Source organism: Petaurus breviceps, unplaced genomic scaffold (assembly GCF_028583685.1).
Source record: "Petaurus breviceps papuanus isolate PSGF00001 unplaced genomic scaffold, PetGlider_PUasm1.0 77, whole genome shotgun sequence".
Classification (NCBI taxonomy): domain Eukaryota; kingdom Metazoa; phylum Chordata; class Mammalia; order Diprotodontia; family Petauridae; genus Petaurus; species Petaurus breviceps.
The window spans coordinates 17,241,276-17,313,364 of record NW_027186492.1 but is presented as its reverse complement, the minus strand read 5'-3'; the positions used below and the strand labels follow the sequence as shown (position 1 = coordinate 17,313,364).

At 35.6% G+C, this 72,089-nt stretch overlaps 2 pseudogenes; one reads left to right on the top strand and one right to left on the bottom strand.

Moving 5' to 3' along the window:
- Positions 1-29,891: 29,891 nt before the first annotated feature.
- Positions 29,892-33,228, bottom strand: LOC138175274 (vacuolar protein sorting-associated protein 29 pseudogene; annotated as a pseudogene).
- A 9,963-nt stretch (positions 33,229-43,191) lies between these two features.
- LOC138175345 (small ribosomal subunit protein eS6-like) lies at positions 43,192-43,974 on the top strand (annotated as a pseudogene).
- Positions 43,975-72,089: the final 28,115 nt, after the last annotated feature.

Below are 72,089 nucleotides of genomic sequence, written 5' to 3'. Positions count from 1 at the left end.
ATGATTTTCTAAGTTTATTGGTCTGCCTATTCTTCTGTTCTCTACCAGCTGATGGGAATACAGACAGAGATGGGGTATAAGACAATCATTGTTCTCTGGGACATCAATTTCAAAAGGTTATGAAGATATCTCCCTCCAAATTCCTGATTTCATACAATGGGTCTTTCTTTCATCAGTTGATAGATCTAAGCACTGACTATGTTTATTTTTAGCCTGTACATTTTGGTTGGATAATGGATTCCTTTATAACCTTGATATATAAGGGAACAGGACAGACACATATCACGCAAAGCATAGTATAAAGAGCTCTGGATTCAGAACAGAAAGAGATGTAAATTCAAATTCTAACACTAATACTATGACTATTACTATGAACAATGTCACCTTGGACAAGGCATATCATTGCTGTAAGGGCTAGATTAAAGCAATCAATCAAACTATGAACAAATATTTATTGTGTCTACCATGTGTCTCAGACCTCGCTAATCCTAGATACATAAAGACAAAAAGTCAAACAGTTCCTGGACTCAAGGAGCTTATATTACAATGGAGGACATCCTCTCTAAAATCTCAACCTAGAATCCAGAGGCCTTGCAGTCTAAAAAATCATACATACAGGCTTTTTTCATATAGTGATTAGTTACGTAGTCAGACCCAATGAACATAGATACTTGAAAATATAGTGCAGAGACAGTATTGCATAGTGTACATAAACTTGGTTTCAAAGTCAGAAAGACCTGAGTTGTCTCTATCATGCATAAGTTGTGAGACTCTGGAAAAGTCATTTAATCTCTCAGTGCTCCAAGCAGCTCACTGAAAATAGAAGTTGCAGAGCAGATGCCAATTTGCACTGGTAGAAGGACTTTCCCCATAAGGAGTGCCTCGAAATTATATGTGTGACTAAAAGAAAAATCATAAAAATATGACTTAAAACAAGATTCTAATCTGTTTTCTTTTATTTGTTTGCTTTATACCAAGGATTCTATACTCCTTGGGAACAATTTTTTTTTTATTTCTAAATACCATGGACCAAATGGACAGAGTAAGGAATGACTGAGACTGCTAAATTTACAAACAAACCTGTTCATAGATATATGTGTGTGTACATATACACACATATATAGATCGCATACACGTACACAAAATATGCACATATGTGTATACATACATAATACATGTACACATATAATACACACGCATATAGATTCTTTAAAAACTTTTAAAGTTTAAAAGACCTTTAAAAACTTAAGCCAAAATAAAACAAAACAAAACAACCAACCAAAAACTAAAAAACAAAGTTATCATTAGCTTGATAGTTGTGCTGATAATTTGGATACTGACAAACATCATGAATGAATTGACAATGAAAATATATATGAACAGTTTGTTCTATAAAATCATGTGTGTGTCCATATATATATATATATACACACACATATATGCCTATATAATATGTGTATGTATGTATATATGTGGCCTCTATAGAAATATATATATATATGCAAGTATATCTAATTTAAGCTCTGGTTCCCTCAGTTTCCTCAACTGCAAAATAAAAATATAATAGTAAATAAAATAAAAATAATAATAGTACCTACCTTATAGCATTGTTGTGAGGATCAAATGAGGTATTTGTAAAGTGCTTATCACAATGCTTAGAATATAGTAGGCACTATATAAATGCTTCCTCTCCCCTTCTTCTCAGACTTCCCTCCTCTCAAAACTGATACAAAGCAGACTTACATGTAGCTGCTTCTTGGTCTGTAGGAAATTTCAAAGATAGTGCTAAAATTCTCTGGAGAGTATCTATATCATCCATTTTAATAAATACTGATCAATTGCTTTGGCTCAAAGATATCCCCTAGACACAATAAAGAACAATGGTTGTTAGAATACAATTTGATTTTTTAAAACAATTCATTTTGAATGATTGTGATTTAGTTGTATTTCTGAGCACTGTATGCACTGTTTTATCCCTCTTCAAACCAATTGTTACCCATGGCATCAGAATAAGCCCTGAGAATTTGTTTATCTATCTCTGGAACATCAATTCCTGTTCTATCCTAATACTTCCATATAGTTCACTTTTAGCACAATACTCTCCCTTCATTATTTCTCTCATGCACTGAAGCAAGAAACCCCAGAAGTCATGATTGAAAAAATGCACCCAAACTTTAGGATAACAAAATAAAAAGATATACCAATAGCCCACTTGCATTAAATGAGGCTGCATTGTGTGTGTGTGTGTGTGTGTTTGTAAAATGAAGAGATGGGGAGGTAGAGAAAATGAGAATATGGAAAGCCCACCTTGGACCAGAATCTCTGGACTTTCACTATGCAAATCCCTAAAAGGATCATACAAATCTCATTTGTATGAAACCCCAAACTCCTGTCCCACAAAGACACATAAGGGATCAGTCAAAGGAGGAGTGAGAGAAGGCATAGCAGCCATGCTGGCATTCAATGAATGTACTAACTGCTTTTTTTTTTTTTACCATGTTCTTCAGTGTGTTACCTTTATCATGCTGAGACCTGCATAAAAATGAAATGTCATACTTCACTACCCTTCTAGCCAGTGGTACAGTTTATTTTCTTGTCTCCTGATAGAGTTCACAAATTTAATAACTGCTTTTTATCCCAGTCTCTATATTCGCTTTCAGCTTGCCATTCGGTATTCTTTCTCTGCTGCCTTGCAGGAAATGCCTCATTTTAGATTTTCTATAGAGGCCATAATAGAGAAGAAAAGGAAAAGAGAAGAGGATATTATCTATCATTTAGAAATGGACAAGGGGGCAATCAGACCATTTTAATGGATTCAGAAGGGGGAAAAAAGTGCCTGCTATTATGGCATATACCATCTTCTCTTAGGTGAGACAGCCTGGCTCTGAATAAATTGAGTGGTTTATGCTGAAAAGTTTATTATGATTCTTCTTATCAGGGCTTCAGTTTTGGTAGGAAAAAATATAATTTATCTTTAATCAAAAAATAATAGGGTTATTTTCAGGGAAGTGCTGATAACACAAGAATGATTTTTCAACTGATTAAAAAATACAGTGATGAATTTGAGTGTTTCTGCTTTGATGCATGTGGCTATAATTAATAATGACTTTGCAGGTCTCCACATGATCTCTAAATGACAATGACAATACCATTAATGGGATGCATCATTCTAGAGCGTTTTGGAACTTGTTAATAATGGAGTGAGGTTAGTCAGCATCTTAAAGAAATATGATACACTAGAAGAAACCAAAAATATTTAATTTGCATTTCCATTAAAGATTGAATAGGCACCACAATCTAGTCTCTAAAATTACCTTTATGTATGCCAGCATATGCTAATAGTAAATAGCAAAGGTAAGCTTGGAACCAGACTTCTTTATTCCTGCCCCATACTCTAAACTTTTCAAGTCTTTGATTTAGCCACACAGTGCATGAGAAGGAATCATTGTTAATCTCAGAGAAAATGGTCTCTAACATCAAATTATTTAAATGCTAATTGCAATGCATTGCCAGCAAATAATCAGACAGAACTTTTAACAAGAAGATGTTTTATCCTCTTTTGAAATACCAAGTGGCTCTGGATATCTCTATGTTTCTTCCTGCATCCTAAGTAAGTAAACATCCAAGTGTCATGGGGTAGTTGAGAAGACCACAAGATTGACTATTGCTAGAATTAATTTTGCTCTGCTTCATATTATTATAGTGAGCCATTCAAATACAGGAACACAACTTAATGTCATCTGAGATACTCATAACAATTCCAAGGTTGGATACATTTAGTGTGACCTTGTGTTCTTATTACAGTCTTCAAATTTTCATCAGAGCACATTTTATGCCTTTTATGTTCTCTTGTGGTACTAATGACACTGACAGGAAATTGTATATTGACTCCACATTAACCCATTCTTCCAGTGAACATTTTGAAAGAGAGTTGATGAAAAGAGTTTTATTTAGAGTAGAACAGAGGGAATGGAAGGCCAGGTTCAATTCTAATTTCACAAAGGATCTGTTGAGTAATTGAGGCCAAATGTATAACCTCTCTATATTAGTCTCACTGTCTATAAAATTATTTTATTGTCTGGGGATGCTTCTTAAGTCCAGAGCAGGGTCCCTCAGAGAACCTACTTGGTATTATTTGGGTATACACACATCTACTAAAACTCATCTCACAGGACTCCAATGATGTTTGCCTTTAATAGTCAGAGGACACAGTTCAAAACAAAAGTATTTAGTAAAATAAGGTAGTTTAAAAAGTAGCAATAAAACATTTTCCCCATAAACTTTGGAAAGAATATCTCAATGGATTCAGACTTAGAAATAAATACTCTAAATACTCTAGCAAAAATTTTTATACATAGGAAACCTGTGGCAAGACTTGCATATAGGGAATATATGTGGCCAAAACATAAGCAGAGAGTAGCACATATGTCAAAAAGATATATCTATATATCACCGGGCCACATACATGGAGTGTTCACTTAAACCTCTAATTCTGATATCTCCTAGTGATGTCATTGACCTTCCTTTTCCTTTATTCTTCCTTCATTTGTTTCTTGTTAAGAAGCTACTGGACTTGATGTCACTCAGCTGGTACCAACTAGATAATGCTCTATTGGACATAAGTGCTGCTAGACATTGCTAGTTACAACTCCACTGGGCATGTGGTTGTGCAGTGAATTTCTGCTTCCAGTGTCTGGCTGGCTATATCATCCTCACAAAAAAGAGTGAGTTCTGCAATACTCTTTCAGTTCAAAAGCCAGAGGGTTTTTTTTAGTGGCTCTTTTTGAAAAGCAGCTGCCCTGAGCAAAAGTACCAGCAACAGCCATAGAATAAAAGGAAAAAAAAATTTTCTTTTGTTCTTTTACTTTTCCTATTCACCTAAGAGAATGACCAATGTTTTTCACCTTAAGAATATTAGATGAAATCTCCCTAGGAGGGATAGCCAAGGAGGATATTTTCAACTTTAGACATGAAGTTCTTTACAAAAGAGAACAGATGGACCCAGCAATAGCACCTCTAGGGCTTTATCCCAAAGAGATCATAAAAGTGGGAAAATGATCTATATGTACAAAAATATTTGTAACAGCTCTTTTTGTGTGGCCAAGAACTGGAAATTTAGGGGATTCCATCAACTGGGAAATGGCTGAACGATTTGTGATATATGAATGCAATGGAATACTATTGTGCTGTAAGAAATGATGAGCGGAGGCGGCTAGGTGGCGCAGTGAGTAAAGTGCCGGCCCTGGAGTCAAGAGGACCCAAGTTCAGTTCCAGCCTCAGACACTTAGCACCCACACACACAAAATAGCCATGTAACCTTGGGCAAATTGCTTAACCCCAATTGCCCTCCAAAAGGCCAAAAAAGAAAAGAAAAAAGAAATGATGAGCAGACTTCAGAAAATCCTTGAAAGACTTATATCAACTGATATTGAGTGAAATGAGAAGAACCAGGAGAATATTGTACACAGTAACAGCCACATTGTGTGATGACTTTGATAGACTTAGCTCTTCTCAGCAACACAAGGACCTAAAACAACTCCAAAAGACTCATGACAGAAAATGCCATCCACATCCAGAGAAAGAAATAGAGCATCTGAATGAAGATAAAAACATAAATTTTTTTCTCTTTTTTGTTTTGTTGTTTCTTTGTCATGGTTTCTCTCATTAATTCTAGTTCTTCTATACAACATGACTAATGTGAATATATGTATATAAGAATGTATATGTAGAGCCTATATCAGATTGCATAACATCTTAGGGAGGGGTGGGAGGCAGAGAAAATTTTACACTTATGGAAGTGAATGTTGAAAAATAAATCAATTTATTTCTGAGAGAGAGAGACACAGAGAGAGAGAGAGACAGAGAGAGAGAGACAGAGAGAGAGACAGAGAGAGAGAGAGAGAGAGAGAGAGAGAGAGACAGAGACAGAGACAGAGACAGAGACAGAGACAGAGAGAAACAGAAAATATTGAGCCAAGATAGTGGAATAGGAGGAGGTAGTCCAGTCCAGTTTCCTTCCCCCACTCCCAACTACTGCAAGAACAGTCTAAGAACATCAAACTGAAGAGTGACTGGAAAGTTGAGGGAAAAAGTAAAGTGGGTCATATTTCCATCCCAAAATGACAAATTTGGCCTACAAGCTAGTAACCAAGGCAGCAACTGTGGAACTGTGGGATAGGTTGTGATCATGTCCTCAAAGCCCAGAATTCTACAATAGACTAGTAGTACAGAGATGTACATATAAGATCCCAAACTCAATCCTTGGCACAAGCTAGCAGCACAGGTTCTCCCATAGGGGCCAGGTCAGCAATGTGGATTCAGAGCTGATCACCAACAAACAATAACAAAAAGGAAAATGATGCCAGAGATGACCAAATAACCCACAAGAGGAGAGTAACTCCAAAATACATAAAAACAAAACTTCAAAGAAAAAATAGCTGGCCCCCAAAATCATTTAGAATTCTCAAAATAAATGATATTAGTTTCAAAATGGATATTATAAATGAAATGAAAGTGTTTAAGGTAAAATTGGAAAAGAAATCAAAGATATGGAGGAGAGACTTGGAAAGAGAATTAGTAGCTTAGGATGTCCTTAATTTCATTCTTGTTTATCTTTTAGTAAAATTTGTCTAATTCTGAAAGGAGTACATTAAAATACTTGAGTATTATAATTTTACTATCCAATTATCTGTCCAATTAAACTAAATTTTCAAGTATTTAGGTGTTATATTATTAGGTGCATGTATATTAAGTATTGATATTGATTCATTGTCTATGACGCATTTCCCTTTTTTATTTTATCTTTTTCTTGTATCCTTATCTGAAACCATGATAGTTACCTACACCTTTTTTTAGTTTTGCTGGAGTGTAATAGATTTTGCTCAATACCCTCATTTAATTTTTTTTCCATTTTGGGTGAGAGTTTATTCTATTTACATTCATAATTACAATGTTATTTTCCCCCCTCAACCCTACCTCATATACTTTTCCTCTCTTTGCCCTTATATTCCTTCTTTCAATTAAGAAAATGATACACAAGGAGATTGATGTACATTTCTTACCTTTAAGGTAAACAGCCTGTTTCCTCTTTTTTGATTTATTTTCTCTTCTCCTAAGTCCCATTCCAGGCTTTACTTTCTTCCTTTTAACCCTCCCTTCATCTTTCTTCCTGTAATGGAAATGCAGATTTAAAGATCTTCCCTGCCCCTAGGCTAACGTGCACCTGGAGCCTGGGGTGGGAGGCTTGTTTTTCAGTAGATACTTCTTGATTGGCCAGTGGGTCAATAAGGTTGTTACATTCTCTGAGCCAGGAGAAGGCTATATAAGCCCTGATGTGTAGCTTTGTTTTGGGACTCACTTTGAGAAGTATTCTGTGATTTGATCTGAATTCTGGGAAGCCGTTGTTGAGAGTCCCCCGGCTTTGAAAAACCCAGAATGTGGAAACCCAGATGTTGACTGGGTATGGATGTAATGGTTGGACAGTTTGGAAATCTGTCTACTTGATGTTTCTGTCTTGATAATTATGCCTGTATACTTTGAGGTTCAGGGTGCTGACCTTTTCTCCTGAACAAGGTAAACGATATATGTCTGACTGATTAAAGTAAGCTTGTTAACCCATTTTGAGTTGCTTTCCTTTAACAAAGCAGATCCAAGAACCTGTGGTAGCTGCAAACCCTGAGGACGCTTGGGGTGCTTGCTGCTACACTTCCTCTGGCATTTGAGCCTGGTTTGCTTGTCACTATTCCTTTATCTATCCTAGCTTCTGCCTTACACCCCTCCCTTGTCTCTCTTTGCTCTTATTTCTCTTGGGTTTAATGCATTTCTATACTGACATTTTTATGTGTGTTTAGGGATGGCGAAATGAGGAAGGGAAAGTGTTCTACATTCCTTTGTATGTAAACAAATTTTATAGGAATCTTATTCTCCTTACAACTTCCTCCATGATTATGTAGTCTATGTAATATATGCTTCTATTACTTAATAGTGATTTTCCTCCCATTCTTCCTTCTTTCTTCTCCACTGTAGTACTCCCCCCAATTTTTTACTTTTCCTAAGATAAAAACAGAATAAAAATACCCACAGACCCTCTGTCATTTTAGTATTTCTTTATGACTCTTAAAATATTAGGGATCCAAAAAGACATTTGTTTCATAGCCTCCTATTAACAGAAAAACAATTCATCCCCACAGATTACCTTTCAATTAAACAAATATTTTTGCCTTTCTATATTTTTCTTGGCATCTGCATTTCTAGTCTGTAATGCCCTTTCAGTTCTTGCCTTTTCATCAGAAATACTTGAAAATCTTCCATTCTTTTAAAAGCTCATTTTTGTAGGATTATATTTAAAATCATCAATTAGGTTATCCTTAGTTATAAACATTTCATCCCTTGCTTTTCAGAATATAATATTAAAAGGTTCCTTCTTCTTCAGAGTGGCTGTTGCTAAGACTTGCATAATCCTTATTTTTGTTCCTTCATATGTAAACTCATTTTTGGCTGTTCTGGGTATTTTTTTTCTTTGACCTGTATTTTGCTTTTTGTTCTATATTTTGGCTATGGGGTTCCTGGAGGTTTTCATTTTGGGATGTGTTTATGGAGGCAACCAGTATTAGTTTTTGTTTTTGTTTTCTATTTTCCCTTTCTTCTAGGTCTAAGAATTCTTCGGAGTTTTTCATTTATTATTTGTAGCTATACTGTATAGACTTTTTCTGATGTTATTTTCCATATAGTCCTATAATTCTTAGATTGTTTTTTCCCTGACCTATTTTCCCAGGTTATTTGTTTTTTACATTGTATTTCTTAGATTTTTTTTCTTTTTTCTTTTGATTTTTGTTTTCATATTTTTATTGGGGGGGTGAGTCATTATTTTTTTTTCTAACCCATCTTAATTTTCAGGTAATTTAGATCCTAAATGAGATTTTCCACCATGACTTCTAATTCAATTGTTTAAGAAAGACACCAGCTGGGTTCTAGGGTTATTTGATTGAGGCAGAGAATAGTTGGTTCAAGCTGTACCAATCCAGGACACTCCCAAAAGTCAATCTCCTGCTAGCAGGGTCTAGGGCAAGGTCAGACATGAAAGGGGTTGTGTAGCTAAGCTCAGGTACAAAATATTGGAAACATCCTGAAAGTTCTATTGACCCACTGTGCTCTACTTTCTTTGTTATGCCCCTGAAGCTATTTGGGTTTGTTTATCTAAAGATTTCCTGCAAAATTTAAAAATTTCTGGATTCTGCATAACAGTCTAATAGTAATTCTTCCTATCAATTTGTAGGGTGGTGCATTTTTAAATCCACATGGAAAGTTTTCGGGGGATCTGAGATTCACTGAGTCCTAGCATGCTGCTGTCTCCATCAAGATAACATTCTGATGGGTTATTTCACAATTTTCATGTTTATTTATTACTTCGATGAAGTTTTTATTTAACCCTCCTCATTTACAAATTTATCAGCCCCCAATTATGTTGATATATTTTATTATTTTCCTATACTAATGGTTAATTTATTGGATTATATTCTATTTAAAAGATACACTTAGGGGTGGCTAGGTGGTTCAGTGAAAAGAGCACTGACCCTGGAGTCAGGAGGACCTGAGTTCAAATTCGACCTCAGACATAACACAAAACTAGCCATGTGACCTTGGGCAAGTTATTTAACCCCAATTGCCCTCTAAAAAAAAGCAAAAATAATAAAAGATACACTGTATTTTTTATGTTCTCATTTATTAAAATTTCTGTATACCATAACAGATACTCCTTGTTTGTTAAGGCACTATTGATGCTATAGCACATAAATTAGTTAAGATTCTCATTCAGGAAGCTTTTTATATATCATATTTCTATTTTAACACTTTATTGCTATTTTCATTTTATTAACTTTTTCTCTTATATTTGTAGAGCTCTGATAGAACACTAAGATCCACTACAATTATATTTTTGCTGTCAATATGTTTAAAAATTAATTCAGCTTTTTTCTTTAAGATCTTAGATATTTTATCAATTGGTACAGATACTTCATAATAGTATTATTTCATTATCTTTGTGGTTTTTAAATATAGTTTCCTTGTTTACTTATTATATAAATTTTTTATTGCTTCTTTATGTGAAACTCTCTTCAAAATACTTATTTTTAATCACTTCATGCATGTGAATTTTGTTCCAATCATTCAATTTTATACTATATGTATCTTTTTAAAAATAATTTTCTTGGGGGATAGAGCAAAGATGGCAGAGTAAAAGCAGGAAGTTGCTTATACTCTCTCCCAAAGTCCTGCAAAATTCTGTAAGAAATGGCTCTAAACAAATACTAGAGCTGTAGAACCCACAAAATGATAGAATGAAACCCATTTCCAGCCCAAGACTGCCTAGAAAGACAACAGGAAGGGTCTATCACACCAGGCTGGGAGTGGAGCAAAGTCCCATGTGGCACAGACCTGGCCAGAGCAGGTCTCAGGGGACTTGATTACTGGCATCTGCAACAGTTTCCAGACTTGTCAACCCACAAACTCCAAAGATAAAGTAGAACCCAAATGTCAAAAGAGGTTCAAAAAGTCAATGAGGAGAAAATTGACTTAAAAAACAGAATTGATCACATGGAAAAGGAGGTACAAAAGCTCACTGAAGAAAATAATTCCTTCAAAATTAGAATGGAGCAAATGGAAGCTAATGACTTTTTGAGAAATCAAGAAATTATAAAATATAATCAAAGGAATAAAAATATAGGAGATAATGTGAAATATCTCATTGGAAAAAACACTGACCTAGAAAATGAATCCAGAAGAGATAATTCAAAAATTATCAAGCTACCTGAAAGCCATGATAAAAAAAAGAGTCTAGATATCATCTTTCAAAGAATTATTAAGGGAACCTGCCCTGGTATTCTAGAATCAGAGGGTAAAAAAAAGAAATAGAAAGAATCTACTGATTATCTCTTGAAAAAGATCCCCAAAAGAAAATTCCTAGTGATATTGTAGCCAAATTCCAGAGTTCCCAGGTCCAAAAGAAAATATTCCAAGCAATGAGAAAGAAACAATTTGGATGGGGTCAAAGTAGAGAATAGAACAAGTGGGAGGTGGGATAGGAGGGAGGGAAATATAGTCAGTCTTTTACAATATATCTACTATGTTATTGTTTTGTATTACCCACACATGTACAACCTATAGTGAACTGCTTATCTTCCCAGTGAGGGTGAGTGACAAGGAAGGAAGGGAATGAATCTGGAATTTAAAGTTTTAAAATCAAATTTTCAAATATATATGTGTGTGTATGTATGTATGTATATATATATATATGTATATATATATATATATATATACTCTTATTAATACTATTTTACATGTAAGTGGGAAATAAGATATACAGGCACTGAGGCATAGAGATCCACTGGAAAAGTTGAAAGGGGTATGGGAGAAAATATGGGAGAGAACAGATTGGAGGAGGGGATATCCTGTGGGAATGCCATTTTGGGTGGGTGTGTAGGGGAAAAACAGGGAGAAAATTTGTGACTCAAAATCTGGCAGAAATGAATGATGTAAATCAGAAGTTAATAAAGTATTTAAAGTTAAAAAAAAGAAAGAAACAATTCAAGTATTGTGGAAACACAATCAGGATAACACATGATCTAGCAGCCTCTACATTAACAGGTCAAAGGGTTTGAAATATGATATTGCTAAGGTCAATGGAGCTAGGATTAAAATTAAGAATAGCTTACCCAGCAAAACTGAGTGTAATACTTTAGGGGAAAATATTGACATTCAATGAAATGCAGGACTTTCAAGTATTCTTAATTGATAGATAAGAACTAAACAGAAAATTTGACTTTCAATTACAAGAATCAAGAGAAGCATGAGAAGGCAAACAGGAAAGAGAAATCATAATGGACTTATTTAAATTGAACTGTTTATATTACTCCATGGAAAGATGATATTTATGACTCATGAGGCTTTTCTCAGTATTAAGGTAGTTGAAGGTAATATATATGTATATAAAGACAGAGGGCACGGGATGAGTTGTACATGAAGGGATGATATCTAAAAAAAAAAATTAAGGGATCAGAGAAGAATATATTGGAAGAAGGAGAAAGGAAGAGATAGAATAGGGTAAATTATCTCACATAAAAGAGGCAAGAAAAAACTGTTACAATGAAGAAGGGGGGAGGTGAAAGGAATGAGTCAACCTTACTCTCATTGGATTTGACTTTAGAAGGGAATAACATAAATGCTCAATTGGGTATCTTACCCTACAGGAAAGTAGGGGGAAGCAAATAAGAGGTGAGGGATAATAGAAGGGAGTGCAGATTAGGGGAGGGGGTAGTCAGAAGCAAACAATTTTTTGAAAAGGGGCAGGTTCAAAGGAGAAAAGAGAATAAGGGGGGGTAGGATAGGATGGAGGGAAATATAGTTATTCTTTCACAATGTGACTACTATGGAAATATTTTGCATAACTACACATGAATATCCTATATTGAATTGCTTGTCTTCTCAATGGGGATCGGTGGGGAGGGATGAAGGGAGAGAATATGGAACTCAAAGTTTTAAAAACAAATGTCAAAAAAAATTACTTTTTACATGCAACTGGGTAATAAGACATACAGGCAATGGAATATAGAAATCTATCTTGCCCTACAAGAAAGTAAGGGGGAAATGGATAAGAGTGAGCAGGGTGATAGAAGAGAGGGTAGATCATAGGAAGGGGTAAACAGAATACATGTCATCTTGTGGTAGTAGGTAGGGGAGAGATGGCGAGAAAATTTGGAATTCAAAATCTAGTGAAAATGAATGTTTAAAACTAAAACTAAATTAATTAATTTTGATTAGAAATGGAAAAAAATTATTTTTCTTCTTTGGAAGGAATTATCAATTTTTTCTTCCTCATCATTTCTACTGTATCTTTTGATTTATAGAGCAGTTTAGTATGTTAACTTAAAAATAAGCTGTACTATTTTTGTTTTTACATTAAAAGAATTTCTAGAAATTCTATAGTTCATCCCACCTCTTCCCACCCCCAGAACTGACTCCTTCTTGCAACAAAAAGAAATAGAATTAAACAAAAATAATGGATATAGCAATTATTCTTGAAAATCTTTACATTCTCTCCTTGTAGTCTCCTGTCTCATAATAGAGAAGAATGAGACACGTTTTATTTTTTTGTTGTTGTTGTTCTCAGAAACCATTACTGGTTTTTGCCATTGTTCAGATTTTCAACACTTTTATTAATCTTTTCATTGTACATTTCTGTCTTCTCATAGTCCCTCTGAAACTGATTATTCTTATTTTTTTGTGATTTTGGAGGGATCCTTACTACCATTAATTGAGATAAGTATAATTCCCAGTTTATTCTGGGATGAAATTCCCTAAACCCTGGTGCTGAAAACTAATACTCAAAATGTGGTCTGATCAGGATGAGTAGAAAGTCTTTTATTCTCTTGTTGCTGAAAGATCTCTTTAAAATTTTTACGTATTTTGTTTTAATGTCACTTATATTTCCAAATATATTCTTTCCCATCCACACCCAAAGTCATTCTTTAGAAAAGAATAAAAACAAGGGGAGGGAAAACAGTTCAGTAGAACTAACAAACATATCACAAAACTCTGGCATTATATTTAATGTTCCACAGTCACAGTCCCCCATCTCTCCAAAGAAGAGAGTAGGTGCCTTTTTATATCACTCTGACAGCTTGGAGGTACAATGGATAGATAGTGACTGTGTCTGTAGTCAAGAAGACCTGAGTTCAAATTTGATCTCATACACTTACTTACTTGTGAGATCCTGGGCAAGTCATGTAACTTCTTTCTGTCTTAGTTTCCTCAATTGTAAAATGGAGATAATAGTACCCACTCCCTAAGACTATTGTGAAGGTCAAATGATATAATATTTGTAAAGTATTTAGCATAGTTTATGGTACATAGTAAGGGCTTAAAATGCATGTTTCCTTCAGTCTTCAGAGACAAGTTTGTCACAATTTCACAGCATTCAATTTTAATTATTTTGTTGGTAGTGATATGCCCATTTGTATTATTTTAGACATTGTATCAATCATTTTCCTGGTTATTCTCTTTGCACTATGTTTCTCTATATTAATCATATTTAACATTTTGTTCAGTGTAATAAGCATTCCATTCTATTCATAGAGTACCAAGTTGCCACATATACCATTCCCCCCAAACAGACCTAGATATCTCTCAATACAGCCCACAAGGACAATTTTGGCTACTGTATCAAACAAGAGATTCATCTCATATTGAACTTGTAGTCCATTAAATCACCTAGATTTTTTCCCAAATCAACTGCTATCTAATCATACCTTTGTCATCTCATACTTGTAAAGGTGACTCTTTGAAAGCAACTATTTACATTTATTCCTATTAAAATTCATCTTTTTAGATTTCACCCAGTCTTCTAGACTGTCAAAGACTTTTAAAAATATTGATTTTGTCATGCAAATCATTAGGTCTCCCTTCCATCTTTAAGTAATTTCTGAAATTGATAAGCAGTCTCTAAATAAAACTATTCAGTTTGTAATGCTTTTCACTGATAACTTCACCCAAATCACTGAAAAATAAAAAAAAAAACTGCAACAGCAGGAGGTTGTGTGTATCCCTGGGATCTTCCTTGGACACCTCCTGCCAAGTTCATGTTTAAAAAAAAATCTACTATTCTAAGTCTAGTCATTAAACCAGTTTGAAATCCATTCAAATGTATTATTGTATTATCTGTATTGGTCCATCTTTTCCATAAGAACAGCATGATATACTTTATCAAATCCTTTGCTAGAAATTTCTCTTTTTTCTTTCTCAATCTCTTTGTCTATATCTCTGAGTCTATCTCTTTCCCTTTCTTATTGTATTTGTCATTGTCTGTGCCTTTTTTTTCCCTCTCCATTTCTGGTTCTTTGTCCCTGTCTCTCATTTTTTGGATGGCTCTTCTTCTGAGAAACTTTACTTCCTGGGTAAGATTAGTTCTTGAAAAAGGCAACAAAGAATAGCAGGGAAATTTTTTATGCTCGAATCCATAAGCCCCCATAAAACTTTTTGCCCATTCTCTAATTATATTTTTTTTCTTTACTATTTCTTTGGACCCCTGTTGGCCCATTGAACTCTCTAGTGGGAGATAATAACAAAAAGTAAAATTCTGGGTCAAAGAAGCTACTATACTGAACCCGCCAACTTCCCAGTCTTTTCTCTCCCTCCCCGCCAAAGATTACATTTTTAAACTCTTATCTCATTGGTGATTAGAATGCACCACGGCCTATAGCTACAGAATAGTGCTAGGTCGAACAGAGGTATGATAATGGCGAGTCTTTGCTCATGGGAGAAGATGGCATATGTATTTGACTAGACTGACCCAAAGAAAGGAATTTTTCCTGCCCTCGTTTTCTACTGTTCTTTGGCCGGGACTAAAATATAAAGTCCCTACAAGTGACTTTTAGTCTTTTATGTTTAAGGATTCAGAAAGGCACTTCTGAGGGCAGTTATTTGGATCTTCCAAGTATTTTATTTCTACATGAGCTTCCTGAATTTGCCTCTGGCCCAGATGTTTGCATTTTCTATTTCTCAAAATGTCACTCTGCAATGTTGTTTTTGCACTATAGATATTATAATAAATGGCATGAAAAAGTAACCATGACTGACCAAATTTCAATAGGACTTCCAAACTTGTGACAACAGCATCCTATATACTCTGTTTATTATTCTGCATTTTAAAAAAAGTTAGAATATGATTCTCCTGGCATTTCCACTGGTAGTACACATGCTATTGTTTTCCATATTAATTACTTCAGGTAATACATTGTTGACATTTACTTCAGTTTACAAAACAATAAAGAGGCAAATAACATTAAAATGGTACTGAGGTAACCAATATAAAATAATGAGAATGTCTGGTATCACAATATTTACAAAGAAGTTATTCATTTATTGTAACGCTTGCCTTCGTGAGGCAAGGGCACTGCTTCCCCATTAAATTTGGAATCTCAAATTCTTGTTAATAAAACAAAGTTGTTGAGAAAAAAGACTTCTATGAAATTAAGTGTTGAATTGATTGCCTCCTACAGCTCATAAATATTACAATTTAATCTGTTCCTTAGTAGCAAAGGCAGCAAATTTTTTAAGGGTAATAAATACCCTGAAAAAGGGTGGAAGGGGAATGAAAAAAAAAGGAAGTGAATTTTCAGATGGAGAAATATGAATCCTTTTTTAATTCTTTATACCTGGAATGGAATATAAACAGTATTTTTGCTTTCAGGCAAAAATCCAAAAGGGATTAGGGGTGATCCAGTGTAGGCATTAGTGCTGCATAATTAAGATGTGTCTGAAGTTTCAGGACACAGCTTAAACAAAAGGGCTATTCTCTCTCAAGTCCTGATAGATTACTAAATCCCTTTGAAACTTTCAGTTTTGCAGTTTGGGCATTCAAAGTTTTAGTTATTCATTATTTAAGTTTTGTTAGGATGAATAACATTACAAATATATCAGATTCATCTGTACATATGTTTGTGGTTGATGACTCATATTTTCATAATAACTCTTTTCTAGTTGGACATTTTCTTCTAATGCTGGTAGACTTTTAGCTCAACAGGACAGATAAACATAAATTCATTCTAAATCACTATGCGTTTACTGCAGACATTCTTAGGAGGTCTTCCTATTCAGTTAAAAGTGTCTCTAGTGAAGAGTAAACAAACGGGCTAAGACACCACTAGGAAATAATTCTAAATTGAATTTTTAGTTATTCAGCTGTTGCACCCAGGGATTTTGATGATTTCAGTTGGAACGACTGTTTTTATGATGCATGTATTTTTGGCTAAAGAAAGAAAAGTAGAAAAATATTCAGACTCTGCTCTGGCTTTGAAAGAATACAAATTAATCTGAATTATTGAACTCTTACTAGGTGCAGGACATTATTCTAGCACCCTAGTGCCTAATACTTCTTTAATTTACTCAATGAAGAGTTATCAATTGCCTACTGGGTGCAGAGTATTGTACTACTGCTAAGGGAGATGAAATTAGATAATATAGCATCCCTGCTTTCATGGAGTTTATAATCTCATAGAAGGTAGAAGACACAAATACAGATAACCATAATACTGAAGAGTAATGTAATAAGTCTGTTAGAGTGGTGAAAATTTTAATTAAACACAATACACATGTATTAAGAACCTTATCTGTTCCCCACATTTTGCCAAGTGTTAGAGATACAATCACAAAACCAAAATGATCCCTATCATTGAGGTGCTTTAATTATATAGGAGAGAAACAACATATATACAAATAAGTCAAGTCAAGTGAGCAGGCATTTATAAATCATATACTAGATGCAAGGAACTCTGCTAAGTGATAGGGAGACAATAAAAGGCAAAGGGAGATCATATTCTTGAAGAGGGAAGAATATATAAATAACTAGAAGCATACAAAATATTTACGAAGTAGATGGAAGGTAATTTCATTCCTTCCAGAGGCAAAGGCACAAACGTATGGAGAGAACAGAAAGGTATCTTACACAATGTGAAATTTGAGCTGAGTCTGGAAGAAGTCAGGGAAACCAGGAGGCAAAAGTAGAAAGGAAGAGTATTCCAAGCATGGGGAAGAGCCAGTGGAAGGGCATGAGAGGGCAGATTAAGTGTGGAATGCAAGGAATAACAAGTAGGCCAGTGTTGCTGAGATCATGGATCATAAAAAGAGAAGTAAAATTTAAATATAAAATTTTTTGTTGTTGTTGTTGCTGTTACACTGTGCCACTTAACTGCTCTAAGAAATACACACACACACACACACACACACACACACACACACATATATATATATATATATATATATATATATATATAATAAATACAAAAACATTTCAAGTGGACTAGGAGAGAAAAATATCTGGCGTAATTAGAAAAGTTTTTGTGTAGGAGATTAAACTTTAGCTAAGGCTTGAAGGGAACTTTGGATTCCAAAAGGCAGAAGTAAGATGGCAAAGGTGCAGAAGTTGGAAATTAAATGTCATTATGGGGATTATCAAATAAATCAGTTTGACTGAAATATGGAATGTGTCAGGGAGAGTAACGTGAACAAATCCAGAAAGATGGCTTAGGGCCACTGTGAGGAGGTTGTGGGAGAGAAAAATAGTGAGAACACATGCTCCTAGGATCACAAGGCAGGGACATTAGGTGCCTAAGGGCCTTCAGTTCTAAATGAATAAGCACAGGTAAGTAACAAGGCATAAGACGTTCTGTGTTCCCTTGTAGAGAGCTATAGAGAGCTCTGGGCCTCTGACCTTATATCTGATTATTGTTGCAAGGCAGATTCATAGGAACTTTGTAAGAAGGGGATTTTAGAGAGAGTAAATCACCAAATGACCCAGATCGTTACCAGCCATCCCACCTTGTCCATTATAAGAGCACTGTGACTAGGAAAGTTTCTTAGCTTTGTATACATTGATTAGAGGGAGTTTACTGAAGGGATTTGATCATGAGAGTCTTGCATTCATCACCTAAATGAAGCTGATTAAACCAGTATTGGGTATATAGGAACTTCCCAAGACATAGCTGGGTCAGCCAATGATCAAATACTGAGTCACTTCTGTTAACTAGATCCTAGCAACAGGCCAATATTCACAGCCATATTGTGCTGAGTTTTAAATGTGAAATAAGAGTTTGTTCTTTTATTTAGAGACAATAGGAAGCCAGTGAAGTTCCTAGATCAGGAGAGTAGCATTGTTATATCTATGCTTTAGAAGTAGTGATTTGCCAGTTGTCCAATAAAATACAAGAAATGTTTATTAAGCATCTACTATGTATCAGACATTCTACTAACCTGTGGATATATGAATAAGTAGAAATAAAGACAGTCCCTTCCTTCAAGGAGGTTGCAATCTAAATGGGGAAAGAACACACAAAGGATGTTTAAAAGTGGTGGAAGGAAGATTTCCAACTGGAGGGGACATGACAATTTTGGAGTCAAATTCAAGTTGTGCAGCTATCAAGAAATACTTGAGACAGACAAGAGGGTATTTAGCCTGAATTATAGTGATGACCACTGTATGAGTGGAGAGAAGGGGGTAGATACGGTACATTTGGAAGAGATAAAATTCACAAGGCGTGGTGTTCTAGGAAAGGCCTGACTCAAGTTAGTCTCCTAGTAGATTATGTCCCAAATTAGTATGAAATGAGAAACTTGTAGATCATTCAATAGTTAACAAAAGGAATTTTATTTAGCAATAGCATAAAAAGGATATTCAACAAGGATATAGCACTTAGTTTTGACATCCCCCATTATATCAACACAGAACTGCATCTGGTCATCAGGTCAGAAAACAGTATCTTGCCTGGACTTGTGATATCTGCCAAATCTGAAGTCCCCCAGCTCTCCATGGGCAGGTCTTTTAATGTCCTTAGATGACCAGGAAGCCACAACACTTCAGTGGTTCCCTAGTACCTCCAGGATCAAATATATACATCTCTGACATTTTAATCTTTCAAACTTTATTATTGATTTGCCAGATTACTCTCCTCTATGCACTCTAAAATACAACTTCAATGGACTATATGCAGTTCCTTGAACATGGTGCTTCATCATCAAAAATGTGTTTTTGCATTGTTGGTGTGCAATGTCTAGAATGGCTCCTTATTTGAGACTCTCACTTTTACTGGATTCTATCAAGACTCAGCTCAAATCCCACCTTCTGCAGGAGACCTTTCCCAGTTCTCCAAGTGACTAGTATCTTCCCCTCACAGATTGCCTTCCTTTTATACTGTGCATTTCTTATATAGTGCTAGTTTTTTTTTTACATGAAGTCCCCTTCATTGAGATGCAGATTGCTTGAGAAAAGGGACTGTTTTTTGGTTTTTTGTTGGTTTTTAGCTTTCTTTGTTTTCTCAGAGTTTAGTAGAGATCATAACAAATGGTAAATGTTCAATGGATATTTCTTTTCTCCCTGATTCCTCCTGAAAGAAATCCCTGGGGGCGGAGTCAAGATGGCAGAGTAGAAACAGGACTTCTGCACAGCTCTGGCTTCCACCTCCTCCATTTCATGCAAAAGGTGACTCTGAACAAATTTTGGAGCTACAGAACCCACAAAATGACACAGAGAAGCTAACCTCCTGCTGAGGAAAGCCCAGAAGGCTGGCAAGAAGCGGCCAATGCAGCACTCTGGGAGCCAACCCCAGCCCCACATGAGCTGGAAGTCTTAGCCTCAGGGCAGTCACAGCCAGCCACCAGCCAGAGAGACTTCAGATCACCAGCAGCTGTGAGAGTTTCCAGAATTATCAAAACATAGATGCTAAGGACAAAGTGAGAAGTCAGTGCAGTTTGGATTTTGGGAACCGGTAGTTTGGGAGTGCGGTCTGGCCTTCATCCCCTAGAGGGAGAAGCTGCTAAGGTGCCACACCACCATGGTGGCTTTCTGGCCTGCAGATTGTAGGGGGACCAAACAATCAATCTGAGGGATAATCACTCTTCCTTTAACCTGATTGGATCTGGATCACTGTCTGGGGTGGATGTTCTGGGGTGTGAGACAAGCTTGCCAGATCATGTGGAGGCTTCAGAGAGGGCACCCAACTAATACCTTCAGCAGCTGAGAAAGTCCCAGCAATTGGGATGAAGCTCCATTGTCTGGTAGCAGAGTCCTACTGTGGCAAAAAGCCCAAAAGTCAAGTAATTGAGTGGCAAACATGAGCAAAGAAGGGAAGCAAAGCAAGCAGAGCAACCCAACTTTACACTCTTATTTTGGGGACATAAAGGATCAAAGAATGGAACAGGAGGAAGACAGCAAAGTCAGAACTCCTGTACCAAAAGCTTCCAAGAAAAATATGAGTTGGTTACAGGCCACAGAGGACCTTAAGAAGGATTTTGAAAACCAAATGAGAGAAGTGGAGAAAAATTGGGAAGAAAAATGAGAACAATGTAAGAAAATTATGAAATGAGAGTAAACAACCTGACTGAAGAAAATAACACATTAAAAAATAGACTAACTCAAATGGCAAAAGAGGCTCAAAAAAGGCACTGAGGAGAAAAATGCCTAAAAAAGTCAAATTTGCCAGATAGAAAAAGAATCTCAAAAACTCACTGAAGAGAATTGTTCCTTCAGAATTAGATTGGAGCAAATGGAAGCTAGTGACTTTGTGAGAAATCAAGATACTATTAAACAGATCTGAAAAAAATAGAAGGCAATGTGAAATATCTCATTGTGAAAACCACTGACCTAGAAAATAGATGCAGGAGAGATAATTTAAAAAGTATTGGACTACCTGAAAACCATGATAAAAAAAACAAACCTAGAAATCATCCTTCAAGAAATTCTCAAGGAAAATTGCCCTGATGTTGCAGAACCGAGGGCAAAATAGAGGTTGAAAAAATCCACCAATCACCTCCTGAAAAAGATCCCAAAAAGAAAACTCCTAGGAATATTATAGCCAGGTTCAGAAATTCCCAGATCAAGGAAAAAAAATATTACAAGCAGCCAGGAAGAAAAAACTTGAATATTGTGGAAACACAATCAGGATAATACAGGATCTGTCAGCTTCTACACTGAGGGATCAAAGGGCTTGGAATATGATATTCCAGAGGATAAAGGAGCTGGGATTAAAACCAAGTATCTCCTACCCAGCAAAACTGAGTATCATGTTTCAGGGGAAAATATGGTCATTCAGTGGAATATAGAACTTTCAAGCATCCTTGATGAAAAAAGGAGAGTTGAATAGAAAATCTGACATTCAGATACAATAAGCAAGAGAAGCATGAGAAGGTAAACATCAAAAAGAAATCATAAGGAACTTGTCAAAGTTGAACTTTTTACATTCCTACATGGAAAAACAATAATTGTAACTTATGAAATTTTTCTCAGTATGAGAATAGTTGAAGGGAATAGAAATGTGCATATACATACATACATACATATACACACATATGTGTCTATATAGGAGGGTATATGGGCATATGAATACATATGCGAATGTCTGTATATATGTGTACAGGTATACATAGATAGAGGGCACAGGACCAATTTAATAGGAAGGGATGATACTTAAAAGGTGAAATTAAGAGGTGAGAGAGGAATATAATCAGAGGAGACAGGGAAAAACAGAATGGGGCAAACTATCTCATATAGAAGAGGCAAGGGAATATGGTTACAATGGAGAGGAAGAATAGGAAGACAAAAGGGAAAGGGTCAACCTTATTCTCATTGAATTTGGCTTAGGGATGGAATGAAATACACACTAAATATGGTATCTCACCCTACAGGAGAGTAGGGGGGAAGGAGATAAGGGGGGGATGATGGAAGGGAGGGCAGGCTGGGTTGGGGGTAGGGAAGTTGGAAGTAGGGAATAGAACAAGTGGGAGATGGGATAGTAGGGAGGGAAATAAAGTTAGTCTTTTACAATATATCCACTATGGAAATGTTTTGTGTAGTTGCATGTGTACAACCTATATTGAATTGCTTATCTTCCCAATAAGAATGGGTGACAAGGGAGGAAGGGAATGAATCTCTTATTCAAAGTATTAAAATTAAATGTTTAAAAAAGAAAAAAAATTCCCAAAGTTCCCCTTCTCCATAGGAATGCACACTGGTACTTCCCACAATCCCCATCATTTCTACTTCTAGATTAAGGTGAAATCTCCCTCTCTAAAACCCCTATTGCCTCCTTCCCACTACTCAGTAATGGCAAGCAAAGAATTACTTAGCCCCTTGTTTCAGCTACTTAACTATTTAGTACCTTGTTTAAGTTCAAGTGTCTTTGAGCCTTGCCCTGATTATGTCAAGTCTTTGTTAAGAAACAGAACTTGTGAACCTCACAGTGGGAGGAACTTGCTATTGCAACAGGAAGAAGTGGAACAGAGAGTAGCTAATGACCATATGTAAGGAGAGGCCCAAGCTAGGAAAGAGCCGAATTGAGAAGGGGAACTTTATGGTGGCCAGGCACTCTGTTTGTTTGTTTTGTTTGTGTCAATTTTTGTTTGTGATTCTTTGTACAGAAGCCCTGGGATGTTACTGGAAGCCTGGAAAGAGGATTTTCTTGTTTTCTGGTTACAGAAGTCCTGGAGAAGGGTATCAGAGGCCCTGGGACTATACTGACAATTTGTGTTGAGTTCTCAGACTTTCTTTGTGGGTCTGTGTTGATTTAACAGGGAAAAAGTCAATTGATGATGGTGACACCAATGTGTATGAATGTTGTTTTGGCCCTGTTAAGTTTTGTCTTCCCCAAAACAGAAACTGTGAAGGACTTGAAGTGGACTGGACACTGTGAGCTTCAATATGGAATGGGAACTGGACAAGGAACTGGACTAGGAGCTGGATGAGGAGCTGAGAGCTGCCTAACTTTGAATCCAGGAGACAGTTGGGTAGACTCAGGCAGGAGCTGGGATCATGGAAGAGGAACTATGGAATCTGACAGCCAGTCTCCAGTCAAGATGAAAAGATCTCTCCTTGGGTACTTAGTACTGATTGAGAAGATCATGATTTACTATGGCCCAGGGGTGGGACAACTTTGTACTCTATACTTTTTAGCTCTTAAGGATGATTGAAAACTAGTTCCAACGAAGAAGAAAGAAGACTTTTTGACTGAGAGATTAAGACAATGTGACCTAGGGGTGGAGAACTTTGACCTTTTTACTTTGTGTCCCTTAAGGAGGCTTGCTCCTTAAGGATGATTGAGTTAAGCACTTACTGAATGATATCTTTTGTTTAAAACTATGTGACCATTTTGGTGAAAACTATATGGCCACTTTAGTGAAAATTTGTTATGTTATAACATTGTGAATGCTGTACTTTGGTTTCTGTGAATGTTTTGCTTTAATATACTGCTGAATAAATAGATTGTTCACTATACTCTGTGATCAGAATCTTAAAGCTGTTCACAGCAGCAGTCCTCTGGAAAGCTGCTCATGTTTGGCTTTACATACTTTTAGTCTATTCCTTCTTTTGAAGGATAAGGAGTCAGGCATTCTATTACTCATAGGCATGCAAGTTGGGTATGTAGCCCAATTGAGAGCCCAGATATTTTGAGTCTCTGTCCTTATATCTCTTTGTCACTGTGGAAACTCACCAGGACTAAATGGGAGGGGGATATTAGAACCGTCATTCAGAGGGTTTTATGAACTGTGATCCCTCCCAATCACTCCTCAATCCCAACAGCACTGTGATTAAGAAAATTTTCTAACATTACATTCCTAGCTAAATGTAGCTGACCAAACCAGTTGTTGAATGTTTAGGAGCTTTCTGGTATATAGGCTGGTCAATCAGTGGTCAACATGGAGTCAGTTCTATTAGTTAGGACCTAGAAACAAACCAGTCCTCACCTACTATCACTATCTCATTATCCACTTTCTCTTTCTCTCTTTCTCATTCTCCCTCCCTCTCATTTATCTATCTGTCATCTATCATTGACCCATACATTCTCAGGGAGGTTGAAGTAATTGAGAAACCACATTGTATCCACATCTAATACTCAAGAATGTGTATATATCCAGCTTAAATATTTTTTCTTACCATCTCTATCCCTAATCAGGAAATTTCCTCTTATGGAATGGGAACTGGGCAAGGAACTGGACAAGAAGCTGGACGAGTCATCCTATGCCATCACACACACACACACACACACACACACACACATACACACCAGGGAATGTAAGTTTCAATCCATAGTATTTCGATCAAACAATAACATTTAATAAACATATACTTTGTACCAGACACTGGAAGAAAATAGGAATACAAAGACAAAAGTGGAAAAAAATTGGGGAAGCTAGATTTTACATATATATCCTCACTTTGTCTCTTGACAATGTTAATATTATATTTTTTAAACAATAGTCTTTTCTCACACTAGAATTATGAGAGAATTTACACAATTGCTTATTTTTTAATAATAATATTAATAATGGCTAACACACACATATATATGCATATATATATATACATATATATATCACATCACTTGCTATATGCCATTCATTACATTAAACACTTTAAATTATTATCTCAGGTGATCCTCCTAATAACCCTAAGAAGTAGGTGCTCTCATTATCCCCATATTGCAGATGATGAAACTAAGCAGAGGTTAAATGACTTACCCAGGATAATATAGGTAGTAAGTGTTGGAGGAGGGATTCGAACTTGGCTCTTATTGACTCCAGACCTGACACCACTCCATCCATTGTACAAGTTAGCTGCCTTTAACACATACATACACAGATACACGCACACACACACACGTGTGTGTGTGTTCATGCATGAGAGCCTATATACATTTTTAAACTAAATATATCTATTTTGTTTTCTGGATTTCCTCCTGTTTGAAATGTGTCCATGTCATATATCCTCCCTTAGATTAGGTTTCTTTGGAAGAATGATTCAAAGTTCTTCCTTTCATTGGAAGTTTTTTTTTTCATTGTTTATTAGACTCAGTTTTGTAGGACATGTTTTTCATTGCTTATAGACTCAGCTTTGTAGGATATGTTTTTCACTTTTTATTAGACTCAGCCTTGTCTGACATGTTTTTTGTTGTTTATTAGACTCAGTTTTGTAGGATATATATTTCCCATATATTTGACAATTTCCTTTGTTTATAAATATCACATTCCAGTGAACCAGGACTAGGTTTTTCAAATTTGTTTTCCTTAATGGAAATATATTTATAATTACTTTGCTGTCTGCCAGGCTTACTGTTTGACTTCGAAATTCTGAAGTTTAAGTACTACATTTGTTAGTGATTGAAATTTAGATTTTTCTATGGGCACTCTGTGGATTCTATGTAATGGTACTTTGCCTTCTCTTTTTTATACTTTTAGCAACCTTTCTTGAATCATCTTGTTATGGTATGGGTGCAAGGTTTGGAATTCACCATATTTTCCTAGGAGGTCTATGTTTCTTTTTTTGTGTTAAGAGTTTTATTCTTGGAATTACACAGCTGATGTGTTCAAAGATATGCTTAAGCATTTAAAATAATCTTCATAAGTTTATAAGAAAAATTAAGTTATATCAAAATACTATAATTTAGAGCCAAAGGAATAATTCATTACATTTTTCAGCTTTTTGATACCTCCATACTGTAAGATTGCAGATTGTTAATAAACTGACATTAGAGTAAATTGTTTGGATATATAGGGATATTGCTACCCCCCCAAAAAAAAAACTATGAAGGTTACCAGTTCCTTCTTGAATGCTTAAGTAATAAGCACTGATTTTGCAGAAAGGGCAAAGAAATCTAAACTTTTCCTTAAATAGTTTGCTAATTCTGTATTGGACTACATGGGCTGCTTTTTGTATTTCTTTATATCCCCACCACTTAGCACTATTCCTGGCACATAGGAGGCACTTGATAAAATTCTTGCTGATTGACTATACAATTTACTGATCTGAGAAAAATAAATAAAACATTTTTAAAATATATTTTAGAGAGAATAAATATATCAAATATTTTCTCAACACTTTGTAAGAAATACTTTATTACAGTACTCTAGGAAATGTGTTTTAACCTGTATTTAGTCTATTTCCATGTACAATATATCATCTCCTTCCAGAGGAAGCATCTCTTCAGTTATAGTTGTGTTATGTCTGCAGCATGAGCTTTATTATTTCTAAGACTTGGTTTGATCATCTTATAGGTAAGGTTGATATATACCTGGGGATCTTCCAATCTGAATCTAAGAGAAAGCAACAAAGACTAATATTGCAACATAAACAGATTTTTCACTAATATCATTCTTATCAGGATTTTTCTTTGAATTTTAGGTATGCTTAACCTGAGGTCCATGGGCCAGTGCAGATATTTCAAGGGACATATGAACTTAGATGAGAAAAAAATATATTTTCTCTAATCTCTAACTGAAATTTATGATTTCCTTCAATTATTTAAAGATATTATGTTGACAAGGATCCATAATATTCACCCAAAGGTCAAAGAGGTCCATGGTGCTAAAAAAAATTAAGAACCCCTGTAGAGCTGCCATAATAAATATTTCAGGATTATTCACCAATTGTTTCATTGCTGTCTTATAACTTAGTGACTTGTCTTTAAGGATGCTTGAGCCACTCTAATTCTTTCCAATTTTTTTGGTATAGTTACATATAACTGTGACCATTCAGTATTATGAAATAATAAACCTCTTGCAAAATTCTGATAAAGCTACCATTTCAATTTTCTTTTTGGGGTATCTTGATTAGATACATTATTTGGGCAATTTCTACCTAAAGGACGAAGGTACTAATTTGTTGGCTGATTGTGTGTCTGAATTTCCTCAGGCACCTTGACAGAAGGAGCAACAGTCCAGAGACATCAGCCAGAAGCAAGTTAGAGGGACAAGACCTCTGATTCTTAAAATGCCTTGTACTTTTCTTCTTATAGTCAGTCACTTTGGTTTACATAGAACGTATGTTGCTCTCTATTAAACATTCATGTAGTTCTGCAAATTTCCTCCTATAATTTTTAACCTTTTTTTAAATTAAAGGTAAGTGTTTATTACAGCATAAAGAGGAGAAGAATATAAAATACAATAAGGCAGTTTGGAGGTTCCCTATTCATGCAGTACTTATCTAACAAAGGCTTGAATGTTATCATTGAAGATATTCACCATGCTAAACTTTTTAGAAATTAATTAATTATATTTTAGTCTTCAACATTCACTTGTATAAGATTCTGAGTTCCAAATTTTGTTTTCTAACTCTCTCCCTCCCTACCTCTTTCTCAAGTAGATAATCAATCTGATACAGGCTATACATGTACAATCATATTAAATATATTTCCATATTAGTCATGCTATGAAAGAATAATCAGACCTTGAAAGGGAAAAACCATGAGAAAGAAAAAATATGACAATACTATACTTTCATCTTCATTCAGACTCCATAGGTCTTTATCTGGATGCATATAGCATTTTCCATCATGTCTTTTGGAATTATCTTAGATCATTGCATTGCTGTGAAGAGCCAAGTCTATCAAAGTTGATCATCCACAATGTTGCTGTTATTGTGTACAACTTTCTCCTGGTTCTTCTCACTTCATTCAGCATCAGTTCATTTAAGTCTTTCCAGTTTTTCTGAATTCTGCCTGCTCATCATTGCTTATGGATCAATAGTATTCCATTACATTCATATACCAAAACTTGTTCAACCATTCCCCAATTGATGGACATCCCCTCAATTTCCAATTCTTTGCCACCACAGAGTAGCTATAAATATTTTTGTTCATATGGGTCCTTTTCCATTTTTCATCTCTGTGGGATACAGACCTAGTAGGGGTATTTCTGGGTCAAAGAGTATGCCCAGTTTTTTACTTTGGGCATAGTTCCAAATTGCTCAGTGGAATGGTGGGATCAGTTCATAACTCCATCAACAATGAATTAATGTTCCAACTTTCTCACATCTTCAGGATTTATCATTTTCCTGTTTTGTCATCTTAGTTAATCTGATAAGTGTGATCTGGTACCCTGAGAGTTGTTTTAATTTTCATTTCTCTAATCAATAGTGATTTAGAGCATTTTTGTATAAATATAGATGGCTTTAATTTCTTCATTTGAAAACTGCCAGTTCATATCCTTTGACCATTTATCAGTTGTAGAATGATCTCTTATAAGTTTGACGCAGTTCTCTATATATTTTATAAATGAAGCCTTTTTTAGAAATATTGGCAGTAAAAAAAATTTCCCAGGATTCTGCTTTCCTTCTAATCTTGTTTGTGTTGGCTCTGTTTGTGCAAAACCTTTTTTTTAATTTATAGTATTAAAAACTATCCATTTTCATTTCATAAGTTTTTCTTTCTTTCTCTTCTTTGGTCATAAACTCCTCACTTCTGCATAGATATGACACATAAACTATTCCTTACTCTCCAATTTGCCTATGCTATCACCCTTTATGTCTAATGCATGTATCCATTTTGACCATATGTTAGTATGTGGTGTGAGATGTTTGTCTATGCCTAGTTTCTGCCATAATAATTTCCAGTTTTCCCAGGAGTTTTTGTCAAATATTGAGTTCTTATCCCAGAAGCTGAAGTCTTTGGGCTTATCAAAAAATAGGTTACTATAGTCATTGACCTACTGTGCCTTGTGCACCTAACCTATTCCACTGATCCACCAATATATTTCTTAGCCAGTAGCAAACAGGTTTTAGATTTGGTATAGCTAGGCCATTCCTTCAAATATCTTTTTCACTAATTCCCTTAATATTCTTTATCTATTGTTCTTCTAGATGAATCATGTCATAATTTTTCTAGCTCTATAAAATATGTTTTTGGTAGTTTGATTGGTATGACAATGAATAAGTAAATTAATTTAGGTGGAATTGTCTCAGCCTACCCCTGAGAAATTGAATTTTTTTTCAATTATTTAGAACTGACTTTATTTGTGTGAAAAGTTTTTTTTTTTATTTGTGTTCCTATAGTTCTTGGATCTGTCTTGGAAGGTAGACTCCTAAATATTTTATATTGTCTACAGTTATTTTAAATGTAATTTATCTTTATATCTCTTAATGTTGGATTTTGTTAATAATATATAGAAATGTTGAAGACTTATGTGGGTTCATTTTATGTCCTGCAACTTTGCTAAAGTTGTTGATTATTTAAAGTGTTTTTTTCAGTTGATTCTTTAGGATTCTAAACTTTTTTTTGGTTTTGTATTTTTACAATTGCAAAGCCATTATTTAACATTTATTGAGCACCAACAATGCGCTAGGCACTGTACAGAATATTAGACATAGTACCTGCCCAGATGGAATTCTAAACTTCTTTAAAATATATATTCATTTACCAATGGTGGTACAAATCTTTCCTTAGAAATAAGTTCCCGTAAATTAAATACATTTTAGTAGTTTATAATAAGTTCATAATAAATTATGTATTGTCAAATAAGATACTAGATTTTAATCAATAATCCTGTTAAAAATCATAATTTTGTGGCTTCTGAATATTTGTTAATTACTTGGTTTGAATAAAGGAATGGGGGGATATCACCAAGATAGGCCTGGTTTTAGAATTTTTATAATAAATTTTATAATCAATTCCTTTTACTTTCAAATCATCTCCAATACACAAAAGTGATTACTGTAGACGCCTAGACATCCATTAATACAAATAAAGGGATGATGTTTTTTTCCAAAGCATTATAGGCACAGGTGGTAGATCCTGGGTTTATGTTAAAAAAAATCATGTTCAAAGGTCTCAAATTTGTGTGTTTCTTGAAGTGAGAATGTTCACATCAAAATGCCTTTGCAGCAATGCTAAGCTGGGCATATCACCCCATGGAATAATTTGGTGTCTAAGGATCAAATCTATTTTATTCTGTCCCCCAATCACAGCATTCTGTTCTGGATGATTCAGATTCTCATTAAATTCTTCTCTAACAATGTGAATATCCTGAGGGGGTGGAGCCAAGATGGTGGAGTAAAAGTAGGTACTTGCTTGAAATCTCCCCCAAATCCCTGTAAAATAAATGACTCTAAACAAATTCCAGAGCTGTAGAATACACAAAATGATGGAGTGAAACACATCACTAGCCCAAGACAACCTGGAAGGTTGACAGGAAGGGTATATCTCACTGGGCTTGGAGTAAAGCTCAGTTTGGCGTGGACCGTGCCAACACAGACAGGGCTGAAGAGGCCTCAGGGAACTGAATTGCTGACAGGTGTGGCTGTTTCCAGACTTCTCCAACTACAAACACCAAGGAAAGCATGAAAGGTCAGTGGGGGAACTCTGTGGTACTTGGGTGAAAGAGGACAATGATCTGGACCAGCGCTGTGGTGGCAGAGGTGGTGGTGGTGACAGCAGAAACAGCAGCAGCAGGGGCTGCTTCCAGAGCTCTGGGACCACAAATGGTGAGGTATCTAGCAGCTCATACAGAACCACTGAAGCCTGGGACAGTACACCCACTCCCGCCCACACTGGAAGCAGAGTCCTACCTTGAGAAAGAGTTGGAAAGTCAAGTATTTGGCTGGGAAGATGAGCCAACAGCACAAAAAAGTAAGACTATGGAATCTTACTTTGGTGAAAAAGATCAAAATATAACCAGAAGAAGACAACAAAGTCAAAGCTCCTGCATCAAAAGCCTCCAAGAAAAATATGAATTGGTTGCAAATCATGGAAGAGCTCAAAAAGGATTTTGAAGATCAAGTAAGAAAAGTAGAGGAAAAATTAAGAAGCAAAATGAGAGTGTTGCAAGGAAATAATGAAAAACCAGTCAACAGCTTGCTAAAGGAGAACCAAATACTGAAGAAAATAACACCTTAAAAATAGACTAATTCAAATGTCAAAAGAGGTTCAAAAAGTCAATAAGGAGAAAATTGCCTTAAAAGACAGAATTGATCAAATGGAAAAGGAGGTACAAAAGCTCGCTGAAGAAAATACTTCCTTCAAAATTAGAATGGAGCAAATGGAAGCTAATGACTTTATGAGAAATCAAGAAATTATGAAACAGAACCAAAAGACTGAAAAAAATAGAAGACAATGTGAAATATCTCATTTGAAAAACCATTGGCCTGGAAAATGGATCCAGGTGAGACAATTCAAAAATTACTGGACTGCCTGAAAGTCATGATCAAAAAGAGAGCCTAGACATCATCTGTCAAGGAATTATCAAGGAAAATTGCTCTGATATTCTAGAACTAGAAGGTAAAATACAAATGGAAAGAATGGACTGATTGCCTTATGCAAGAGATCACAAAAGGAAAACTCCTAGGAATATTGTAGTCAAATTCCTGAGTTCCCAGGTCAAGGAGAAAATATTGCAAGCAGCCAAAAAGAAAAAAAAATCAAGAATAGTGGAAATACAATAAGCATAATACAAGACCTAGAAGCTTCTACGTTAAGAGACCAAAGGGATTAGAATATGACATTCCAGAAGTCAGAGTAGCTAGGATTAAAACCAAGAATCACCTACCCAGAAAAACTGAGTACAATACTTCAGGGGAAAAAGTGGATTTTCAATGAAATAGAGGACGTTCAAGCATTCTTGATGAAAAGAACAAAGTTGAACAGAAAATGTTACTTTCAAATATAAGAATCAAGAGAAGCATGAAAAGGTAACCAGGAAAGAGAAATAATAAGGGAATTGTTAAAGTTGAATGGTTTACATTCCTACATGGAAATTTGATACTTTTAATTCATGAGACTTTTCTCAGTATTACAGTAGCTGGAGGAAAGATAGACAGATTGTTAGATAGATAGATAGATAGATAGATAGATAGATAGATAGATAGATAGATACATACATACATACATACATACATACATACATACATAGATGGCACAGGGTGAATTGAATATGAAGGGATGATATCTTAAAAAGTAAAATTAATGATTAAATTTAAGTAATAAATTGGGAGGAGAAAGAAAGAGACAGATAGAATGGAGTAAATTATCTCACATAGAGGCAAGAAAAAGGATGCACAATGGAGATGAAGAGGGGGGAGGTGAGAAGAAATGAGTGAACCTTACTCTCATTGTATTTGGCTTAAGGAGGGAATAACATACACACTCATTGGCTATCTTACCCTACAGGAAAGTAAGGGGGAAAGGGATAAAGGGTGAGAGATGATGGAAGGGAGGGCAGAGTAGGGGAGAGGGTAGTCAGAAGCAAACACTTTTGAAAAGGCACAGGGTCAAAGGAGAAAACAGAGTAAGTGGTGGGGGGACAGGATGGAGGGAAATATAGTCTTTCACAAACATTATGACCATTATGGAAGTGTTTTGCATAACTACACATGTATAACCTTTATTGAATTGCTTACCTTCTCAATGAGCACAGGCAGAGAGAGAAGAAGGGAGAGAATTTGGAACTCAAAGTTTTAAAAACAAATTTTTTAATGGTTTTTACATGCCACTGGGAAATAAGATATACATGTAATGGGGTATGGAAAACTTAACTTTCCCTATAAGAAAGTAAGAGGGAAGGGGATGAGGTGGTGAGTGGTAGAAGGGAGGGCAGACTGGGGGAAAGAGGTAATCAGAATGCCTACTATCTAAGGTTGGGTGAAGAAAAGAGATGGGGAGAAAATTTGGAAGTCAAAATCTTGTGGAAATGCATGTTGAAAACTAAAAATTAATTAATCTATAAAAAGAAAAAGAAAACAGCAACCAAAAACCCAATGTGAATATCCCCTACTAGAATCTTGAGATAGTCATAACTTTCTTTAGTACATAGTTTTCTAATACTGGAAATGAGCACCATTTTCCTAGATACCAGCAGTTTTAAAAATTTAGCTGTTAGACTATTACATCAGCGAGAGATATGCAGGTTTACTATTACTAATACCAACATCTTGTTACCAGCCTCAATCTGCCATAATAATTACCATACCTCTTTCCTTAACCTCTGTGGGAACCCTGACTTCTACTGCTTCAGAGCAATTTTTTGCTATGTGTCTTAAATTGTTCATGTATTTGTCTTAGGGATTTTCTTTTTGAGAACTCTCATTTTCACCCTAATTTCTTCTTTTATTTCTTTTTACCACTGTTTTATTTCTATTGTAAACCATTCCAAGGCTTTTTGCTATTATTTCTTTATCACTGGAGGCTATGTGGAATATTTTGTCTTCATTGTCTTTCTTTGGTAGTTTTTGTGTTTCTTTTTATAATAGCATAACACATATTGTGGTATCTCCTTTTCTAAATTTTTCTTTTATTCTAATATATATATATATAGGTGTCCATATGTGTATATGTATGTGTACATGTACATAAATATATAAATATGCATATATAAAATCATCTGGACTTATTTCCAACTTTTATTTCTAAGCCCTCTTGTCTTCTACTCTTTTCATTCCCATGAATTTCCTATCAGGCCTCCACACATTTTGGCCCTTCCCATACTCAAGGTAATGCTGATTGTTAAGATGTTTGTTGGGGTGTCTAGGTGGCAGTGAATAGAGCACCAGCCCTGTAGTCAGGAGGACCTGAGTTTAAATGTGGCCTCAGACACTTAACACAAAAACTAGACGTGTGACCTTCGGCAGGTCACAACCCCAAATTGCCCTCTAAAAAGAAAAAAAAAGAAAATTAAAAAAAAGAGGTTTGCATGTGTTTATCAGGGGTGAGGGTGAGAGTTGTGAAGGTCATTTGGCTCCCTACTCTTTGGAAACTTTATCGTGAAATAACTACATACTAAATTTATTCCCCTGCCCTACTTCCTATAACACAGAAATCTGGCTCTTCAGTATTGGATTACTTCCAGCCCCTCAGTCCCATCACCACACACAATTAGACATTTTAAGGAAGTCAAATATACTTCATTCCAAGATCTTGGGTATGGGTAAGGTTAGTATTTATCCATGAGGGGAAAGATAAAAGCAACCACATCCAAAACTCAAGAGGGGCCCATTTGGTAGTTGTATTGGGTATCAAGGAGAGAATGAGTCCCTTACTCAGTTATCCACTGATATTTTGGAAAACTTTACATAGTGTGGATATATCTTTCACATTCTTGCTTTCTTGCTGCAATTTTAACTAACTTTATTGGTTATATTCTTTGTTTCTTAGGTGGCAAAGGGTGGGAAGGGGGGACCTCTCCCATCTGTCCTTTAGCACCAAGCCTTCAAATTTGCTTGCATTCAGTGGTATGGATGTAGAATTGGATAGTTGAGGAGGGCTAAATGATTCTAGTTGTTAAAGTTCCCTATTATTAATGCATGGGTTTTTTTTTTTAATCATGAGGGAAATGAGGAGAAGATACTTCTTTTTATATCATGAAAACTTCTGTAATTATTTGACATAACAGGAGTTGTACCGGGCATGTACCAAGCTGTGCTTCCTGATTCTAGGTGATTATATGTGCTAGTTCAGTACTTGGTGCTTTGTGTGAAGGTAAAATATACCAATAAGTAGGAGAAAAGAGAGTCTACCTCCATTTATTAGATTGAAGACTATGCTCAGTCAAGTCACTAACAGCATGGGTCCAGAACAAAAAGATTCCTTAGTAAAGAGGGGGAAGGAGATTGTCCTAACTTCCCTAGTCTCAGCAGCTGTTAAAATGGTTCAGTTTTTATCTGGCACACAATATATTTCTTTTGAGGTTGTGGGTTTGAAGAGGTTTGTGGAAAGTGACTATTCTGCCATCTTGCTGACATCCGCACCAGTCAATTAAGCAGAGTGTAGAGAAAATATAGCTTTAGAAAGTAGGAACTTTAATAGAAATTTCTGTCTCATTTCTACATATGTGATTGATAGTAAATGTTAAAAGAACTGGTAAAAATAAAGGGAGTAGGAAATACATTTTCAATCCAACATGACAAAAAAATTATTTTCAATCTTTCAGCATATGTTTAATTTTTATAAGTTTGTATTCAAACAAAAACAATTATGGGAAATATAGAAAAGACTACATATAATTTGCATAAAATAATCTATAAGCAACAATACATAATACAAATATTACAAGCATGCTATTGTCTTAAATGAACAATTTCTGTTTTCTAAGAAAGAGTATCATTTTAATAAGCAGAATCAGACTTAATGTTATTTATACTCCTAACCACATAATATATTTTACTTTACAAGTCTTTTAGAAGGGTGCGTGATTTTTTCTGGGCATAAATTATTAGAGAGTCTCAAAAACAAGAATTACACTCTTGCTATATAAAAGGATCTCTACAATATAGGTTGATACGAGATAATACATTCTCATACAAAGCCATAAAAGAGTAATGCAGTCAATCTGAAATAGCATAGTATGCAGGCAATGAGAATGAAATATAAATCGAGTTTATATAGCATTACCAAGTAGGTTGTTTCAGTTCAGCAATACCATAGTCATAATCCTCAATGCAAAACAATTGGTTAGAATACATGGCTGATAAATTGGTGGTGAACCTTGAGAATGAATTCAAGAGCATTGCTTTTCTACCAAAAAGAAGAAGAAAGAAGATGGAGGAGGAGGAGGAGGAGGAAGAGGAGGAGGAGAAGGTAACAGGGAGAGCAGTGGCTTCATCTCTAATATAGTTTGGGCCAGAACATATTTAGCTATTTCTTCCAAAGGGTTAACAAAAACTTGAATTTCCTTGCTGAACCATGAAAAGGTACTTTCTATTTGATGAAATCTCTACTCTCAATCTCAATTCCAGGTATGAGATTGACAGGAGAAAGACTTTGAATATACAATGTTCTCTGGAGAAGAAAGCATTCATTAGGTTTTTCTGGGCGGGGGTGGGGGGAGGGCAGAGAGAAGCAGTGTTATAGTTTATAAAAGAATATGGAGAGAGGGAATCTGACTTTTTCATTCCTTTATCACAATAATAAATGGAACTGTATAGATTTAAGCCATTACACTTTAAAAATAACTATCTCTATTCAAATTCATAATATTTACCAAAAATATTTCAAGATTTCAATCCACATGCAAGGATAAAGACTACAGGCATCCAAAACATATACTCAAGTATTTCTGTCAATGTAAATTTTCAGATGGCATTGCAACCAAGATTTGGCCATATGTCCTCTATTGTAATGTTAGTTTTCATAACTAAAAATCTTGATCTCCTTAGGAAAGCCTTTATAGTAAACCTATCATTTTCATTGCAGACTTAAAATCAGTTAGATAAGTGAGACCAACATTCTCCAATTGATAAATGGTCAAAGGATATGAACAGGCAGTTTTGAGATGAAGAAATTTAAGCTTTCTATAGTCATATTAAAAAAACTCTAAATCACTATTGATTAGAGAAATAATTGAGACCATATATTCATTTGGATCACAATAAACTGTCTAGGGGCGGCCAGGTAGCACAGCGAGTAAGAGCAGCAGCTCCAGTGTCAGGATGACCTGAGGATCGAATCCAGGCTCAGACACTTAGCACCCACCCAGAAACACCTGGCCGTGTAACCTTGAGCAAGTTACTTAACCCCAATTTCTTAGGGGTGGCCAGGTAGCACAGCGAGTAAGAGCACCAGTTCCAGTGTCGGGATGACCTGGGGATCAAATCCGGGCTCAGATACTTAGCACCACACCCAGAAATAACTGGCCATGTAACCTTGAGCAAGTTACTTAACCCCGGTTGCTTTAAAAAGAAAAAAAACAATAAACTGTCTGAACATTCACCTTCATAAATAAGGTTCCAGTGTCAAAAAAGTGAAACAAAAAAAGGAAAGGAGGGTAGAAAGGTTAGAGAAAGTCATGGAAAGAAGAAAGAAGATACTATTTACTTAATCTAAATAATTTATATTTATATAGAGTATAATATTGCTTATATGTAAAAACAATCTTTGAATTATTTAATATTTTGGTGCTTTTTTTCTGTATAGTTCAGTGTGCTAGGAACTAGACATCCTCACAGTTATTCTAAATTGAATTTTGTAATTACTAGCAATTTTGAATATTTTTTTTATGGCTCTTGATGGTTTAGATGTCTTCCTTTGAAAAGTGCTCATTCACATACTTTGACCATTAATTATCTGGTGAATATCTCTTCTTATAAATTTGAAACTATTCAATGTACATTGGAAATAAGACTTTTCTCAGATAAAGATTCTTTTCCTGGTTAAATGTTTACATTTTAAGATTAGCTTCATTTATTTTAGTTATCTACATCCTAACAGAGAGGTGATGCATATAAGGCAGGTGGAATTAAACATATATATATATATTTGGACATGGCCAAAAAGATAATTTATTTTACTTGACTATGCATATTTGCTATGAGGATTTTATTTTTCTCTTTTTTTTTACTAATGGGATATATTCTAGGAGAGAAAGAAATAAGATTCCTGTTCATTAAAATAAAATAAATTTAAATTTAAAATTAATTATATGCAAATGCCTTTTAGGTGTTTTTATACTGAGATAATGTCTTATTATCAGATAACATCTGCATACTATTTTGGCAATTGCAATTTAATTTACTCAATAAACCAAACAATCAATTGACAATATTATTTAAAACCTTGAATCTGAAAGTCAACATTTGTTATTGACATACTAAATTTTCATTTATTTATTCAACATCTATAAGATCTACTTTCTTATGAAATAAATACATACCACCCATTCTCCTTATGCAGAATTTGTTAGGAGCAAGTTAATAGTGCTTTATATTATGCGTTTCTTTCACCAGATAAACAATAACTGAGTTCATTCATTAGAGCACTGTTCACTGAGTACAAATTGTTCACTTTAGGGACTTCATTAACATGATTGGACTCCTAAATTTATTAAATCACTATTTCATTGTTCTTAATAGTACCCTAGTGATTTGGTCAAATTAATGCAATGGCTAAAATGTGTATATATATTTTTAGAAAATAGTGTATTCACTATATAGTAGAAACTGATCCTTTAAAAGCATAAACCATGATACTATTATATTTTCATGATAAAAATCAGTCTCTTTACTAATTTTGGTTGAGTTTGGCCAAAACAATTATGCACAAACTTTGATGAAATAAAATTAGAAAGCCAAATCAATTTAGGAAAGTATGCTCTATTTACTTTCTAGAAAGAAAGTTAGTCTTTGAGCAGAATTTTACAATGGACTGTTCTGCAGAGTACTGCAAAATGCTAAGAAAGTGACTAACAAGGAATTCCCAACATAATTCCATTTTTTTTTCAAAATTCAAAGAATTAAGGGCAGCTAGGTGGTGCAGTGAATAGAGTACTGGCCCTGGAGTCAGGAAGACCTGAGTTCAAATCCAGCCTCAGATACTTAAAACTAGTCATGTGATCTTGGGCAAGTCACTTAACCTCAATTGCCCTCCAAAAAGCAAAAACAAAATTCAAAGAATCAAGAAATGGTTTTCAATGCATCCCAATCAATATATGCATTGACTCACTATTAATGATAGGAGACCATTGTTTTAAAAAGATCCTTTATTGCTTTGATGCTCATCCTAATGGTTCTTCAAGGGATGCCAGAGTATCAACTATCCCAATAATCCGAGATGTTGGGTCCAGTGAGATTTATGTAATTTTTTTAAAAAGATACTATTAATCTTCCCCCGCACATTGGATACACAGCAGTCATTTCTTCTAAAGTGTAAAATTGAATGCTGCTGAGCCCTCATGCTGGGATTCAGGCTAGAGTTGTGACATTTGAGTTAAACAGAGCACCACCCTCTAGGTCTGCAGAAGATGTAAAGGTAAGTTCTACATACAGAATACCTTGCTTTATCGACCATCAGCACCTCCAACTACTGAGTGCCATGGCCAAAGGACTAGGAAATGTGCCCCAAAAGGCATGTTCCATTTCTTTTTAACCAGTGAACAGATAACAGAAGTAGGAAAAATTTTCCTTAAAAATTAAGAAACTGTGGGGTGGCTAGGTGGCACAGTAAGTAGAATGCGGGCCCTGAAGTTGGGAGGACCCGGGATCAGTTCAGACATCAGAAACTTAACACTGACACACACACACAAAACTGACCCTTTAACCTTGGGCAAGTTACTTAACCCCAGTTGCCTTAAAAAAAATTAAGAACCTGTGTTTTCTGGGCTGCTTTTCTATCAAGATTTAATACTTTATATTATGTCGCAAGGATTCTTTATGTTAAAAAAAGTCCTCTTTACTTAACCTGAAAGGCATAGTATTGACACAACTGGTTAGAAGTTTAATTCAAAGACAAACCAGTGATCTGTTTACAGATCACCCTACTGGCAGGTGGAACCCTTTGGGAGCAATAGGGCATTTGAGAGTCTTATGTTCTGGGCCAATGAATGCCAGTTGGTGCTTCACATGGTACATTGGGTCTCTGGGAGACAAGCCAACAACATTGACCCTTTTCAACTTTAAACATGTATCTCTATCCCTGAGGGAAACAAGACTTTTTAGACAGACTCAGCCCACTTGGCTTTTGTTGGCATATGAAAACAGGATCTAGGGAGCACTTGAGAAAGATAACATGCTTTAGGAAGAATTTAGACAAAGGACCCAGACAAGGAAGATATATAAGAAATTAATTTATTCATCTTCCCTCCCTTTACAAACAAAGTAAGTTACAGAGAGGTTGAAAACTATGCAAGGTCACATAGATAAGAGGTAGCAGAGCCAAACATAGGTTCACTGACTACAAACCTATTATTCTTTTTCCTTATGCCATCATACATTTGGTTTCTGTAACCTATTCATATTTCTTGTGCTTGTGAATAGCTTTTGCTCATAGACTTTCTTGCCAAATACAAGCTCTATGAATACCAATAAAGTACTACTAATCAATGATCAGTGTTGTATAGGATAAAGCTTGTCGTTTTTTGTTCAGCTGCTATTTGATAGAACAGACTGGTTTCTTCAAATTCAGTTTTTTTGTGCATGTGTGTGTACATATGTATTGTCTAAGTGAGTTTTAACATGTTGATTAATTCATGTTAGCCATCTAACTTTTCTTAGTTTCCTGGAAAGTTGCTTAAAACGACATTTTTTGTGGACCTGGTCATATGTGCACATATACATGCATACATAATGCATACATACATGACAGTCATTGTAGATCACTGATAGTATACAGAAACATGCATATATAATTATATGGTTATATAGATGCATGTTACTATAAATACATATATTTATCACTTTATACATATATTTGATTTATGTGTGTACACATGTATGTGTATATAGACATCTAGGTACATGTATCATATTGTAGATATGTGTGTCAACTATTGGCAGTGATCTACAAACAGACTGTTCTCTGTACAAACATGTGTATATATGTATATGTTCCATGCACACATGTCTATGTGTGTGTATATATATGTATATACACACATGTATAGACACATGTGGGATCCCCCCACAGAAGAGACATTTCTAGTCCTCTTTTTGACAACCACCATTTATCCAGGGGAGACTTTAATTTCTTCCAGGAGGGAAAGCAGGAAGTTGGGACTAGAGACTACTCTGCTCTCTTCAGAGAAAAGGGATACCAGGTTAGAATTATATCTATCTGCTCTCTTGAATTTTATTAGTCTAGGGGCCATGATCAAGTTCAATCTAACTTCTGATCACTGTGTCATTATTGGGAGGAAGGGGAAACCCAAGGTTTTTATTCAAAGCCTGACCTCTTTCCAATCTAATACTAGTTCCACAATGAACACACAGTGAATAGCAAAGAAATTCACTGCTCCAAATCCTAGTGAAACAAATCAGAGAATTTATACAGAGGAGCATATGTACTAGAAAATCCAGAATGAATGAGCTCCCCCTTTAAGAGCAAGATAACTCAGCTCAATGGAGAGGTCTACATCTTCCCCAGGGGAAACTTTCCAAAGTCTTTAATGTAAGAAGGTGGCATAGAGACATAATAGAGACTTCTGGCTCCTCTCATGTCTTCCTAGAGTCTTTTCCATCAGCATCATGAAATGGGATTGGCTTCTTCCATCTTCCCTCTGCAAACTGGAAGCCAGAAGTACAACAAGCAACTTGAAGCTGGAAGAGTCCCAGAAAGAACTGGCTAAGGCTCCACAATTTCACTCTGCCCTTGACTTAGGGTAGGGTATTTAATTCCACCAATTAGGAAAGAGTTCCACATCAATTGGCTTTGAGACAGGGGTTACATATACACATTTGTATCTTTAATGACAAGGTCATATCTAAATGTATATGCATACACACATATACATATTAGTAATGCATGTTATATATTCAAGTTTATATATATATATATATATATATATATATATATACTACTGCTATTGATATTTACAAAATACTTTATGCACATCATCAGTGTTCATCCTCACAACTTGATGAAGTGGTCCCTATCATTATGTCCTATTCCCATGTCCATTTTACAGGTAAGGGGACTAAAGTTCAGGAACTTGCTCATGGTCAGGTATCTAATAAATGTCAGAAGGGCAATTTGAATTTAGGTGCTCCTGATTCTAGGACAAGACTTTTCCCACTATACTATACTGCCTCTCTATCCTCTCTTTCCCCCCTCCCCACCCACAAAAAGAAACCTTTGCATCTAAGGTAGGAGGCAATACTTTATGCTACTTACTGGAGTGGGAGAAGGGTTGCAGTAGGGGAAAGAAGTAATCAAGAAGTCACTATTATGTTGTCAACTATTTCCACTCACATGATCAAACAAATTGTTTTTTATTTTTAAAAATATCAGGAAATACAAAATTGATTTCCAGAGAGAGAGGGAGGAAAAAAGAAAGAAAAAAATGTTGCAAGAAGAGCCATGCTGATTTTAGCAGTGTTAACTTTCCTTAGAAACATTGTCAAAAGCTCAAAATCTGCATAAGAGAGAGGTCAGAATAATAAATAACCCATCCAATCTAGCTTCATTTGTAAGACTATAACCAATTTTCACCCTGATTGTATTTTTTTTAAATCTGTTTAAGGCCAGATTGTCTGGCATTGAAAACATTTTTCAGTAATCAAAACCTTTGTCTGTAGATAAGTAATCATCTTTAGGGTTGACTCTACTGGAAAGATGCAAATTCTCACACATTAAAATTTCAATGCCACTGATATTAAATTCATTGATTTTTTTAAAAAAGATGTTTTTATTTTCATTTTATCTTTTTGTAGAGCAGGCTGTAAAATTAAATATGTATATTCTAAAATGTCCAATCAAATATATTTACAAGTTTAATCACTTTTTTCCTTCATTTATAAAATGGTCAAATATTCCAGTTCAAAAAGACAGAATAATTCTAATTTATATAAAGAGATTTCCATAGCCTTCTTGTTAAATTAAATTAAATTCAAATCAGCAAATATTTATTGTGGAACTTTTGAAGGGTGCTTTACTAGGCTTTTGGGTAAGGACAAAGTGAGAGAGAGCTACCAAGTGAATAAAATATAGTGGAGAGTGTTAGGACATACTTGCAATCCCAGCTATGGGGAACACTGAGGTGACTAGTCTCTGAACTGCTATGGCCATCTGGTGTCTGCACTAAATTTGGTGAGCCCTCGGGGAACCATTAGACTGCCTAAGGATGGGCTAATTCATCCAGGTTGTAAAGGGAGCAGGTCATGCTCTTTGTTGGTCAGAAGTACTAGGATAAGGCAAACATAAGCTTTTGAACCTCCATCCTGGGTAAGTTAGGAAGGCCCAGGTGTAAAAACAAGTGAACAAACAAAATATAACCATGGTTCTTTTAAAAAATAAAACAAAATACAAAATAAATCTGCTAGTTAGGAATAAGACAAGTAAATAAACATTTACTTTAGAGGCTATGCTTGCTTAAGTAACATAGGAGAGCTCAAAGTACAGAGCTAAGAAGAGCTCCTAAGACAAAGAAAACTGCAACCAATTTGGAGGATTATAGAAGGCTTAATGGGGGTCTCTTTCCCATGGCAGGTCTGAAGCGGGTGGCTGTGCAAAAATGAAGCTCAACATCTCTTTCCCAGCCACGGACTGCCAGAAGCTCATTGAAGTGGATGATGAGAGGAAGCTGCGGACCTTTTATGAGAAGCGGATGGCCACCGAAGTGTCTGCTGAGGCCCTTGGAGACCAGTGTAAGGGTTATATGGTCTGAATCAGTGGTGGGAATGACCAATAAGGCTTCCCCATGAAGCAGGGTGTTTTGGCTCACGGAAGATACCCCCTGCTGCTCAGTAAGGGCCACTCTTGCTATCGCCCTCGAAGAACTGGAGAAAGAAAACGTAAATGTGTTTGGGGCTGCATTGTGGATGCCAACCGCAGTGTCCTCAACTTGGTGACTGTGAAGAAAGGTGAGAAAGATATACCAGGACTGACAGATATAACTGTACCTCGTCGCCTGGGGCCCAAAAGAGCTAGCAGAATCCGAAAACTCTTCAACTTGTTCCAAGAAGATGACGTTCGACAGTATGTTGTGAGAAAACCCCTTAACAAGGAAGGTAAAAAACCCAGGACTAAGGCTCCTAAAATTCAGTCTGGTGACTCCCCCTGTTTTGCAACACAAACGTAGATGCATTGTTTTGAAGAAGCAGCCCAGAAGAACAAGGAAGAAGCAGCAGAATACGCTAAGCTTTTGGCCAAGAGAATGAAGGAGGCTAAAGAAAAACGACAAGAACAGATCGCTAAGAGACATCGTCTGTCTTCCCTAAGAGCCTCCACCTCGAAATCCAAATCCAGTCAAAAATAAAGTTCCAAAAATGGCTTAGAAATAAATAACTTTTGTCAAAAAAAAGGCTTAATTGATGTAATGATGTGATGGAGCTACAACAGACAGATCCTTGAAAGATGAGGAAGATTCTGACCAGTTGAGAGGTAAGAGAAAAACATTGTAGGCCAAATGAATGGCATGAATAATAGTAATGCATCACTGGAATGGTGGAACATGGTTTGTAAAATCCAGTTTGTCTAGATCATAGAAAATAAAATGGTATAATGTATAGAGACGTGCCTCTAATAGAGTTAGAGTATCTTGGTTCAAATCCCACCTCTGATTATTGCTGCTGAGGTGGCCTAGAGCAAGGCATTTAGCTTTTCTGGGTCTCAGCATTCACATCTGTAAAATGAAGGGGTTGTATTAGCTGCCCTCAGAGGACCTTTCTAGCTCTAGACTTAGGATTATGTGATCATAATGTGTATTGGGATATATGTTTTTAAAGAAATGCTAGGGTCTGTTATAGAGAGGCATGAATAGCAGAATGAGGAATGTGGACTATAAGGGAGAAGATGGAGTAATGGAAAAAGAATTGAACATGGATTCAGGTGAAACATGGGTTCACATAATTTACCTACTATATGACCTTGGACAAATCACTTCTCTGAAAGGTCTTTCATCTGTAAAGTTATGATGCTATGACTTTATCCTATTGAAAATGGGGAAATACTATAGTGCTTTTTTGTAAGATTGACATTACTGGGGTTATATTTTTAGAATATTATCCTTGTAGCTGAATAGAAGATGTATTGGAGACTCAAGAGACTACAGCTTAGGCGACCTTTTAGGAAGCTATTGCATTAATCTAGTCAGGAGGCAAGGAAAAACTGAACTCTTCTGTGGCAGTATGAAGAGAGGAATTGTCAGATTTAAGAGACTTTGCATAGATAGAATTTAAATGATTTGACAACTAATTGAAGGAAGGAGACAAGGTAGATGGTGCAGGAAAATGATTGTGCATGAAAGAATGATACCACTACAAATAGAATTTTTGATGTTAGAAGTTATATTTCTTTGGGAGGGAGGGAAGAAGTAAAAATGAGTTGATTTGGGGGCATATTGACTTAATATGTCAACACATATTTATTAAAAGCTTACTATATTCTAGGCATTGTGTTGAGGATATAAAGAATAGTAAAGATCCTCCTTAACTTCTTTGAGCTCTTATTCTAAAGGGGAGATAATACGTAAATAACAAAGAGACATACTGAATAACTAGGGGCAATCTTCCAGGGCAAAGCACTAGCAGATAAAAAGATGGTTCTCTAGCTAAAACCGCAAGTCAAGATTTCTCATTGAAAACAAAGGAATAGAGTCCAAGAGGGAGGGAGATTAGTTGGGAAGTGGGGCATGTTTACAGAAGGGAGAGTTAAAGGCAGGGGAGTGGATAAAAATTCAAGAGAGCAAAAAAGAGGGGAGAGACAGGTAAAGACGCTTAGTTAATACCTACATTTGTAGGAACAGAAGAGGAGAAGTGTCATACAGATAAGAGGAAAAGTGTCGTAGAAATCATGAGAGAAAAGAGTGTGAAGGAGAGGAAATTCTAAAGGTACAACAGTGCCAAATACTGAAGAATATTTGATAAGAATGAAGACTCAGAAAAGGCTGTTGAATTTCGTGATTAGAAAGTCATCAGGGACTTTCAAGCAAATAGCTTTTGTTGTTGACTGGTAACAGTAAAGATTTTTAAGAAGATTCTTAAATTATTAGAGTTTGAGAGTCTTAGATAGTCTAGTTTAATTACATTATTATACAAATTAGGAAATGCAGCACACACACACCCCAAAAAATGAAATGACTTATTCATTATATAGGTAGTTACTGGTAGAATTGGGACATGAAACCACAGCCTGTGAATTTTTCTTGGTTGAGTGATCTCAACAAGTGGAAAAAATAGAGTACAGGAAAAGACATGTGAGGTTGAAAGAGAAGAGTGGGAAGGAATAAGTATCAGTAATACTTACTGTGCCAGGCACTCTACAAATACTGTCTCATTAGATCTTCTAACAACCCTGTAAGTTAGGTATTATTATCATCCTCTTATTACAAGTGGAGGAAACTGAAGAAAACAGAGGTTAAGTGACTTGCCCAGAGTCATACAATTAGTTCGTGTCTGAAATCAAATTTGAGCTTTAGATCTTCCTGACTTCAAGTCCAGCATTCTATTCACTGTACCAAATAGTTATTTCTAAGCATGTGCAGCTTATTTGTTCAAGAAATTGTGCAACTACAAGGAGGTAAATAGAATAGTAGTTAGAGTGGGTACTATGGATATGAATAGGGCATGGGTAAGGTATGCCTGGCTGTGCCAACACATCTGTTGATGATGTATTCACATATGTAGTGGATGGCAGGGAATAGTGAAAGGGTTTTTTTTTTTTTTAGGATTGAAAGATCTCATTTTTTACTTCAAATGTCATTATTGTATCATATCAATGATCTATCTAATCTATATTGCTTCAAAACTTATCAATTATAAATTCCTTTAAAGTACATCAAGGATTTCTTGGTATTAAAAATAAATATTTTCAGTCATCATCAAATATATTTAAAAGTTATAATGCACTATTTAAGATTAATGCTGATTTAATTTCCTTTTTTCATATTATTATTGTCAGCTTGCATTTCTTCATTTGAGAACTAACATTATATTCTTTGATCATTTATCATTTGTGGAATGGCTCTTATTTGTTTTGATTTTTTTGCATAGTTGAATAATTCCATATATGTTTTAGATATTAAAACTTTAATTGAATTCCACAGTTTCTTATACAATTAATTTTGTCTGTTCTTTTTTTTTATACTGAAATATTTGTGTTTGTAGATGACTGAGTCCACCAAAAACCAAAGCAAATAAACATAAACCTGACTCTTTAAAAATCTACATATTTTTTTTATACCAGAACACAATTTTCTGTGGTTATATATGCCTAAGAAAGCAATGAAGTACACAAATAAGTAATTTATTTACAATTTTTTAAAAAGAAAGACAAACTTCTTAGCATGCTTTAAAAGTATGAATTGTGTATTTAATTGAAGAAACATTCCATTTCACTTTTTCTGTGTAGGAATAATGCATTCTCCCTTATGATTCTATTTTTGTCAAAATAATTAATTTTATTTCTTAGTTTCTTAAAAGAAAATAATACTTAATCCCTGACTCACAAGGAATACTATGCTAAATACTATCAATGTGGCTAATTCTAAAATTCCAGGCTGAACCTAATTGTTTTGAGAAGAAATACATGGACAGTTTTCTGTAACAATGAATGATATTGCTAGAAAAATGTGCTTCTCAGTGACTACAACCAAAGCAAAAGTGGGGAGGGAGGCAGGGAATATAATCATCATAGGGATTGCCATAAGGTAAAATTTTGCTGTGTCAGCAAATCTCTGAGTACAGTTCAATAAAAACTTTGGCATTTTGCATAACCCATTATCAGCACCACACTTTCCTGTATAATTATCAGTGTGCATTTATGGGGCAATATGTCTTCTTGTAGCTTGTCATCTCTATTTTTTTTTTTCACATTTTAACTTGTCTGTAATTGTCACTTATTCAATGCCATCAAAAGGCAGTATTTCCTGATCTTTATCAATTTTACCAATTACTGATGAGAAATTAAGACTTTTTGTTCAACGATCCTGTTATGATTCCCTCCTATCTCTCACATTTTATGTGCAATCTACAGGTATAAATAATCACATGTATCCCACTCAATTCAACCTACAAAGTTTCCATAAATACACCCAAGAAAATCAAATATATCACTTCTTTATTTGGACCTTTGTCTAACTAGGCTCCAATTTGAACTTAGCCCTGATCCACAGGGAAAATTATGCAAATGTGTTCCTTTTTGAGGTTCAGTGGCCCATATAAAATAGTCTAACTTTGTTAAGTCAATGTATAACTTTAGAAAATGGAAAAGTGTGTAATTATCAATGCACTCTATAGAGTAAAGGAGAATTTGTCATTTATGTAATACAGAAGAAGAAAAAAATGACTATTGTGCTCTTGGGCTGAATTAAGAGAGGTATAGTTTACAAAAATATGTATGTAAATTCTCCTAGAGTTTGTTCTAATCAGACCATATTTTGAATATTTTTTTGTTTCTTTGTAGCACCATTATAAGGAAATTTATGAGATGAGGAGCATACAATGATAAAGGGGTTCAAGTTCATGCCATATGTGGACCAATTGAATGTGATGGCATGTTCTAGCTCTCTCTCTCTCTCTCTCTCTCTCTCTCTCTCTCTCTCTCTCTCTCCTAGGCTTAAGCTGACCATAGTCTCTTAAGCCAGGTGAGCAGATTTATGAGTCCAATCAGCTTTCTCTATTCACTCCCCAAATTAGAGGAATTTCCTGGGGAGAAAAGTGAGAAACATTTCTGTGACAGGAATCTACCCCTAATATCCTGCTTTATTTAACAAGACCAATATGGTGCTGCAGGAAAAAAAAAAATCAAGGAAAACTGCTGCTATGGAAGTGATAATCATAGTTTATATGTGTAGGCTACTTTAAAGTTGAAAATCATTTTCACATAAATTATTCTTACTTTACTCTCAATAAGTCTGCAGGGTAGCTAAGGCAGATATTATTACAGTTTTAAAGATAAATAATGTGAGGTTATTTAAGCATGTTACCAAAAGGGCCACATGATTAATAATATCAACAGAATTTCGAGTAGAACTATAATTAAATTCCAAATTTATTAAGCCATATGTGATACTTTCAGGTAAAAAAGAAAACTTTTCCCTTTATTGACACAGACACTTCTGTCCTTCTTTCCCATCTTGGCACAAGTTCCCCTGAATTTGGTCTAGGGTTTAAAAATATGAAAGTATCCACATACATTATTTTATAAATTTATAATAAATTTTGTTCAAATTTAACTGCAACCCAGATGTTTAAGATATGGGTAAATCTTGAATCAATCAATCAACAGACATTTATTAAGTGTCTACTATGTGCCAGGGACTGTGCTAGGTGCTAGAGATACAACAAAAGGTAAAAGATAGTACCAGCTCTGAGGGACCTTATAATCTAATGGAGGAGACAACATGCAAATACATACAGAGCAAGCTTGATACAGGATAACTAGGAAATAATTTACAGAGGGAAGGCACTGGAAGTAAGAGAGTTTGGAGAAAAACAAGTACAAGAAAAGAAAGATAACTACTACCCTTAAGGAGCTTATAATCTAAGAGGGGAAAACCACATAAAAGGAAGCTAAAAAGTGAGGGAAAGTGGGGGTGGGGTGGGGAGTTGTGATAAAACATCAGAGAAGTCCCAAAAGGTTGCAGCCAGATGAGAAATCAGGAGATGTTCTGAGCTGAAGTTTTGTAGCTCTTGGTTCCACCTTCCAATCAGGACAGAGAGTAGTTTTAAGGTGAAGTCCTAAGTCTGATGGGATCTTGGAGAATGATGAGGTTTTCACAATAATGAGCTTCCTGGGACATGATGGAGAAGTCAAAGAAATCACAAATTAGTGCAGTCAGGTGAGAAATGAATATAACTTGAAAATATAGCTTGTGTCTTATTTCCCATTAAGATTCTTATCTTCATTCCAATTCTGCATTACCCATAAAAAACAGTTATAATTTAAGTACATGTATTGCATGAAATAGAAAGATAATAAAACATAGCATTGAACCTCAGCAAATAGCAACTCGTTGCTTAATAAAAGGGTCAGCCATTTCCTTTATCTCTCCTCTACCAGTAGCTTTAATAATGTCTAGTTAGCAACTTCCCTTCAGTTACCCCACAGTTACAGTCTTGACTAGAAAAGAGATCAAATTTTCTCACCAATATCTGCCCAATTTCCTTCTGCCTAGGAGGGTATCCTATTTCTGAATCCCAGGACTAGATTTCCTACCAAAGTGGCTCCTTTGTCATTCTCACTGGCTAATCCTAAGGTGACTCAGTCCTAGAAGGTGTTTCTCCATTATCTCCAGTGGTAGAAGCTTCAAACCACAGATGTCTGAGAAAAGGATAGGGGATCCATTACTTTGTAATATACCACCATACCTCTCATGGTGAGCCATGATGTAGTCTAGCATGGAGCTCCCTTGGTAGTCTCACATCATTGTGTTGCCAAGAATTTCAGGCTTGTTTATGACATGCCTCACTCAGAACAAAAATACTTAACATTCTTGTGTATTTGTGCTTTTCCTTTACTCTCAGCATTCATCTTGTTCACAAAGACATCAAGCTTTATCAAATATGATGTATCTAGATTTTAGAAAGGCAAATTATATTTGAATAACATCTAGGATACAGATGTTAAAGATATACTTATTGAATATAGACTCTGTATTCTGATAGATGATAGACGTGGGTGATATATTGGATAACATCAATAGGGCTCAAAAATAACTCAGTAAAATGAAGCAAAGTGCTAGAATTAAGGATATGGTATTAAGTTCCAGTGAATCAGATCAGAACTAGAGCAACAGTGTGGAGTAGTGAGCCTTGGAATCAAGAAGATATGGGTTTCAAATCCCATCTTAGACACTTAATGCCTATGTGACTTGGATAAGACATTTAACATCTTTGTGCTTCAGTTTCCTCATCTGAAAATGAGGAATGAAGATGGTGGAATTATTAGCCATCAAGGTCACAGATCTAAATCTATTATCCTAGGGGTAAAGGATAAAAATTATAGAAGGGATGACTTAGGGACAAAAATAAAAGAATAGCATTCAAACAATTAGAGTTCTTTAAAATTAGAATAGTTTCCATTAAGAATGAAAAAACAGATGTGAATTTAGCAGGATTGGAAGTGTTACAGAAAAGGTTTAATGATCACATGGCAGGGATGTTACAGAGGAGATTTCTGTATTCAGGTGAGAGGTGAGGAAAAATAAACTTTATGATGTCTTCCAAGTTGAAGACTGTAAAAAGATAAATTCCCTAACTTCAAACATACATGCCCTATGATGTATCAAATTCCTATAAAGAATGTGAATGGAATGCATTATTGTCTTTCCTAATTAAATAATAATGAAGTTCTTTTTTCATTGACCAAATTTACTGAATTTAGGGAGGTGTTATCAGAATTTCTTATTGTTTCCCCAATTCCAGGGTGTCGTTTTCAAATTTTTCCTTGACCAACAATGGTAGTATCGTAATGTCATTGGACTGACTTTAATTAGTTAATAGCAACAAAATTTTAGTTATCTTCAACAATGCATGAAAGCCCAATTTGCAATACCCCATAACAACCATTTGCCTGTTTTAAACCTGTAAGAATAACACAATGGTTCCTAACGTCCTTGTGGTTCCTTATTTTTGGCTCTGGGAAATTTGTTCTAGAGATAAGATCGAGCTCAATAACTGTTGTTCTGAACCCTTGGTTGGGAAAATTCCCAACGTTCAGAGAGAGGGTGGATTTTTTTACCTAACTTTACATACTGCCTGTGCCAAGGTTGGTTGATTATGGAGATAAAGGCTCAAAATATAATAAGTACTTTACTTATATCAATGACTACTTACTTGTATCAATGGTTATAATTCAATGAAGAAATAAGTGAAACATGGTACTTCATTTCTCTAACTGCCCCAGTGTACATGCCTCAAAGAGAATATTAGGCTACTGTCACATCTCCATTTTGTCAATGCAGAGGATAATAGATACTTTTCCCATCCAACTTCTAACATGCAGGGTTGCTCTAGATGGGTTATAGGTAGATGGATCTGCCCTGTAAGGATCCATAGCAATCACATCAAAATTACTTGGCTTAAAAATGCAATACACAATAGTCATATAGATGCCACTATGCACAGATATTTCTCTTGAGAGTTTAGCATTTGAAACATGCCATTCCTGAAAATAGTTGAAAACTGGGGCCCTTTCCTTTAAAAGTTTATATTCTTATGACAGGTAGCTGACAAAGGATAAAGTGCTGGGCCTAGAGTAAGGTATATCTGACTTAAAATCTGGCCTCAGATACTCATTCACTATATGATCCTGGAAAGACAGCCTCTGTTTTTCTCAGTTCCCTCATCCATAAAATATGAATAATAAAAATACCTACCTCCCAGGGTTGCAGTGAGGATAAAACAAGATATTATTTGTAAAAAAAAAAAAAGTACTTACCTGTATGCTTCACATATAACAGGTGCTTTTGTTGTGGTGGTAGTCATGGTGGTCATTGTTGTTGAGGGTGAGGATGAGGAGGATGAAAGTGAATACTTCAAGAACTTTCAAAGAGCCACCATTTTCACCTATATGGGTAGTTCCTTCATCAAGGCAGACACCATCCCCTCCTCTCTACGCAAGTAGTTCACACCTTGGCCACTTCTCTGGCAACGAAACTCTCTGAACTTTCCTTGACCGATTCCTGCATCACCAGAAGACAGTCCAGCACTCAGCTCATACAGGAAGTCTTTCCAGCTTGGTATACTTCTTAGAGGTCTGCATTCCACTGTCACAGAAATTTAGGAACCAAGAATTATCTTTGTGCCTTGATGAAATAGAAGAGTGTAATTTGTGTGGCCTTTGTTCATTTTATAGTCAAAGAGGAGAATGCATAAAGCTGATTTAGAAAATACATGTGCCCAAGTACCAAAATAGCCTTAGTTAGCACATGAGCTTTTGTTTTCCACAAACTTAGTCACTTTATCATGACACTGCCTAACCTTACTCTAACTGAAGCCTGCCCATTGTTCAAAAGGGACAATGGGAGCAGCAATTATGGAAGGCATCAATGGCTAAAAAGTAGCAAATGTTTTTGTGTGGTGCATTGCACAAGGCCAGTGGTCAGAAATTTTTCTGTCATACCCACAAGCAGAAGTCCTAATTGGCACTGTCAAAGAATGGTAGTAATAAGTTATGCTGACAAGACCATGGGAGGAATAGAAAACTGCAAAGATGTCTAATTAAACACTATCTAATGCAGGATAACCTGAGGCTTACAAGCTGTAATTCCTTGAAGGAGAATGGTGTGTAATTTTCTCTTGACCTATAAAATTGCTAACAATTATAATTTTTCATGAAGAAAACTGGCAACTACTCCCTCAAATGTGCACGATATGACATTTGGGAAGTGCAAGTGAAGAATAGGTACCCACTATAGGTGCAGATATAAATTTCTCCTAGGCCAGGATGAAGGTACACAGGCACATACAGAGCTGCCAGTATTTTAAAATGAAATGATGACTTTTTTTGTTCCTGACCCAGTTCTTTGGCAGGAAAAGAGTCATTTCCCTTTGCAGTTCAGTCCTACCCATAACCTCTACTGGGCATACATCTATCTTACCTATCAAAGCCCCTCAGAAAAGGGATAGGGGTAAATGGAGCAAATTATTTGAAAGTGGGGTAGGGATGGGGGTAAAAATTGCTCCTCAAAACAACTGACATTCTATCTACTATCAACTTTTTCTTAATCTTTCATACACGATGGTGTTCAGAACAGGTCTCATAATTTACTATAATTTGTAAATCTTAACAGGAATTCACTTTCTTGTTTTTGTTTCTGTTTTGTTTTTGTTGTTGTTTTGTTTTGTTTTAAGAAACTGTCTCAGAAATTGTACTAAGATTCCAAATTTCTAACATGACTATGACTTAGCAGCTTGTTACATAGGATTTCCTTCGATGATTCTCTGAGCAAATATAACCAAAAGCTCTACTTTAATCTCCAGGGCATTTTTCCTATGTCAATATAATTTTAAAACCCCTTTGTGGTCCTCATGGTGGTGGAACTGGAGAAATCAGGAAATGTAGTCAGATAAAAAGCAACAATCTCAGATTCTAGGTTCATAATGTTAATGTTTTGGAGCCTAAGCATAGCTATTTTTTCATTCAATTTTGTTCAACTTCATTCAATCCATAATTGAAAGAAATGTTAAATTTCAGTTTATTAGTGAAAAAATATCACTTTTTCATTCATTCACTTATTCAACAATTATTTACTGAGTAATCTGCGTTAGAACAATACCTGCTTAATTTGTTCATTCCAACAAAAATTTACAAATTATGAAATATAGCACTGTGCTAAGGGCTGTGGAAGAAGCAAAAATATGTAAGATGCAGGCCAAGTCCAACAATAATTTATAAGATAGATGGATATATATATATATATACATATATATGAAAATTTAAAGTTGTAAGGTCGAACAGGCAGTCCCTAGTTCACCATATTTTGAGTCACACCAAACTGCTAAGGCAGAGAAACAAATTGTCACTTGTGTTTTCATGCTGTGCTTTTGCTAAGAGCATTTATTCTTTGGGGCCCTCTCTCCTTAACCCTTAGTGCTATACAGTTCCTCTCCTAAAGATCTCCCAGAAAACTAGCCTAAGGTATAAACCTATTGAGATCTTTTGACTTTTTTTTTCAGAAATTTAAAGTTTACATTGACACTTTGAATAGCTGTTTAAAAAAAATACAAGTAAAAATATTCATTGGTTATTATGTTGTCTTTTTATAACTGCTTTTTGTATACTTTAAAAAAATGTATTCTTACAGAATACCAGCACACTTAATTTTTCAAGAGGCAAAGCCTGTTGATGATATGCCTTGGCATGGACTCATATTAGAAGTACATAGGAATGCAGAGGCATTAGTTTTCCTAGAGATTAGTGGGAAGGAGATCAAAGAAGGGAGGAGGAAGTTGGCAGGAGAATTTGTGTCCCCCCACCTCAATCATTTAAGATACCTGTTACAGTTCAACAATTCAACTCAGTAAATATTTATTAATTACTATGTACAGGTGCTAGGAATGAAAAAAATAAAACACAAGAACTTTAAACTTATTTTGGGCTGAAATATGATTAAAACATTTAAACAAATAGCCATAGTACAAGTTAGATTATGTTAAGTACATAACAGAGGAAAAATAGAATCTCATGGAAGATTGAAGGAATGAGGATAAAAAGTCTAGCTGGGGGAACTAAGGAATATTGCACAAAGAAGGTTATCACTTGAATTAGACCTTAAAAGGATTTCTTAATCTGGGATCAATGGACAAATTTTTTAAAAAGCATAAAGTCCACCCATAAACTTTAATAGGAAAATAATACATCTTTAACTTCCCTAATTTCTCAGTGAAAAGAGAAAATAATAAATTTAGTTTTTCCTTCATTTATAAATGTGGGCAATAGAGCACAGTATGTTAGCAATACCCATCATTTCCTCACCATTAGAAATCACACCGACATTCCCATGTGATATTACAGTTGTTACATATATTTTAATATATCCTTTGTGTTAGTAACTACTTCAACATTATTACCATTATTAGATTTGTCATTAGATAACAGAAAATACAAGCCTTTGTGTTTACAGGTTGCATTTCAATATATTTGGTTTACTTTATAATCCTATGCATTTTATTTTATTCATTTAAAAACATTATTTTGAGTTCACCGGACTGTCAGAGAGTATGCACAACACACATGTGCACACACACGCTAAACACATACACATATGTGTCCCCTACCTTAAAAGAATAAAAATATTTCATCATTCAGTTGCATTCTATGTTTGCAAGGTTGTAGGATGCCATGTGTGAATAAAAGGGAGAAAGGCAGAACTGTGCTAATGAATGGTGAGCATAGTCCCTCTAGAAAGTAGAGTGCATAAAGATGAATGATATAAAATAAGACTAGAAAGATAACCTGTTGGATTTAGTTTGGGCTTTGAAAGCTAAGGAGTTATGTTTAATTTGTAGGAAATGGGGGACTGAAGATTTTAGAGTAGTTGAGTGACATGTTTAAACCTGTGTATTAGGAAGATTACTTTAGCAATGGCATATTAGAAAAAGAAGTAGGTAATACAGGGAAGCTTATAACATCAATCTTTCAATCAATCAATCTACAAGCATATATTTAGCACCTACTATGAGTTAAGTTCTAGGCAGTATGTAATTCCCCTTGCCCTTCAGTTGCTGTCTACTGTCTGCTAGTAAAGGTGTGGGAGGTTTTAGTATGGGGAGGCAGAAACAAAGTGATTTAAATCACGAATACAGAGAGTTGCAAGAGGTTCAAAAAGAAGGATATACAGATTTGCTGTATTGTTCCTTGTCCAGGTGGGCTGTTAATTGCACTAGCCTTCTATAAAATAAGTCAGCTATAGCCAGGCAAGGTTAGAAATCATTCTCAGTCATAAGAAAATCCACCAAGCTTTCAGAATTTTTATTCCCACTTAATGCCATGCTCCATACTTCCTTGTTTGTGAGTCAAAAAGACCATTGTTTTACTTTTCATTTCAGAGATTCTGCATTTGTATCCATAACCAGATCTAAGAAAAGTGTGAGCCAAATGTCCTATGTATCAGAAATATGTTATTTCAGTCCTTTACCTGCTCAAAGGAGGACCTAAAAAGAGTACATCCTATTATTCTTAAGTCTAGATTGATGCTATATCTAGGGTCTCTTAGGGTGTAAGAGAGATTTGGGATTGTTGTCACTCAGCAGATATTTATTGTTTATTAATCTATCATCTCCTTGTTATTAAATGCTATATTTATTGGTTGATTATATACTGAATAAAACTACTATATACAGAATTCTATTATGTGTAGCTTGTTCCTTGGGAAACTGATGTCATTCTAAAGTCATTTGACTAGTACTCCTTGAAATACAACCTGTTCGAAAGTAGGCAGGTTTAGTCAATGGATGGCTCTGGAAGGTAGGTGCTAACTGTTAGATATGAAAATCCACACCACTCTTAGCCAACCCCCCCCATACACATACACACACATATGTAGTGCTGCCCTATAAAGAAAGATGGAGATAAGAGACAGAGCACAGCATCTACTCAACAACTCATCAATTCAGCTCCAGTGGGGCATATGCAAACCCCCAGAGGCAAATGTAGGATGCCCAGTGAGTATTTATCAGCATCACCTGGTGGTTATACTAGTTCAAAAGATATTATGATTGAAGATAAATGAACAAGGTTTTAATTGGAATATTTGTTGCTGGAATAGAAAGGAAGAAGATAGTTGTAAAATACATTATGAAGGAAGAATCAAAATAATTTGACAGTTGCTTACATGTGACAAGGTGAAAGGGAGGGAAGAGTCAAAGCCAACTATGAAGTTTGGGAATAGGCAACTAGCTAAGTAATGGCTAAAATCGGGAAGTAGGAGAAGGTGCCGGGCTTTGGAGTGAAGATGAGGAGTTTAATTTGGGGAATGCTGAAACTGAGATATCAGAAAGATGAAGATGGTCCTTAAGTAGCTGGTGAATCATAACTAGTTAATACTGTAGAAGAGAAGCAGCTTTTAGAGATAGATTTGACAGTGCTCTGCATGGAAATGGTAGTTGCAGCCATAGAATAAAATGAAGGTACAATCATTACCAGAAAGGGTGGCCAGGGAGGCTATGTCATCACAAGAGAGCCAGATTTCAGTAATAATTAGAAGCTGAAAGGAGTATGACAGGAAAAGATTTATGATGAAGGGAATTTTATTGCCTATGGAACAGGAATTTCAGAGGGCAGTGTAGAAGGGGTAGATGGTGTTTGGTTGAAACTTTAAGGTGCGTTAAGCTTAGAGGATGAGAAAAAAGAATCAGTTGGGGTGGGGGCAATGGCAAATGTTTACATATATAGTTTCAGAATCACTAGAATATGTAGTGTGAGACCAGGTATAAGAATGTTCATTATTGAGTGGAAGGTACTACTCCTCATCCTAGAGGAGGCTAGAGAACAGGCTGGAAACAAGCAGAACAATAGATAGAAGGCAAATGGTTAGATGGTTGGCCTATTTCACTATTCCCCTTACCTCTGGAAACTGTAGATTTGTCAGGAAATTATGCAGTATGAGATAGAAGTCAGACATGCACAGGAGAAAGAAGTCCCATTCCTGAATGACTTCCCTCTTTCTCTTCCCTCAAGGGAAAGGTCCATCAGGAGATGGAAGACCTAAGGTGAAAGTTAAGGTTTCATCTCCCAGCTAGGAGCCAAGGTAAGTATCTGGAGATGGAAGTTACCTTGCACTGGCACAGATGGAAGTCACTCTGCCAACCTGAGGGGATATGAACATCAGGATATGGAAGGCTCAGAATCCGAGAGAATTCACTACAATAAGTCTTTATTAGACATCTAAAATGGTCAAGGCACTGTACCAGGGACTTGTACCAGGCATTAGGTGTATGACCTAGACTCTAACCTCAAGGAAAGGGACAGTCTAAAACATACACACATAACATTAATATGAGTTCAAGAGAGACCTGGGCAAAGAACCATGAAAAATTTGATGTGGGAGAAAACTTTTCACCTGGAAGGAAATGGGATCTACCAGGGGCACAAACTGCGTTGTGTCTTGAAGGAAAGGAGGTACTTCAACATAGAGAGATAAGAGTGTATGGAATTGTATTCCTGTTGTGGGGAATGGAATGAACAAAGACATGGAGATGAGAGGACAAGAACAAAGCATACTAAATAGAATCATTTTGTGGGAATATAGATGAGGTGGAGAATTATGTAATAAGGTCAGAGGTATAGTTTAGTTGTAGATTGAAGAGGATGAAAGTAGGATTGGGGGAGTGTAGGCTCACTGATGAGTTTCTTGGAGAATAATCTTTGTATTTATTGTAACAACCCTGCAATAGTTCTCCTTCAAATTGGAGCCCAGTATTTAAGAGGAATCTTTGTGCATAGTATTCCTAGTCATTTCCATTTCTGAGACTTGAGCCCAGCCTCTCCAAGCCCCAGATTCTTGCACTCACCTTCTCCTTACACTCTAGCCAAAACTAAGACATTCTGAGCTATCACTTTCTCTCCCTTTTACACCATCCAGTTCTTCCACTCCCCATTCCAGGTTTTGATCAACCTTTTCATATTAATAATTCAGAAGGAGGAGCGAGGGCAGCCAGGTAGCACAGCGAGTAAGAGCACTGGCTCCAGTGTTGAGAAGACCAGCAGATCGAATCCCGGGCTCAGACAGCACCCACCCAAAAACACCTGGCCGTGTAACCTTTAAGAAGTTACTTAACCCCAATTGCTTAGAGGTGGCCAGGTGGCTCAGCAAGTAAGAGCACCGGCTCCAGTGTCGTAATGACCTGGATCAAATCTGGGCTCAGATACTCAGCACCAGACCCAGAAATAACTGGCTGTGTAAACTTGAGCAAGTTACTTAACCCGGATTGCTTTAAAAAAAAATAATTCAGAAGGAGAAAAACAATTTTGAAAAACAAAGAAGGAAAGACTGAGAAAGAACAGACCCATTCTTTTCTTTTGCCTTCAAAGAGAGGCAGCAATTGCATTTTGTTGTCATTCACATTTTTTTTGTGGAAGTGACCATGAAAGAGAACAAAGTCCCTCACCAAGGATTCCAGGGGGGAAAAGAACTACAGAGAATTTATAGCCTTGGAGACTCTGAGAAGCCCTGAGGGATTGCCATGTGACTCTCAAAATCTTATTTGCTTTGTCACCTTTTTCTACTTAATTACTACCTTATTGATGTTAATAGATGTTTGTTTTGTTTACTCTGGCAAAACAATTGCTAAAAGGCAATAATAACAAAAAACCATCAACAATAATGATAATAACTCACACTTTACAGATGAAGAAACTGAGGTTTAGAAAAGTTTAGTGATAATTCTTTGACCAGGGTTATATAGCTAGTTAGAGTCAGACCCAGGACTTGACATGTTAAGGCCATGTAAAATATGTAGCAGCTAATGTGAGCAACCCCCTCCATGCCTGAGAAAGCCTTGGACCAGCAAATCTGTGAAAACAGTCTAGCTTTTCTTTATCTTTTAAAAGTTTTGATCAGTTATTGGGGTGACTAACCAAGCTATGCAAGGAATAGGGAACATTGAGGAAATTTTTAGGAGAAACAATGTGGAGAAACTTGCAAACTTCCCAGGTTCTCAATCACATCTATGAAATATGACCTCATTATACTCTTTGGAAGTCTTATGAATTTCTAAAACACAGTAATGGCCCATATTCAAGTATAAGCGTAAAGGCACATTAAAAAGCAAACAAATCTATACTAAAATATTCATAAATGCACTCTCTGGGTAGCAAAGAGCTGGAAACAAAGTAGATACCAATATTTAGAGGAATGTTTAAACCAATCGTAGTTTAAATGTGAGGTCATGGAATGTCATGGAATATTACTGTACCATAAGACAAAAACAAATATTTAGAACTGAAGGAAATATGGGAAGAAAAATTGATATAAAATGAAGTACACAGAATCAGGAAAACAACACACCCAGTCATTATAAATTGATGTCTGTTTTATTCTTTGTTATAAGGGATGGCTTACTGGTGAGGGAAGTCATGGGAAGCATGACATATATCAGAAAGTGAAGCTATGTAAAACCAAAATTGTTCATAAAGATGTTTTGTAAAAGACATATGTAAAACCATCAACATTATCTATTAAAGTAGATAATCTAGGGCTGGCATAGTGACAATAATCTACTGTTCCCAACAAGTCCTTTCAATATTATTCTTTTAACATAAATTCAGCTGGTTGAAGGTAAAATTAAAGCCTTTACTTTTACCAGATCATATCATTATAGCAACATGATTCTACTAATGTAGGTTAGCACTTTATCTACAACTTTGAAAGTTGCCTAGGCCACTCATGATATTCCCAAGTACAATCCAAACAAGATTAAAATATAATTGGAAAACATTTAACAAAATAAATAAAAATAGTAAAATATAAATAATATTGCACTTTTAAACTGAGTCAATATACAGCCCACAGGGATCCTTATATATACTTTACTGACTCTGTCTCTGAGTTCGACACCCATCACTGGCATAAAGATAGTAAGTGACTTTCCCAAGGTCACATTTCCCTAGGTCACACAAGCAATACATGTCAGAAGTGAAAGTTGAATTCATGCTTTCCAGCCTTTAAAGTCAACTCAAGTGACATTTCTTTCATGTATCTTTTCCTTATCCCATAATACCTCCCATACTTTGATATTCAACCTGTGATTTCATAAATGAGTAATACTTCCATAAGTGTAAATAGTAAATCCTTTATAAGGAGATAGCAACTGCGCAATAAATAAATAAGTAAACAAGTGAATAAATAAATGAATGAATGAATAGCTAAATAAATAAAAATAGACAGATAAGGAATTTTTTTTAAGAATTTTTTAAATTGCCTAAGTTCAATCTGGTGATGAGGTTTTTCCCCCTAGGGTAAGGTGGGAAGACAACATATGGAAAGTCTGTCATAGGGCCCAATATTTCTAGCTTTTTTAATTCAACATGAGTTACCTCTGCCCTTTTGGTCATTGATAACCTAAAGCAACCTCTTTTTTAATGACAAAGTATCACCTAGAAATTTTTCTCCTTTTTACTGTATTTATAATATTCTGTGATATATTATTTCTCTGTCATTGTTTTCTAATATGTTGCATTTTTTATGAAGATGTGGGCCATAGCTTATCTAAATTTTATGTTGTTCTCATTACTTAGAAAAGAGCTTTGCACAAGCTTAGTTGAATTGAATTTAACTTCCTCATTTTATATGTGAAGATATGTAGATATATAAATGCATCTTCGTTTTCAAGACCTGGATCTAGAACCCAGGGCTCCTTATCTAGAACACAGGACTCCTACTCAGTTCAAGGTTTTGGGGGTTTTGTTTGTTTTAAATCACACCATAGTTCCTTCTTTGGTTATTTAAATATTGTGTTACATTTATGTTCACTATCCTTATTTCCAGTTTCATTAACTCCAAGAAATACTGAAAAAGCAATAGACAGGTCAATAACTGAAACCATTAGGTTATTTTTCCCCATTAGTCTGACCCTTAATGCTTTTCCAGCAACTGGTTCATCTCTGTCTCTTTTTCATGGCTAATTTAACTTCATATCTGCTGCCACAGATACTATAGTTCATGCTGGGCCTGTTCAGAAATGAAGGAGTTAGCACATTCCTAACCTCTACTATGGTGTTCAGCTTGGGGCCTCAGAGGGGGATATCAATTTCCATCTTTGAAAAACAGGACAACACACCTCTCCTTTTATGAATAAAAAATGAAAACTTAAACTTTTTTTGCTACTTTGGCATCAATGGAATGCTAACTACAATTTTCCAGCATCAGTTAGAGTAATAGAAATGGATTTGGTCCACTGGACAAAACTATCTGCATTTACGTTTAAAAGGCATTGTAGACTATAGTATTTTCAACTCCTCACCAATAAATCAGAAATTCCTACCTTCTTGGTCCAGCTTTCCCTAGTGGATAGCCTGAGGCTAGCTTTTTCCTTCAAAATGAAATGTAGCTTATAGATGCTGCTTAAATATTGGATTAGTATTTTATATGTGGATCTACAAGCCTTGAGGCAATGAGTGCATTTTAAGCAAATCAAAATAAAATTCAGAAGTGTGGCTATTTCATAATGAGAAATAGCATACTGACCTTTGCAAAGGAGAGAAACAGAGGAGTTTGGGGATGGGGGAAGGGGAGAAAAAGACTAGAAATACAAACAAAATTCATTTCCAGCATTATTTTCTTGTTGTTTTCCAACAGTTCAATTTCAACCATCAAAACCTATGGTTAAAATCATAGAATCATGGAAGCATAGATTGATAACTAGATGTGACTGCCACCCCCCACTTTTGTCATCAGCATTTTCCTCTCCCAAAGAATATACCTAACCCCAACCTCTACTACCACAACAATGAGACTATGCCACTAAAACAGTTTCCCATCCAACCTGGGAAACTCTATCACTAAAGGTCCTGTAATCCTCTGGAATTAGGAACAGGAGTGATAGTACCATATTCCAGTATTCAGTGGATTAGTCTTGGGATCTCTGGGGTTTTATTTTTCCCTCCTTTGTTCTACAAATAGATTTGTCATAGGTTCCTGAATTCCTAGTTAAAATTCTATTCCTAGAAAACCAAGACCTGACTATATGAGGTTGGTCACATAGCAGTTAAGTGAGGGAGTTTCTAGACTTCATTCATGTATCTACAAAATGCTGTTGCCGAGGGACAATCTCAAGAGAGATAAGAGAGTGAGTTCCTCAAGCAGAGTGGTGTGCCCCTCAAACCCTGCATCTGGCCTCATTTTTGTCAGTATGAGCCAATAGATAGGACACTAAATTAGAAGTCAAAGGGCTCTGGATTCCATCTGCTTCAGATGTATTTGTGTAAGCCTGGACAAGTAATTCATCTCTCTCAAGTGAACCCAGCAGCAAGTTAAGCATTTATTAAGGGTTTACAATGGACTTGGTACAGTGCTGAAACTGGGCATACAAATACAAGCTTTAATGATAATTCTTGTCCTAAGAAATTTCTTCATAGAAGAAGACCCCTCCCCCCAAAAAGAAGCTGAAAAGCAGGAGGGGGAGGGATACACCACAAGAACATAACACAGTAAGTCCTTAAAATCATGGTCCTGGGAGGCCTCTTAAAAATTCTAGTTTTATAAAGAAACACAATCAGAGGAAGAGCCCACAAGATAAAGGATGTTTACAGTGTGAGAAATCTAGGAGTGGTGTTTTGTGGTGAAAATGTTTCTGTGACACGGTAGTCTAGACACTCCAGAGAGTCAAGCATGAAGCCTGGAGTAGAATGAAGACATGACTCACCTGACCATCTTCCTTAAAATGAAGGTTGTCTTGTCCTCAGTTTCCTCATATGTAAAATGGGTATGTTAACATCTATATTACTTTTCATATGTGGTTTTTGCAAGAAGCAAATTAAAAAATGTGCATTGAAAGCCTCAAAATATAAAACCTTATATAAATGTGAATTATTTGGAGGATATGAAGAACACATCCTATTGAAGTATGCCAGATGTGGAATTTGCACCCTCAACAACTGTATCTAGACTCATGACTCCTGTATTATTTTTCTCTCTAGTAAGGACAATAAAGTAAAAAATTAAAACCAATCTTTTTCACTGATAAAGACAGAGAGTCAATAAAGATTTATTAATTCCTTTCTATATGCTAACACCATTCCCCGCCCTCAAGGAGAACACAATCTTATAGGGGAAGTTGTTGTTCAGTTGTCTCTGAGATTCTTTGTGACCTTGTGAACCATTGTCCACAGGGTTTTCTTGACTGAATTACTGGAGTAGTCTACCATTCCCTTCTCCAATGGATTAAGGCAATCAAGGTTAAGTGACTTTCCCAGGGTCACATAACTAATTAAGTGGCTGAGGCCAGATTTGACCCCAAGTCCAGGGTTCTATCCATTGAATCACCTAGCTGTTGCCAGGCAAATAGGGGAAGACAAAAAGGTAAAAGATACTGAAAAACAGAGAGGGAGGATTGAGGTTACCTGGGTGTTCAAGACGCAGGAGATGGTATGATGACATCCTGTAGGTGTGGTGGAAAATGATCTGAGGAAGTGAGAGTATTAGAGTTGATTTCATCTTGCAGAACAATAAATTTCTAGAAGCAAGTGGAAAATGAGGAGGTGAATGCAGGGCCCCAGGGGCAGGGGATGCTGAGGAGGTATGAGTTTCAGAGGGTATTTAATTTTACAGTATTATTAGTTTCTGAGGATGATAAAAGTATTGCTATTTGGCATTTTCACCTGTTTCTAACTCTTTTCAAGCATATGCAGTACTGAAGTAGTAGATGAATAAGAGGTAACATTCATACAGTATTTACTTAAATTATTTTATTTGAACCCCTGATAATTTTACAAGGTAGGTGCTATAATTATCCCCATTTTGTGGGTGAGGAAAGTAAGACTGAAAGGGGTTAAATCATTTGCACAGGGTCACACAGTTAGTAAGTGACTGGGGCAGGATTCAAACTATGGTCTGTTTTTTTTATTCCTAATCTAGTACTTTGTCCATTCTAGCTGCCTCTTACTGCAGGATAACTCAAGTTTTGCTTGTATTGACAGATATTTGGATCCATTTCTCATTTTCATCTTATGTTTATAGATGGTGCAGGACAAAATCACCACCTCCTCCCATTTCATAGGTGAGGCAGCAGCGACAGAAGGTGAAAGTAATATGCCCAAGATAACACAGGGGGAAAAGATACAATTTGAACCCAGATTCCCTGACTCCAAATCCAGTACTTTTTCCCCTCCTCTATGGAATTATACTAACTACTGTTATAAGGAAAAATCTAAGTGACCACTAGAATGTATCCTTAAGCATAGTAGAGCTGAATATGTAGCTTTTTGTACTCAATTCTTCATGTCAGAAAAGGTTTTAACAATTGAAATTGGAGAGGAGGGCATCTCATAAAAGTAGCCTAGGCAATCTCCTGTATTTCAAATCCTGATGGCATGCCATTTCTCTTGTTGGTCCAGCTTTAATGATGTTTCCTGCTGACCCTCTTGTGTGAAAACCATGCTGGGAAGCGTGGCTTTGATAGCAGTGTTTACATGAATGTTTGATAAGCATCTGTCAGCCCTTAGCACTCTACAAGTCTATGAACACAAAAGACAGCTATGGAGTCCCAGAGCTTTTGTCACCTGAAAACATAATCTGGTGTGTTCTCTGAATTTCAAATCAACATAGAGATTGTTCTCTTTGTAGCTTCGATTGTAATTTATGTATTATTTACTCCAGGACTGTAAGTAATGAGGAGGAAAGACAATTACCTTTTTTTCCCCCTGAAAAGGTTTTTTGAGCATGAAGGGTTGAACTCTTTTAATGCCTACTTACCTCCCCTTGATTCCATTGGATAAAAAACAACAAAGAGATTATAGCAGATTTGATGGTCTCTCAGTTTAGAGAATATCATTGTCTATTTTTGGAGCAATTCAGTATACTCTTGATCTTTCATTGGGAAGGTCTTACATAGAGATCACCATATATATTTGCAAATAGAAATAATTCCCTCTATTTTGCACATCTATATTAAAGCAATATACAGAAATCCCCCCGGTAATGAACACTCGATGGGCAATTTACAGAGGTTAACTTTTGGTACTTTTGAATACTGACTATACCACTCACTGCCTCTGTAACCTTGGGCAAATTATTTAATGTATCTGAATTTTCCTTATCTATAACACATGACAATTGCACTAGATTCTTCTAGCATTAAATGTTTGATAACTATATAACTGTATGATTCTATATAAATGGCATTAGATGGACATCTAATGAACATTCCTTCTCGACTCTTATAGAAGGCTTTGATGGTTACCTAGATCTAAAATGGTGAGCCTTGATCTAGATATAGGTATGGTATGGAAAGGGTGACTAACAAATTTTAAATGAAAAAAAATCAAGAAAAAAATTATCAATATAATATTCCCCATTATCCAGAAAGACTGAGAGATTAAATGATTTACTCACAGTCACCCAGGCTCTGACCTCTGGAAAATCACTTCCTTTCAGCTAACTGTCTCTGTTTCCTCATCCTTAAAAGAGGGTAAATGGAGAGGCACACCTCATCAAACACTAGACAGATTTAGTTTCCAAGACAAATGATGAATTTACCCTCTTCCTGGTGAGGTGGCAGACAGGAATCATATACCTACACCAAGTGAGAGCCAGGACTCAGGATAATTTGCAGGGAACAACTGAAGAAGAATTGCAATGGATGGCCTGCCCTTAATTCTGTTCAGATTTTATGGTGTCACTCATTACCTTCCCTAGTCACTCTTTACTGTTCTCAACAGGAAGTCATTCGGCTTTATATTTTAAAAAGAGTACAGCCTACATAAGACTCAAATCTAAATTACTCTCTGATATTAAATTGGGGATTAAGCAAACCATTCCTACAAGCCACTGAAGGCCCTGTGGCTGTAATTAATAAACAGCTTCTGAGCAAGAAGCAAGGGCTAACATACTTTCTAAAGCTCCTAATTTGTTTCTTGAAAGAAATGTTCACACCAGAAGAATATGGCTGAATATATGCTCAAAGTCTTTGTTTTATTATAAATCTTTGCTGATTTGAGCCAGTTAGTGTAACAATGTGTCTGAATTAATGACATGTATAAATTTCTGAATCATTTCAAAAATAAAGATATTTTGTTTTAAAAGGAGTGAATGGCACCTTGGGATTTATAGTATGGGAGGACAAATATTCCCTTTTTAGCCTTGAAAATCATTTAGGAAAATCTTGATGTTTGAGCTAAAATATTCACTTGAGACATGCCCTGGAGTTCTTCAAGAGTCATACAGTCTTCAAGGGCAGAGGAAGAAGGTCCAAAGAGGGGCTCAAGAGCTGAGCTGGGAAGAAGCAGTGGCACCAGGGTAACAAGTGAGAGGGGAAAGAAAAAAAAAAGTTTAGTTTCAGGAGAGAAAGGACAGATCCAAGGAGAGGTACTTGGTCCTATGGGCATCTCTGAACAAAAGGCTCAAGCAGAAGCGTCTATCTTTATTCATTTATTCTCTATCTGGGAAAAGTTTGCCCTATCTCTTTATATCCTCTCCTCCTCCCTCATTCTCTTTCCTATACATCTCCATTAACAGGTACTATAAAAAAATTCTAATCATTTATTCACTCCAACCTGTTTGGTAACTTCAAAATTTAGTTCAGATATAAGGAGGACAGAGATTAATTAGTGAGATAAAAAACTTAAATTAGGTCAGAAAGTCAAACCTCACCTAAATTATAGGGTTTTTCCTAACTGGAGGTTCTAAGACGTTGTGAACGTTCTCTTAACTTTTTATTTTATATAAATTCCAGAAAGCCTCGAGAAAGAGAAACACTTCAACTAAAAAGGTCCTATTTCCCCTAGGTTAAAGAAAAACAAAAACGAATCATTGTAGCAGGTTATGGCTGATTATATTTCCAAAGGTGAAGAATTTAAGAAGATATTTGGGGTATAAGCCCTACATCCATGCCCTCCACTGTGATACCCACCTTTGTATTATTGACTATAGTGTGTGTTTGTGTACATGTGCACATATGAGGCAGTATTGCATAATGGTTAAAGAATCAGCCTTGGAGTCAGCACTATTTGGGTGAAATACAGCCTGTGGGATAATTGGCTTGATGACTCTAGGCAAGTCATTTGACATCTCAAAAAATTAAGTAACTTTCTAAATCCAAGAAAATAAACAGCGGAAGTATTGTGCCTATACTGATAGAGTTGGTAAGCCAGCTTCTTTTCAAGGGAACTCCCTATATAGATGAAATCACAGTGACTAGAGCATAGTAGGTTCTTATCTATCTATCTATCATCTATCTATCTATCTATCTATCTATCTATCTATCTATCTATCTATCTATCTATCTATCATCTATCTGTGTGTATTTGTTATTCTATCAACAAGCACTAAATTTAATTAAAAATCATATTTCATTTCGAATTATACAATAATTCAGAGGTTTCACCAATTTTCATAGATCTTTCCATTAATTAGTCCAACTCAGAAAGGACTGGGGTGCATGAGGGAGAGCAGATATATGTGGGTCTGGGGTGGGGAGACACAGAAACAAGGACAGATACAAAAAGAAACAGAGAGTTGCGAAGTCAAGGTCATGAGTCTATATAGGACATAGTGGTTTACAAATGGTCTACTTCCCAGACAACACAAACATGGTTATCAAGTCTGTGTGATTAGGACTTGGAGGCAGAGAGTCCTTGAGTACTTTGCTTTAGGTAGCTTGTCTAGTAAGTGATAAAGACTAGACTTGAACCCAAGTCTTTTGACTCCAAGAATCTTTGTTACAACATTCTTGAATAATGAACGATTTGTAATTGGAACATAGTATTGAATGTCACTGGATTTCAAAAGCCTGTAAAACATTTTGAAAGGTGAAAGAAAACGATTTGTTCTTGTAAATGGCAAAGACATTTACAATTCAATCATGTTTAAATCATGAATTTTCTTAATATTTTGTATCAGATGGTTCAAAAGTATACAAGCTTCTGTTTGAATTGACACAAATTATCCGGGCCTGAATTCAACAGGTTTTGCCACTCTACTTGCATAATATTTAAGTGAGTAAATGTTTTCATAGGAATTATTTTATATCCAATGTTTATCTCCCCCTAAATGTTCAAAGATCTCAATGAATATTTTCAATTGAATACACAGGAATCTAAAGAGTTAACTTACAATTTTTAAAATTTCAAGGTTTGCTCTTTAAGGCATGTTTCTTTAATTCTTTTTAATCAGCTAAGAAAACATGTTTGTTTCTAACCACAAGGCTAATAATTTATGTATAAACTGTGTATTTTTCTAATACCAGTTCAAGGGTTTTTTTTTTCTTTTTTCGCCCCTGTTCATTAAAGTACATACAGATAAACACACAGGAGGAGATTTTAAATATTCTGTATTCTTTTCCCTAAAGAAACAAAGAGTAAAATGCTAAATATTTGCTATGGGTTTTTTTTGAAAGCTGTGAAATAAATTGTGCATGATATACCATAAAACTTGCTTAGGGTAATACATTTCAGAAACAGATAACTTCTATTAACAATGTGATTCTATATCTATGTAATCTATCTCTAAATTTTCCCAGTCATCATACTACGCCTGCCGATATCATCATGAGGTCAACATCCTACTAATAAGTTTCTCTAACTTTACTAGATTAGTTCTTGTATGAGTTGCTATCATTTGGCTCACTTTGACTCCAAGGTCTATCTAGCTTGTCAAGACCTACGATAACTTGTGCCTCACGAGCATAGCAGCCCTTGGGAACAAGTGGGTTAATTCTATAGTACAACAGGGTAGGACTTTTGTGTTTATTCAGGCATATCTAATTTTATTGCACTTCACTTAAGTGTTTTTTATGTAAAGTGCATTACAGATTGAAGGTTTGTAACAACCCTGAGTAAAGCAAATTTATTTCTCCAACAACATGTGCTCATATCATGTTTCTATGTTACATTTTGGTAATTCTTGCAATATTTCAAACTTTTTCATAATTATTATATCTGTTATGGAGCTCTATGATCAGTGATCTTTGATATTATTACAATTATTTTGGTAGTGCGACTAACTGAGTCCATTTAAGACAGTGAACTTAATAAATGTGTGTTCTGACTGCTCCACCAACCTGCAGTCCCCATGTCTCCCTCCCTCTCCCAAGGAGTCCTTATTCTTTGAGATAAAACAATATGGAACCTAGTCCAATTAATAACTCTACAATGGTCTTTAAGTGCTCAAGTGAAAGGAAGAGTCCATCAATGTGGCACCTGTCATTGCTGTCTCATTTTAAGTAATTGCCACAGCCACCCCGACCTTCAGTAACCACCACCCTGATTATCCAACTGCTATCAACATTGAAGCAAGACCCTTTACCAGGAAAAAGATTAAGATTCACTAAAGACTCAGAGAATAGCATTTTTTAGCAATAAAGTATATATTTTTTAATTAAGGTATGTACTTTATTTAGATATAACATTGTTTCACACTTAATGGACTACAGTATAATGTAAAAATAACTTTATACAGAAAACCAAAAAATTCATAAAACTCACTTTTACTGTGATATTTGCTTTATTGTGGTGGTCTGGAACCACACTTGCAATCTCTTTGAGGAAGTACTTTAATAAGGATTCCACATTCTCTTAAAACTTAAAATTGAGGGTTTTTCAAAGAGTAGTGTTGAAACCCAGGTTAAGCATGTGCAGACTAATGAAGAATTGAAAAATAGTTGACTGTTATCCAAGAGTTGTATGATAGAAAAAGAAGGTGAGTTGGTTATGTGACAAAAGTGAAGCATGAGCAACAAATAGTCTATACATACCACTGAGTAAGTTAGAGACCTTGAAGAAGGATTCAGTGGATGGACTTGCCCTTTAGTACTGATGAAAGGACCTAGCATGAAAGGATATGGATGGGTTTTGATCTGTCCTGCTAGAGGGAGTACCCACATTAGTAAGATTGCAGAGCAATCAAAGTATGAATCAAATAACAAGAAAGGATTTGATACTCTTACCTTCTAACTCCATTGGTAACAGATAGATCTAGTAAGAAAGGAAGTAAAAAAGTATTTATTAAGTACCTGCTACGTGCCAAGGGCTATGCCAAGTGCTTTTACAATCCTCACAACCTAGGGAAGAAGCTGCTATTATTATCTCCATTTTAAAACTGAAGAAACTGAGACAAACAGATTAAACAACTCATCCAAATTCTGAATTCAGGTTTCCTGGCTTCACGTCCAATATTCTATTAATTGAGCCTCACATACATATATTTATAAATTCAGTGCAATTGAGGTTGGGTGAAATTATTAAAAACTGGTGGGAGGAGAAAAGGTCTATTGTAGGAAGTGCCATCTGAGTCGACCTTTCAAAGAATCTGAGGAAGCTTAGAGACAAAGGTAAGAAGGAAGTTTAATTCAGGCAAAGGGGACAGATAGCCTTTGCAAAAAGCAAAGAGGCAGAATATGGACAAGTGACATTCTCTTGTGAGAAAGTGGTAGAGGTGATACATGAGTATTACCTATCCATACCTTCCTTGTGATTCCCATTTTCTGACAATAACTAGTCATAGATGCAAGTAGAACAACGTTTATTCTCCAAATCAGCAGGAAATATTCTAATGCAATGATTTAATCCCCCTTTTTCTATTGCTTTTTATAGACCTAATCCCATCTACTTTTCTTGTACGCTAAGAACATGACAGGACAGGAAAGATTTCTCTACACCCCAGGGAGTGGATACAGAGAATTTCATACAAATTATAGGCTATTCAAGTTGTGAGTAAAGGAAAATATGGAACCAACTGTCACATCATCATTGTGTGCAGTGCAGAGATGGGGTGGGGGGAAGGGAGAAGAGGTGTTCTTTGACTGTGCAACTTGAGTAAGAGAAGTTAGAAATCAGCAGGCCTGGATTCTGAATTTTTATAACTTGACAGAACTAATTTGCCAAGCTTCTGTGTCAACTCCTCTCTGTCCTCCATTAAACTGTGAACTCCATGTGTGCCAGAACATTTTTTTTCACCCAACTCTGTTACCCCATCACTTAGCACAGTGCCTCACATACAGTAGTCACTTACTAAATGTTAACTGACTAACTGACTGAATGAATTTTTCTTCCTCTCTTCTATATCCCACTACCACCAACCTAATATTGATCCTCATTATCAACCACCTGGAATTTCACATAAATTTACACAAAAGTCTTCTCATTGTCACTTGGAAAAGGCAGAATGATATAGTAGAAGAAATCTTGGGTTTGGGATCGATGAGTCTTTAATCATTTCTGAATATATTTATTACTAGTTATGTGTCCTTACACTAGACAAAACCTTTTTGAGCTTTA